The following is a 72,089-nucleotide window of genomic DNA, read 5'->3' as shown; positions in this document are numbered from 1 at the left end:
AATAAACCAATATATACGACGGAAAGAGGTATCAACATAGTCAGGTGTTTTAACGTATCAACTTTGGTGCCGTTTTTATGAATGCAAGATGGCGGCTCTATATTGGTCGAGGTATCAACTTGAGGTGATATTTTTTAAGAAGATCAACTTTTGATTACTATTGGTTATACATGACTATAAACTAAATATATAACAATATATAAGTCTGAATTTTTATAAAACTTAATAATATACCATCCACTGTAACGTAGGATTCAAAATAAAAAAATATATACGATGGAAAGTGGTATCAACAATTGCAGCACATTTTAAGGTATCAACAATGGTGCTGACTTTATGAATATATATATATATATATATATAGAGCAAAAATGATCCGATTTTGATGAAATTTGGTATAAACGTGTAAACCTACATTTATTCGGACGAATTCGCGAACCAGCATGATCGGACCATGGGAACGGGGGTTTACGGGGAGTTTTATGGGGTAAAAATAGGTTTTTCCCATATTTGACCCAAAAACCATAAAATTTAGCAATTTCTTTCCAAACCATTTTGTAGAGCTTAAAAAAACAAATAATTTAGTATATTGAAGCCTTATTATGTGCCTAATGGTTACGGAGAAAATTCCAAAACAATTTCAATTTAAAATTCCTATGTTATTCTTATGGAGAACAAGTAACCTGTTGTAGTTTGCTTGTTTATGAACGTATTTTGATCAAATTTAGAAAATGTTTTAACTTCTTACTAACTATTAACATTTTACAAAAAAAAAAAAAAAAAACAGTTTTACCCTCCCTGATGCAGCAAACCTAAGTACTTGTTAAACTAATTATATTTAAATAGGAAATAAATGTTATATTTTTAAGTAGACATTTTAGTGTAAATCCAATCAGGCAAATGGAAATTCGCATAGTCTGCAGGTTTGCTGCGGCGTGGGTATTAATTAATCGTAAACATTTCATTATTTAGTAGCCTATCTTTATTTATTTATTTTGTAAAGAAATGTTCGATACAATTATCATTCAGTTGATTGTTTATACGTCATATTAACCAACTGTTGGATTCAAAGATCGAATCCTAATACTAGAATCTCAAAATTAAAATTAAAAACTTGTTCGATTAGTTGATGTTACAAATAAATTAATATAGGCTACTAAATAATAAAATGTTTACTATTAATTTAAAACAGAATGAAGATAATTAATCATTCTCGCTAATTTATATATCTGGTCAGGGGGTAAAATTCCAGGGGTGAAAATCCGGGGGGTAAAATTCCGGAAGTAAAAATCTGGGGGTAAAAATCCGTGGGGTAAAATTCCGGGGGTAAAATTCCGTGGGTAAAAATCCGGGCCGTACACTCTAGGTTTTTATAATTTGATGTGTTCTGATTAAATTCACAACCGTGAAAATTTATGCTCAATTCCGCGTTTAATCCATCGAGCTGATGTTGCGAAACTCAAAAGTTCGTGGCCGGAATTTTACCCCCTCGTTTGTGACGTCACGTTTGCCCAGGGGGTAAAATTCCAGGGGGATAAAAATCCGCTACCCCGTAGGCCACTGCAAATCATCTTTCAAGATAACATTTTAGGCAAGGTTTCTGTTTTCGGATGTTATAAGATAAGAACACAATGAACTTCTTATGCAGATGAAGAATCTTTTGGCAATATAAATATAAGCAGCATTGTGAATGTCACAATCCTAGTGCATTTAAATGGCTATGGCCTGAACCTTTTTGTAGTATCGTGTTAGAGCATATTTTTATGTAACTACAGTATCTGGTTATGGTAAGTTACTTAGTATTTTTTTTTAGGCTGTTGCTCGGTGCACTTTGAAAATACTTTTTAGAGATTAATTAAATGGTTTTTGTTGCTGAGTAGCGTTAGTAAACATGCTCAACCCTTTTTGTTAGTCGTTTTGTTAAAAACATTCAATGGCTCTCTGAGAGTAAGCTATTATTTGTATATCCATATTCAGTTAGAGGTTAAGTGGTATATAGGACTTGCAAGTCCTAACTTCGTCTCTTAAATAAAGACATTTTTCATTTGGTTTCATTTCATATTATGTTTTTTTTTATATTATGTTTTATTTGTATATCCATATTCAGTTTGAGGTTAAGTGGTATATAGGACTTGCAAGTCCTAACTTCGTCTCTTAAATAAAGACATTTTTCATTTGGTTTCATTTCATATTATGTTTTCACTAAGCCGAAATATTACATCGAAGCATGGTGGAAGGAAAAAACATACGTGTGCTATTCCCGTCATATGCTGACGCCACGCAGATTGCAAACATTTCACACACAAAAAATTAAAAAAATTAAAAATAAAATAGCTGTTACCCACGGGTTTCACCCCGTTTTACTTAATGTATCGTGTACGTGTAAAGCGGAGTCAGAGATCAGTCGTCCGCTTAGTTGATTCCGCTCAGTAGTAATTATAAAACCTTAAAAATACATTTTTTAAATTCACCCACAAGAATAACATTAGAAGCTACCTTCTTCTTATTTTTATTTATTTACGTTTTGCGACCAACAATTTTGTCAAAACGGCACACGGAAGATTTCTCAGGTGCCGTTTGACGTCACCAACTGCTGACGTAACTTTGAGGAACACCATTACCGCAACAATACGGCAGAGAGCCATTGGTCTCGGTGGTGTTGTGGATAGCGTGTTAGGTTATGACAGTTTAATTTTATAATTAAAAATTATAAAATTGAATTTTAGGCATTTAGGCATTTATAATTTTATTTTATGAAGAAAACTATTTTCTAGATTAGTAAACCTTCAGTAGATTTTTTTCATTATTAGCACGTTTGGTTAGTTTGGTTAGGTTATGACAGTTTAATTTAATAATAGAAACATTATAAAATTGTCTGTTTCTTCAGACGCAGCAGTTAGTGACGTCAGCAGTTAGTGACGTCAAACGGCACCTGAGAAATCTGGGAGACGGTCAGAGGGTCCCAGCCTCAAAATCTACCTAAAAATCCTTTGCCTGCTTTGGTGAGTGTTGCCACAGGGTCCCGGGCCGACCCCTCATTAATCCTGGGACCCTCAGACCGCAGTCGCCTGGAAAGGATTAGGTTCGGGTTTGATAAATGTTGACAAGGGGCAGCGTATTTCTATCTTTCACGATCAACTTAGTAAATTTAGTCACTATTTATTTTATTTAGTCACTAGACAAAGAATTGTCACTTAAAATTTTAAAACGTTCCATATCTGTTGTTTGCACTCGTTATGTTCTCATTACTCCCTAATTCTGCCATGCCGAATTCAATACAATTATTTTCAATACAGAAAAATGCACCAAAAAGGCCAAATTCGTAGAGGCGCTTTTTGAAAGTTTTTCAAATGCATATGTGTAGTGTGATATATTCATTTAAAGATCTAATCACCCCAATAATTTTGGTGCTAATAAAAATAAATTGTCTCTAACAGTATTTACAGCGTGGGCCTAAACGTTTATAAAATGACTTTGAAGTCAAATGCCGTATACTGAACGAAACAGCACCAAATTTATTATCAAGCATATTTTTAGCTACTCTTTAAGACAACTTGCAGTAAGGGCATTTTGTGTTAATTTTTAATTTTGAAAAATCTCCAACTTTAAGATTAATAAAAAGGGGTTGAACACTCTACATTCTCAAATACCAAGGTATGACAAATTTTATAGTTAAAGGCCTTTAAAAAAATATTTTTATTCAAGTAGTCTTTGTAATATTAAAAAAAACACACTTTATTGCCCTCCCTGTAGCAGCTAACCTAGGTACTTGTTGTATAATGTACTAAAGGTAACGGAGAAAGCTTGAAAATAAAAAAGACGACATTTGAAATATCTTTGTTATTGTTGTGGAGATGTAGTTTACATGTTTCTCTATGTTGATAATATTTGGTTGGTTGATTTATTTCATCCTATACAATAAACGTTCGTTAAAAACACATTTTACCTTCGTAGCAGCAAAACTAAACACTCTTTAAAACTAACTTTATCTACGCTATTATTTTGCCCGTGCCGAGGGTAGAATATAAACACAAATTCCACAAGGATGTATATTTCTAGTTTTACTGTTTGATGTATTTTATGTGTTCGTGATAGTATTAATTTAACTTAGCTGGTGATTACACTATGTAAATAGCTTTCTAATATATTATATGATTAACAGTTTTGCCAAATAACTTTAAACAGTATAAACTCTCGTATAATGTTAATTCCTAAACATTATAGTTTTTTAAGACATGCAGCAGTTTAGAACTTCACATGTAGGCCCTACATACTTCACATATAGTTAAATTGTTTTAATATAGTTTTGCAAGTGTCATCAAAACGGGTTGACACTGATAATTATTATTCATATCTTTATACCGTTAAAAATAAATAGAATTTCCTTCAAATTTTCATTATTTGTTTATAAACAGTATATCAGTAGTTTTTTTTCTCTGTTTTCATGTCAATTACTGTAAATAGTTGTATTTTTTAGTTTTACTGTATGACGTCTTTTTATGATTATTAAGTGGTACTAATAATCTATCTAAACTTATGTAATCATTATATATTTTTTAATAAATTAGGCTATTATTTTTCACGACTTTATTATTGTACTCTATATGATCTAAACGTTTTATACATAACAGTGTTTACCCAAACATTAGTATTTTAGATAGATAGATAGATAAAAAAGTAAATAAATATTTCATTAACAATCAGCAAGCAAAGCCCTCGGACGATATCGAAGCATGAACAGTCCTAAACAGATCCGAGGTATGGTAACTTTATTTTTGTTAGTTTTTACGTACTTGATTAGCATACCCACAGCAGACCCCTTTAGATCTTTGTATGATATTATTGTGTAGTACAGTGTGTCAGTTGTTACATTGGTCTTTTATTTATAGTTGATTGTTTATTTTTCTCTTTTGCATTTTTCCATTTGTTTAATACATTTTCATTGGAAGATAGAGTTAAATCTCAATGAAGTTATTAATTATGATATTTCAACAAGGCTGATTAAAATACATAAACCAAAGATATATTCCTTGAAACTAGTAGTACATCGAGTTTTACCTCCATAGTAAATTGTGCATATAATAAAGGTTGTAATGCAACTGAAACGCAAAATAATTTATTTCCAACAGTAACCCCACATGTGGGGTATTTCAGTGACTTGCGCGTTAATCCTCTCTTGGCTGGAGTTGCCAGAGAGTCCCATCGCTAATGAGGGGTAACCCTGGGACCCTCTGACCGCACTCACTCAAATATTTTACGACCGACCCTTGTCTGGGTAACCCTGGGACCCTCTGACCTACAACCGAGAAATCTTCCGTGTGCCCCACCGCAATTTTGTTGTCTACTTAAGACAGAGAGAACGACTTTTCCTCTAAGCTTCATGGAGTAAACAGTTTGACGTCTATGAATATATCACGTTATAATTTCACAACTTTCAAAATAATAAATTGAACTTTACAATATTAGTAGGCAGTTATAAACAGTTTATGTTCAGTATTAAATTCACCTTTACATTACAAATATATATGTATATATTTAGTACTAAACAGGTGTTTACATTATTCAATTTAATGTTGGCATTGACTGTTAAATAGTCATAGGTGTTGGTCCATTTTTATACTAAAATGCTATGCGAAGGGAGAGAAACAGGTCCACGACGTATGGAGTGTTGAAGGAAGTAGTCAAGGTGAGCTGTCCGGAGTGTGGAAACCCTTTGTGACAGTTAAATTAATGTAACTGCAATATTAAAATGCTAAGGTAAGGGCCCTCCCTTACCTTAGAAACCTTGGGAAACAGGTCCACGACGTAGGAAGTGATAAAGCAAGTAATCAAGGCGAGAAGTGCGGAGTGTGGGAACCCTTTGTGGCAGTTAGAATAATGTATCTGCAATCTTAAAAATGCTATGGGAAGGGAGGGAAACAGGTCCCCGACGTAGGAAGTGATAAAGGAAGTAATCAAGGCGAGAAGTGCGGAGTGTGGGAACCCTTTGTGACAGTTAGAATAATGTATCAGCAATCTTAAAAATGCTATGGGAAGGGAGGGAACAGGTCCACGACGTAGGAACTGGTGAAGAAAGTAGTCAAGGCGAGCAGTCCGGAGTGTGGAAACCCTTTGTGACGGATAAATTAATATATCTGCAATTCTAAAATGCTATAGAAAGGGAGAGAAACAGGTCCACGATGTAGGAAGTGGTGAAGAAAGCTGTCAAGGCAAGCAGTGGTAAAGGAAGTAATCAAGGCGAGAAGTGCGGAGTGTGGGAACCCTTTGTGACAGTTAGAATAATACTAGCTGTGTGCCCGTTCTACGCACGGGGATCTTATAGTAGTCAGTTGAAACCTTCTTATACAGTATTAAGATTAAGAACAGCAGTTAGTTTGCATAGTTGCAGATATGCTGACAAAACTATTATATATAAACCTTCGCAAAAACAGTATCTGACAGTTCAAGCCAAAATAAATGCTTCGCAACTAAATGTCACCCGGATCGTTATGGTCCATATGTCCAATGATTAAACTAAAAAATGTTTTATAGATCCATGAAGCGTAGCCCTAAAGTAGGCCTATAATTGAAAGTTACTTTCCACATCGGTTAACTTAAACGTATTTTAAGTACTACCTCAACCTCACCATTTAACACTTTATTCCGGTTGACATTTTCAGTATCAAAGGTGCTCTTGTCCATTCCGTGAAACACTGAGAAATAAGGACATTAATGCGTTACCAACAGACATACACACAACAATCCAAAAAAGGCCACGAACTATTGATACATAAACAAAATACAGGCGTAAACAATTCATGATGGTTTGCCCAACAAATGTTTTAGCCTACTCAAATAGGTTATCATTTTCTTAGCATACCGGGTAAGCTAAGATTTGGAATCCAGACAGAAAAAGCAAAACTAATACAGAGACATCACTTAAATTGAATACGGACGGCTCTAATAAATAAGGTGCAACACCAACGATAACTAATTTGTAAACTACAGTGATGTGTTGGTACCTACGTAAAAATGATTCTAGCAGCTACCAACGGTTCTAAAAAGGAAAAGAACCAGTACCTACGTAAGAACCTACCTAAGAACTATAGTACATCCGACCAATTAAATACATTAATATCTAGTCCCGAGGTTATTGATCTCTTGCTTTTGGATTTTCTCGTAAAAAGTTATAGCGTAAACTTATCGGTGTCAGTTTGAAAAAAAAACAACCTTACCCAAACAACTTTTTGTTATTTAATAGATTACGCATTCTCTAAACAATGATTAGTATATCTATTAACATTAGAAGGAAATGTGACGAAAATCACACAATGTTGGGTTTTTGGTCATTTGTAATTATATGTCTTAAGTAGGTAGGCCATGTATTCTATGGAAAAGTACCGGTATCAAGGATCGTCGTCAAAAAAGTTGTTATGAATAAATATGTAGGCTTACGTACCCAAGATATGAGCTATGGGCCTATTGGCTGTATGGTCCAGCGATTGCATCACACGGTGAGTAGAAACAGAAAGTGACACATTGGAAAAGCGAGTTAAGCACTTCCTCTGTTAAACCTCTGTTACAATCATCCACTGCAGTTGTGATTTTTTACTTTACACTTTACACAACCGCCATTGAAGCGCCGTCAATGAGTGGAAACCTTTTTTTGTAAGCTAATGGCGACGATCATTTCAGTGTCCAGCCCTATACAACACTGATTCAAGGCCTTCTTTCTGGTTGTCAAAACTCAAGAAACATTTTATACTCAAAGAATTTCTGGTTCCGATTTGGACGATGTCTAGTTATTTAATTTCATTTACGGTTACACTATTAGACAATATTATTGCACTTGCGATTAATTAAATCCGTTATGTAAGAAAAACGTTTTTAATCTCACTTGGTTGGGATTTGCTTTCAAAACGTGATTCGAAATGGTTGCGGTATTTGTAAACAACAGCTAGAAAAATAATCTTGATCCGAACAGCTGTTCGTTATTTCATAGACGATTATGTGATAAAAATTGAACGAAAATTTGACAAAAATCGCACAAAACTGCATTTTTGAACGTCCGTAATTTTATTTACTAAGTAGTGAGGCTATATTTAAATCACTAAAGACACTCTCGCCAATCCAGTGAATACATTAAAATGACTTGGATCTTGATAGGTACTCTGGTTTTCACGGAGAAGATTGCGTAAAATGCCATCTTGAGTGTTACAGACAAAGGGAAAGACAGACAGACAGACAGAAATAGAGATAAGACTCGTTTCTGCTTCTTTAATGTATAAAACGTAAAAATAACCTAAAAGTATATGATTCTGAGCAAAGTACAGACAAAACTCTAATTTTATTTATATAGATAGATATCCGCAATCTTAAAAATGCTATGGGAAGGGAGGGAAACAGGTCCACGACGTAGGAAGTGGTGAAGGAATTAGTTAAGGCAAGCATTCCGGAGTGTGGGAACCTTTTGTAAGAGTTAGATTAATGTATCTGAAATTCTAAAATGCTAAGGGAATGGAGGGAAACAGCTCGACGACGTTGGAAGTGGTGAAGGAAGTAGCCAAGGCGTGAAGTCCGGAGTGTGGGAACCCTTTGTGACAGTTAGATTAATGTATCTGCAATAATAAAAGGCTTTGAGGAGGGAGGAAAACAGGTCCACTACATAGGAAGTGGTAAAGGCGAGAAGTTCTGAGTGTGGGAACAGTTTGAGGCAGTAAGATTAATTTAAGCCGAAATAAAGAAAATAGAATGCAGTAATACGTAAACAAATAAACACGGATTTTAATGTTATCTATATAAGTAAAATTAAGAGTTTTGTCTGTACATTGCTCAGAATAATATATTTTTATGTTATTTTTACGTTTTATACATTAAAGAAGCAGAAACGAGTCTTATTTCTATTTCTATTTCTATTTCTGTCTGTCTGTCTGTCTGTCCGTCTGTCTGTCTGTCTTTCTGTCTGCCTGTAACACTCAAGATGGCATTTTACGCTATCTTCTCCAGGAAAATTAGAGTATCTATCAAGGTCCAAGTTATTTTAATGTATTCATTGGATTGGCGAGAGTGTCTTTAGCCATTAAAATATGGCCTCACTACTTTGTAAATAAAATTACGGTCGTTCAAAAATGCAGTTTTGTGCGATTTTTGACAAGTTTTGTCCAATTTTTATCACATAATCATCTATGAAATAACGAACAGCTGTTCGGATCAAGATTATTTTTTCTAGCTGTCACTGATATGTATTATGTTTACAAATGTTGTTTACAAATACCGCAACCATTTTCGATCACGTTTTGAAAGCAAATCCCAACCAAGTGAGATTAATACGTTTTTCTTACATATCGGATTTAATTCATTGCAAGTGCAGTAACTAATTGTAAGTAATTGCATGAGTGTAACTGTAAATGAAATTAAATAACTAGGCATCATCCAGGTCAGGAACCAGAGATTCTTTGTGTATAAAATTGTCCTTGAGTTTTGATAACCAGAAAGAAGACCTTGAATCAGTGTTGCTTACGGCCGGCTGGGAAACTTAGATTTATTAATGATCGTCGCCAATAGTTAAGAAAAAAGGTTTACAATCATTGACGGCGCTTCAATGGCGTTTGTGTAAAGTGTAAAGTAAAAAAATCCTAACTGCAGTGGGTGATTGTAACAGAGGTTTACGGATTATGCTAAACTCACTTTTCCAATGTGTCACTTTCCGTTCCTACCATTGACTATATATATAGTCAATAGGTTTGCTGCACCAGGGCTATTTCATTTTGTAACTGAAGCTAAAACACCTTTATTTGGATAATACACAAAACCATGAAGGTTGTTTTTATACATCCTGTAGAGTATGTTTGTTATATTTTGCAAGTTATCTATGCCTGAATATGAACGTTATCTTTTATCCAAGTTTCTGTTCGTTGGGGGGCAAAATAAAGTCCTTTTGACGGTGATTTGGGATTTCTACACGGTATGTAAAAAAATGTTTAGTCCTCTTTAAATCTTCAGGACCATCTTTGATCTTAATTTTGGCGGTATCGGTTTAGTATTTTAGTCGTGACGAACGTTTAGCATTCATTTAGAAGTAATCGGTCAACACTGAGAACAGATAAGTTCGCGAACCCACAACACAATTAGAGATATTTAACAAGTTCTATAACATTTTCAGACAACTCTGATAATCTTACTGCAGTTAACTTGAATTCAAGCAGCAAGTTTTCCAAGCCGTTTTGTTTCTTACTATAGGGTTCCCTAGTATTATATTTAAGTACCTGGAGACCGAGCCATGGCACGGTATATATATCAAATAATCGTCAGTGTAATCTTTGCTCAATAGTAACTACTGATGTTTTCTCCTTTGTACTGTATTTTTGCTACTATACTGCGGATGGCGTGTTATAAACAAATGTTAAAAGTCTTTTGTTTACTTTTCCTTTTTATTTTGTTCAGCCATAGATAAAACTTGTTCAGCCAACATGGTTACTTCAATATTTTTTGAAAATTGACTTTCAATATAATTCTTTTACGTATTTAAATTTTTGTTGGCACTTTTAACTGCAGTTAACACATTTTTAGGCCAGATATAGATTATTTAGAACATTTGAAGGAAATCGTCGAAGTTGTTTTCGAGATATTAAATATTGCACACATTTTAATAAATATATAATAATATAAATAAATTAATATTAAATATTAATATTAAATTGCACTAATTTTGTGATACAAGCAAATATTGCTCATATAAGAGTAAAGGATTTGTTTGGATCAGCTGTCTGACATTGTGAAGTAAGCATTAAGCAGTACTTTATAATATTGAATTGTCAATGTAAAGGTAAACTTTGTGAATTTTCTCATCCTGCCATGGAGACTAATCAATATTCACTTTTCAAAACCTCATATCAAAACTTTGGACGTATACGGGACGTAGCCCAAGGAAAACTCAGGGAATTGAATAGGCATATGAAGTTTCTAGGTACATGAACCATCTTTGTGCTTAATTTTGGCTTTATTTTTTTAGTATTTAAGTCGTGACAGCTGCACAGACAGGCATACACCATCCAATTCGTATAATATTATACGTGAATGACGTGATTTTATATACAAATAGTATTAAATCCGTTTGATCCCAGACTAATACAGCAATCTTTAACGTACATAATCAGAGAACAATAGAGTTACTAAATAACACACATCAACAACATTCAGTTAGTTTTCATCATATTAGAAGTTTATACCGGATAAGGATGGATAAATAAATGGACATAATAGTAAATGAAAGTCAAACGTAGTCTTTAGGGAAGTGGGTCGGACGGGGGAAGTTGCTGCATCGATCCATGACGTCAGAGCTAGAACCTGTCCTCATCAGCACGCGCCACTATCAGTGATCAGCTGTTCTTATCAGCTGTGACTGCACCGCATCTCCTCAGCAGAATGCTGACAACACTAGGAGAAGAACATGCAAAACTATTCGGGTGTAAATACTGTAGCCTACCTACGAATTGAGCGAGCCAAACTTATGAGTTTTATAGTTTTTTATGGATTATGAGAGTGCTTAAATGAAATAATGATGAACAATAAGATGCCTACCTCAAACTCCATGAATATTATTGCTTCTAGACAAAGTAAATCTATACTTTGTAAGTCATAATAAATGTTCATAGTTTAGTAAATATTACTATAGCCTACATTAATTTGTTTGTGGTGAAATAAAATTATGCAATTTTGATGGTAATATAAAGCAACAAGAATGGACTATTTATGCTCATGTGTTTCTATTTATTGTTTAATTGATTACTAGTGTACATGTTGCTCGAAATCGAGCAATCACAAAGAAGTAAAGGAGTTATTTAAAAACAAATAACGTACTTAAGAACAAATATAAGTCATACATTCCGATGAGTTTAAAAGAGTCATCTCAAAGATTACGTGACTAATGATAATACTCACAATGTACTTAAAAATTCAATACAGAATAAACATTTCTTGTAAATATTTTATAATTTTTCAAAAGCTGATCTGGCTTTTAGTGTATTGTAGAAATGTTTCCCACTTATAGCCGCAATAGGTTGTCCATGTTGGTCTTTGTCAATGATAATGTAGTCTGCATGGTATCACCCTTTGTCGCCAGTACGTTTACACATTTCAGTCTTTATTTTAATAGCACCAATTAACCATTAACTACCTGATTTTCTGCTTAACCTCTCTGTCACAATTAACATATGTTCTTCTTCTCATTTTTAATTTCGGACAACATTTGATCCATTTATACATTTTAGGGCATTCTTTGACCATAAAAACAAATAAAGCAACCAATGAAAATACATGAACGAACCAACCCAAAGATGTTTGAAAACAACAAGAAATTAATTTAGTGAATCACTTAGTTTTTAAATTACGTGAAATAATTTTCTTTGATAAAAAGTTTATAAGGGGTACTCTGGTAAAGTTCAATGTTAAGAGGGCATGATGTTGACATGTTGTAGTAATTCATTGATTGTGTTCTGCCATATACATGATGGCACTTAGCCAGTGAGAATATACAGGGTTAGGCAAAAGTCTGGAACCCCCCAGTTAACTTTTTAACGCGTTGCAGTAGGAAAACCAAACTCGGCACATATTTACAACATAAGAAATTGCACTTTTTCATCAAAGTTAAAACTTTGCCCCAGCCCCAAAATAGGATATTTTGGGGGCAGCTCAAAATTTTTAAATGTAAACACCTATCATGTGACCCCTCATTTTAACGGGTTTATCAAGAGAAATTGAATGGTGCAAACTATAGGTCATTATCGCACCCCTAATCGAAATGGCAGCCATTTTAATTTAAGATAAGCATGCAAGATAAAAGTCTGGACACCCCCAGTTAACTTTAGAACGTGTGGCAGTGGGAAAACCAAACTTGGCACATGTTTACAACATTTAAAAATTCACTTTTTCATTTAAGTTAAGAACTTGTACCCGGCCCCCAAAATGGGGTATTTTGGGGGCAGCCCCAAATTTTCAAATTCAAACACCTATCTCGTGACCCCTCATTATAAAGGGTGTCCCAAAACAAATTAAATGGCGCAAACTAGAGGTCAATATCGCACCACTAATCGAAATGGCAGTCATTTTTAAATATCCCCTATTATCTTTTTATAGCAGGAAAACTAATCTCAGCATACCTTTATAAAAAAAGAGAGTTCACCTTTTGGTCATTATTAAAATATTAAATTTTTAAAGTTAACTGGGGGTGTCCAGACATTATCTTGCTTGCTCATCTTAAATAATTAAAATGGCTGCCATTTTGATTAGGGGTGCGATATTGACCTCTAGTTGGCGCCATTCAATTTCTCTTGAAAAACCTTTTAAAATGAGGGGTGTTTACATTTGAAAATTTGGGGCTGCCCCAAAAATATCCCATTTTTGGGGCTGGGGCAAAGTTGTAACTTTGATCAAAAAGTGCAATTTCTTATGTTGTAAATATGTGCCAAGTTTGGTTTTCCTACTACAACGCGTTAAAAAGTTAACTGGGGGGTTCCAGACTTTTGCCCAATCCTGTAGATAGGACAAGTATATCATAATAACGTAACTACCTTTCTAAATACATGTAAACAATATTTATTTAATGACTCGTAAAATTTAAATTAGAATAAACATAATTACAAAACAATTAAAACAAAGAATACAACATTTGTACCATAAATCTCTTTACTTTGTTCAAAATAACCGTAAAATAACAAAGTTATCAATTGCAGTTAAGTAATATTTTTTAAACATTGGAGTATATACGTACACCAAAGTTTAACTTATGACAGCTTCAATTGACCAGCCACAATTACATGAGTTAGTAATAAATATTGTTTCTAATCCGCTGTTACAATATTGAACATGATGTGCTAACATACCAAAGTATTTGGTTGAAACAATAATTTTACAGTAAAGTGAAGTATTATCAATTATTTGTCCCGAAACACATAATTTATTACTATTGTAAAATTTTAGGTGTTCGAATATTAAACTGTTTTGGTCAGGTACAGTCCTGAATACAGGCCAAATATTTGGGCTGAATGAAAACAACGTAAAATATGAGAAATTCAAATTAGATATCGAGAATGGGGTGCTGACATTTTTATCATAAAAATCAATTTTACCTACGACCGTTTTTTAAAGTAGCCATTTCAGTCCAGTTCTTAGAATTGAAAAGTTTCACTTTACAGCTGTTTACTTTCATATCCGCATAGTTTCATTTCATATCCGCATAGTTTTCTCATATCCACACAGGTAACGGACCAATGAGGTTCAAGTATTGAGAGAAAAGAATTAAAATTGTAATGCTTCGAACGTCAACTAATCAGCTGATCAGCTGATAAGTTGACCAAATTAATTGTTGATCCGACTTGTTCATGTTGATACTCGCGTATTCTTAATTAAGTTGGTGGAAGTCCAAAAATAAATGAAATATTTGCCGAATTGTACCTGATACAATATTATTTATGGTAAGAATGCTGCTAGCAATGTAATATTTAACAAAGTTTAACAAACACGTAATTACACGAAATCAGCTAATTATACAACAAGTCGTTGCATCACTTTCAGTGGCAATGACAATAGGTACACGAAAACATAACCTCTCTAAAAAGTTATCAGTAGTTATTGTTAGTAATTAAATCCAGATTGATAGTAATTAAAAAACGGTCGTAGGTAAAGTAGTGTACGCAACTCGCGTTAATAGTCTTTACGACACTCGTAGAAGTTTTTAAGGCACTCGCCAAGGCTCGTGCCTTAAATTTTCTACTCGTGTCGTAAAGACTCACTTAACACAATCGTTGCGTAAACTAATATTAATCCTGAACCATATAGAGTAATTAAGGAAATAATCATAAATACATTAAACAACGTGTTCGATGCATACAAAATTACTGATTGCCTTAAGCCGGAATTTTGTTGCTGAAAGTTGGATCAATAAATAATTGATGTAGCTCTTTTCGGACAGGCTGACATCACTGTAACGCTCCTTTCATCGGACCTCTTCGAGTTCTTTTTCCTCAGTCGTTCCCTGTTCCTGAAGGTGAGATGATGGATAGTCGCCTCACAAGTCTCTTTGAATCTGCAGTTTCGAACATCGACTTTCAATATGGTACGATTGGTCCGCATAACGTCCGCCATCCGCTTACCTACGTCAGGACCCAGGTCGTTGTTGGTCAGATCCAGGGTCACAAGGGTGTCGTTGAACCTCAGCATGTCTACCAAGTCGTCTCCAGCTTCCTTCCTCAAACCGCAGCCTGCGAGTATCATATGTTCAGGATATTTGCTCTTGCTCAACCCCGCAGCGATGTGCCTCCCGCCCTCGTCACCAATCAAGTTGAACTTTAGGTCGACAGTTTCCAAATTTGCCGAGTCCTCCATTGTCAATGCGAACGCCAAAGCTTGAGCCCCTTCAGCGGTAATTAAGTTGTTTTGGAGTTTTAAGTGCTTAAGAGAATGCTTAATCGTTATGAAATGACCGAGTGCTTTGCTACCCACATCGGTGACCTTGCAATGAGCGATTTCTAATTCCTTAAAACTTTTACAGTGCTCTAAGCTTTTTAGTATAGTGATGAGTTTATTATCGTCAATGTCACTGCACGATATTCTGAGGATTTGTAGATTTCCTGAAAGTTTCAGCCCGTTGGCTAGTTTTTCTATGTCTTTTGGGTGGATTCTGAAACATTTAAACGTAAATTTCATACCGATTCCTTTCACTCCGAACTGCAAGTCGAGCTCGTGCAGATTCTCCAGGATGGTCAACACCGGACACAGGTCGAGATGCTGCGGTATGAAGTCCTCTGTGCTGCAGAGGTCCGGGTCGACAGGAGCCGCCTGCAACACTCTAGGTGGTTGTAGCTGAGATATCTCCAGACGATTCACAAAAGGACAGCAAAGCTTCAACGTGTTTCCCATTTCTACCCAATCCGTATAGCCCGGCTCCTCGGTCTCTATCATGTCTCTAATGTATCTTTCGGTGAACATTCTCTTCCAGGAACCATCGTATCTTGTCACGTCATTCATTGTCGCCCAAGTGTTCAGACATCGGCGTTGCCAGTAGACGCCATCGGGTATGAGAGGAATTACTATTTCCAGAGGCAGCTCTGTTGAAAGTGTTTCCAAAAATATCATTAAATCGTCTTCGCCTAACATGGAGGTCACTCTCTTGTGCTCGTCGAAGTTATTCACGAAAAAGCGGATACACTCCTCGGCTAGCGAGGTTGGGATGGTGTCGTCCCATGTCCAGTTCTCGGCCCGGAGTCTACGTGCTCGCTCCCCGACCAGCCACAGGGTGGGAGTTGATGGCTCATACGCCTTCAGAGTGTTGGGTGGAACAGTGTGTGGAACTCTCATAGTAGGCTTTCTGCAATTTAAATAAGCGAAAAGTCAATTAAGCGTTCCGGATACAAGTAATTTAATAATAAGGTTTGTTACTATGACTACAATGATTAAGGTTGTACCGTTCACTGTAAATCCTTACGGGTCAAAAATCAAATATATCAAAAATCCGACAAAATCCGACCATGGGAAATTACTAAAAAATCAAATTCAAAGTGGTGGCAAATTTCTTAATTTTTGTGATATTTGTTTTAAGACTTTTGGTGGTATGGGATAACGGAAAGCACATATACATATCAGATTGGATGTTGAAATATCAAATAAATACAAGAATAGACTTTATTAAACGACAAGGGCATATTTAGGTGGGGGGGAGGGGGCAAACATGGCGGTTTGCGCTATGCGTTAAAACGCTAATATTTCGAAAACGGTAAAAGATAGAACATCGGTTAAAACGTCGTTGTAATTCTAAAAATGTGGACTACAATAATGGTTATTGAGTCCGAGGTCGTATCTCTATAAATAAACAAGTTATTGTATAAAATATGTAAAAATGGACTTTTCGTGTAGTTTTTTTTTCGCGAAAGTAGATAAAATTTGTGAGTGTCGCAAAGAAGTAATATCAAATATCTTTGCTGATAGTTGTAATATGGACTGTGGTGATAAAAAATACGCATGTCGTCTACTTTACAGGTGGTCGAGAACTTGGGGGGAAGGGGGCAAAGATGGCGGAACGCGCTATGCATTAACACGACTGTAGCTCGACAACGGTACGAGATGGGACATCGGTTAAAACGTAGTTTTAATCCAAAAAATATGGCCAATAGAAAAGGTTATTCGAAAAAAAGTTGTATCTTAACTAATAAAAAAGTTATAGCAATAATAAGTTTAACAAAATCTACATTATACAGCTATTTTCTTCAAAAATCGTATGGATTGTTGATAAATAATAGTGTAATTACTTAATTACTCGGCTAAATATTTACCAGATGCATTTTCTTATAAGAAAAAAAATATTATTACGAATGTATATGGTTTAAAATGTAAAACACGGCCTCCAAACTACGTATACTACTTGGGGTTTCGCCGCAATCAAATGCATAATATAGATTACCACTACAAATAAAATTTTAATTATAATGTTATAGGTTATTACAATATAATTATGTAACAGATTCTATTAAATACAGTTATAGCCTATAAAATAAAAAACATAACAACAAAAGTAAATACCTTATAATAAAAAAATACGATAAATCTCTTCATTCTATCCATAACAATTACACTGATTGTTCATATTATTTGTTGAATTGAAATAGGTACCTAACTTTTGTAAGTTGGTGAAATTTTACTTTAAAATTGCCTAATCCACTAGTCACTAAGAACAAACGTATATAAAAACCAGCCACACACAATTTAAAAAAAAAACGTAAGCAACTTAAAAAAAAATGTAGCCTATTGAAATTTAAAAAAAAACTATTAAAAGTTATAATAGAATGTTATTTGTACAAATAAAATACAATAAATGTCAGTAGTCTTAAATTGTACAAATACTTTCACAACCCCGATATCACTGAGTTGGAAGGCAATGAACTTTGGGGGAAGCACTGCGCAGCAATTATGACGCAACCTATCGAACGAACCCAAGGCGTTTTGAGGCCTTGTTTTACATTTTAAACCATATTACATTCGTAATAATATTTTTTTTTCTTATAAGAAAATGTATCTGGTAAATATTTAGCCGAGTAATTAAGTAATTACACTATTATTTATCAACAATCCATACGATTTTTGAAGAAAATAGCTGTATAATGTAGATTTTGTTAAACTTATTATTGCTATAACTTTTTTATTAGTTAAGATACAACTTTTTTTCGAATAACCTTTTCTATTGGCCATATTTTTTGGATTAAAACTACGTTTTAACCGATGTCCCATCTCGTACCGTTGTCGAGCTACAGTCGTGTTAATGCATAGCGCGTTCCGCCATCTTTGCCCCCCTCCCCCAAAAGTTCTCGACCACCTGAAAAGTAGGCGAAATGTTTTTTTTTTTATCACCACAGTCTATAGTACAACTATCAGCAAAGATATTTGATATTACTTCTTTGCGACACTCACAAATTGATTCTACTTTCGGTAAAAAAAAAAACTACACGAAAAGTCCATTTTTACATATTTTATACAATAACTTGTTTATTTATAGAGATACGACCTAGGACTCAATAACCATTATTGTAGTCCACATTTTTAGAATTACAATGACGTTTTAACCGATGTACTATCTTTTACCGTTTTCGAAATATTAGCGTTTTAACGCATAGCGCAAACCGCCATGTTTGCCCCCTCCGCCCCCACCTTATCGACCACTTTTGAAATAGGCGACATACGTAATTTTGATCACCACAGTCCATACTACAATAATCAGCAATAACATTGCGTACTACTTTCATGCATGCTCAAACCCCCTCAGCTCCTGGACTACGTATTCATTTTACGGACGGGGTTTTGTAGTCAGCTGAAACCTTATTTTTTATCACTCTGTATTCGAAAATAGCCCATTTCCAAACAGCTGAGATCTTCGAAAATCTTCAATTTCCATACACCAAAAACAAATAGTGATCAGCTGACTTTTCCTCACATAACCATTACTTTCGTTACATAAATATTACTTTTGGTTTCGTTACACAAACAATACTTTGTCTCAAAGTTACAACTGAAGAAAAATGAATGGATTACGAAATAGCAAAAAAATGTTTTTAAAGTAGTTTTTTTTACCGTGATAACAAGTATTGTTCAATACTCGTCACGAAAGTCTCATTTCGGGGCGAGATAGTGTTTAACATGGGAATCGAAGACGAGCATGGGAAACAGTATCGAGTAAACTATAAGTAAAAACTATCGATTTACTTTTTCATTTGATGTCCCCAGAGGCCAGAAACACAATCCGTTCAAATTCACACATATATAGGCTAATTAATAAAATTAATTTAAAAAGAGTACTTAATTTTCAATAATTTATTAGCTAATATAAAGGGTGCGCCAAAATAACCTGACGGTTTTTAATACTAAATAACTCAAAAACAAACTACAATTTCATGTATTAAATAACGTTATATTGTACACACTACTATGCCATTTTCATTTATGAAAAATTATATCACTCAGGTTATATCACCTTCTCCTAAACACAGGCTTCCCATTTTTTTTGAATATTTGCAGTCACCTTCGCCTGATGAATAGAAGCAATCTCTTCCCTGACACACTGCTTGAGTTCAGGAATGGTTTGAAATTTCGAAACAAACATTTTGCTTTTTAAGTATCCCAACAGCCAACAGTCACACAAAATTAAGTCTGGGGATCGAGCTGACCACAGCACATCACCTAACCAAGAGATCACTTTACCGGGAAAGAGTTCACGCAAAACTGACTTTGAATAATTGGCTGTATGACAAGTTGCGCCGTCCTATTGAAACCACGTGTTAGTCGTGTCTATCCCTCATAAAATCCGCAGTTGTGGAACCAAAAAACCCCTCAGTATTTCCAAATAGCGTTCCGAGTTTACAGTGACAGGGGGGTGTTCCCACTTTCGTCCTCAAAAACATATGGTCCGATGACTCCAAACAGTGCCACACCACACTGCACCACACTAGACAGTAACTTTCTTTTGACGACGTGGTGTTTTACCAAACATAACCTAAAAATGGCATAACATAAGCAATCGTTCACTACAACAATGAGGTCTCTAGCTAGTATAACAGCTGACTTATTACAAAACAGAAACCGTCAAGTTTTTTTTTGGCGCACCCTTTATATGTGTGTGTCTGTTGGCACGATAACTCGAGCAAAAATGGTCGGATTTTGATGAAATGTGGTACAAACGTGTGACCCTCTGTTTATTCGAAGAAGTTCACGAACCAGTGTGATCGGACCATCGGAACGGTTAAGGGGTAAAAATTTGGGGTTTCTCATTTTTAACCCTCCAAACTTAAAATTTTCCAATTCTCTCCAAACCATCTTAAAGAGCTTAAAAAAACAAATAATTTAGTATATTGATTAAAACAAGCACACTTTATTACCCTCCTTGTAGCAGCAAACATGAGTAGGTACTAATTAAACCTTATGTTATTGAAATAGATTTAACTAGGTGAAACCCGTCGAAATCGGCGGTTACTTTCAAGGCTTACACTAATTCATCTAACTGCGATAAATTGAGTGAAATTATACATATTTTAAGCATTTAGCATTGTTTAAAGATTAATAAGCGTAAAAACAAGAATAATATTAATTGCGTTTTTAAAATTTTGAAGTTTTGAGAAATTGGTTTTGGGGTTACTGTTAAAGCTGGAATTCCTAGAAATGGGGGATGTCAGTTAGATGTCTCAGCCTTATCAATTACATAAAGTTGTCAATATAATCTTTCTACGGAATGTTAGGTGTAGTGGAATAAACTTGAAGTAATGATCCCTTTTATTCTTGAACTGTTAGGGGCCTCCTCATTTATATGGTCGTGCGGCTTCATTGGCAACAAATAATGCGAATTACATAGTAATGAAGCATTTCCAAAAAGCAAAAAATAATGTAAATTGTCTGTTACGTAAATATTGATGCATACATTGTGAATCAACGTATCTTATAAAGTATGATGTGATCTAGTTTGAAATAAATACGACTTTCCGTCATGACAGTAGCTGATTAAATAGTATTTACTCATTGTGCCATTTTTACAGCCAAAATGTCGTGTTATTTTCAATAATGTTACCAACCCAGTGGGCCACGGTCCGTAATATAGGCCACAGTAAATAATTTGTCAACATAGGTACCATTTTAGGCAAGGTTTCTGTGTTTGGATGTTATTAGAAACGGTAAGAGCACAATAAAATTCTACTGCGGATGAATTTTCTGTTGGAGAAATATAAGCCGAGCTATAAATGTCACAATGCGAGTTTGAGCATTTTGTAACTATATTATATGGGTAAGTTACATAGATTTTTAGGCTGCTCAGTGCACTTTAAGAATATATAGTTTAGAGATAAATTAAATGGTTTTTGTTGCCGAGTAGCGCTAGTAAACATGCACAACCCTTCTCGTTAGTCTAATAACATTCAAAGGCTCTCTAAGAGTTCAAGTTCTTATTTATATACATATCTATACATTATTATGTTTTCCCTAAGCTGAATGAATACATCGAAGTAACCTCTCTGAAAAGTCTGCAGTATATTGCAGTTTTCCAGCTTAATGACTTTCTAAATCATGCACATATTTCTACATAAATATTGTAAAATGTTTTATCCAGTTGCTGTAAACCACAATTAATTTAACAAAATATGGACACGGCTCAAATGGGCACCGTGCTCTTCTGCGCTTGTATTATTTTGTATTGTATTACACCATCGAAGATATTTCCAACGATTGAAAGCATGTATGACAATAATCTCATGAACCCATGTTGATATGTTTAGAATATTATGACAAACTATAGGGAAAAGGTATGAAAAAGTTGAGAAATAATTGTCTATTGTGAAAAAAGGATTTTCCACTGATTTCGTAATGGGACGTTATATTTCAACACATGGCATGATACAGAAGAAAATCCAGTTTAAAATCAGAAAATAACATTGCAAATACTTCTTTTGGACTATTCAGTAACTCCCAATAAATGTGTACTGTTTAAAATACAATTTTAACATTAACAGCTGTTTTATTAAAAAGTATTATCCACATGACCAAAATGTAAACAAATCTGTGGAGGGATCTTTAAAGGCTTCTGGGACAGAGACCTAATCGAATTTACTTCGTTTTTCTTTTGATAACTCATCTACAGACCAAGACCTTTCTTTGGACACCTCTACCAAGTTTCTACGCCCAGCCGTTCTCTCAAATTAGTGGAGACAAAGTGTCCAATTAAATATTTAGATTCGTCCATGTTAATCTTATGGGAGAAAATCCAACTTTGATGGATGATCTTGTCCAAACTAATAAAGATATCAAAAAACGAAAAAGACTTTGCAAAACTACGGATCAGGGCAATTATTTTGACACTTTAATCATAAAAATCGGTCCAAAAATGAGGGAGGAGTTCTGTTCACAAAAATCGGCTTAGCGTATTATATATATAGAAGATTGAAAATCATTTCAGGCAAATAGAAATTCGCTTAGTTTGTATGTTTGCTGTGGTGGGGGTATATATATATATATACATATTTAAATGTATATATATATATATATATAATTACACTAGCAGAGTACCCGTCCTTCGTACGGAGTTGGAATATAAGTAGAAAATGCTTATTGCAGTTATACTCAAGCTTTGCGTTTGCAATAAGGGAGGACACAGTTGGATATTTTGCTTTTTTAAATTTACAGTATTCTATAGTATTACACATCTACCATAGCCATAATGTTCTACCACTTCACCTAAACAATAGAGAAAAATAAATTATCAACAATTCACAAAATATCACAAATTATTCATGAAATGAAAAACATAAACATAACTGTAAACAATCCTACTTTGACAGTTCTCATTGCGAATCATAGCTTTTTGTTGCTGCTTAGTCCAAATTAGCTGTTTTCATAAATGCAAAAAAATATAGTGCTGCACCCTGTTGGTAAATCTTATAACTTTTTAACGCTTTTCCATATCATAGAACCAACTTTTTTAATTGAAAGAGCTGACTAAATTCTTTAATTCCCTTTAAATATGAATACTCATAAGGTTAACATGGGGAATCACAGAGCCACTGGGGCGGAGCCCGAAAGGATTTTTGAGATAAGAATATGCCTATATGTTAATCGGGAATGTAAGCTATCATCATGCCAAATTTCAGCCCAATCCGTCCAGTGGTTTATGCGTGATTGAACTTCAAACACACAAACAAACAAACAAACAAACACACAGACTTTCACATTTATAATATTAGTAAGATATTTTAGTAATTAACTAGAGGACGGCCCGTGGTCGAAAACTCGAACTAAAGTATGTGTTGTGCAAACTTCTCTATTTTCACCCCACGCTGTAAATAAAACATGTGATTGGAATTTCTTCCATTCGTTTGATTTTTTGTTTATATTTTGTTGTCATTTCTTATTTGTCACCAACATGGAAACCCTCATGGCAACATGACAAGGCCTATGTTAATTTTTTTAAATTTTAAATACATTTTTTGTGCTCATTTTTGAGCTTATTTTAATTTAAAAAGGGGCTCTGCACATCTACAGACAAATATCTTTCATTTGGTACCAAGCGCATGTAATTCGGTCCAGTAAGTATGGTCACAAGGCGTATATAAAACACTGTTTAAAATATTTGTATGAAATATATTTTATAAAAATATTGTTAACGGTTATGTTTATGTTTTCACCTACGACCGTTTTTTAAAGTAGCCGTTTCATTACAGTTCTTAGAATTGAAAAGTATCTCATAACAGCATCGTTTACTTTCATATCAGCATAGTTGCAACATGCAATAGCATCGTAACAACACGGGTAACGGACCAATGAGGTTCAAGGATTGAGAGAGGAGAAGCAAAATTTAATGATTCGAAATTAAACTAAACAGCTGTTCAGGCCAATTTAATTGTTGATTGGTGCAATTAGTATTTTGATACAATGTTTCATTGCATCACTGTCAGTGGCAATTAGAGGTTATATAAAAAAAAAAAAAAAAAAAAAAAAAAAAAAAAAAAAACACAACCTCTATTAGAAGTTATGAGTAGTGATTTTTAGTAATTAAAACACCGTCGTAGGTAAAGTAGTGTACGCAACTCGCGTAAATAGTGTTAACGACACTCGTAGAAGTTTTTAAGGCACTCGCCAAGGCTCGTACCTTAAATTTTCTACTCGTGTCGTTAACACTATCTTTACGCAATCGTTGCGTAAACTACTATTAATTTAATAAATGATGTGTGTTTTGCATTGGTTTACCTTTTTTAGGTTCCCAATCAGCTTATTTACTCTAAATCTATGTCAATGATTATGCAACTGATTTTTCTTCCCTTTCTTTCCTTTTCTGCGAAGCAAGGGTACAGCAGCTAGTAATTACATACTCGTATTTTAGTAATTAATATCTATTTTATTTAATCTGTCCTGTTGTGTTGGGGTTCCAAACAGCTGGCTGTGGCTCTGCCCAACCAGTTGGGACCTTACAAAGCTGTTTATGCATTATTCATGAGGCTACAAAGTTTGGGCCACGAGTGGCTGCTGTAAAAAGTGCTTTTGTTGTTTCAATTACAACTTTAAAATCTATCTTCAAGGAATAGCTGTGTTAGATGTAATCTGATTTATGATACAGTTAGACAAAACAATCTTCTATACGATATATAATACGCTAAGCCGATTTTTGGAAACAGAACTCCTCCCTAATTTTTGGACTGATTTTGATGATATAAGTGTAAAAAACATTTCCCTGATCTGTAGTTTTGCAAACTGTTTTCCGTTTTAATATCTTTATTAGTTTGGGCAGGATCTTCCATCAAAGATGGATTTTCTCCCATAAGATTAACATGGGCGAATCTAAATATTTAATTGGAAACTTTGTCTCCATTAATTTGAGAGAACGGCTGGGCGTAGAAACTTAGTAGAGGTGTCCAAAGAAAGGTATGGGTCTGTAGATGAGTTATCAAAAACCTGGTTTCACCTAGTCTATATCTATATATATATATAATACGCTAAGCCGATTTTTGTAAACAGAACTCCTCCCTCATTTTTGGGCCGATTTTGATGATTAAAGTGTAACAAAATTTCCCTAATCTGTAGTTTTGCAAAGTGTTTTTTGTTTTTTGATATCTTTATTAGTTTGGGCAGGATCTTTAATCTAAGTTGGATTTACTCCCATAAGATTAACATGGGAGTATATAAGAGTTACATAAGATTAACTACTTGATTGAGGGAGTAACGGATATACCTACCTCCCTTTGAAGTTAGAACGTGTCTTCCCAACAAACAGATTTTTTTTCAAATAAAATCATTAAAGTAGATTAATATAATAATATATAATAATTATATTATATAATATTATATAATAATTAATATAATAATTAACCATACGTAGATTAATCTACATTACACTGATGAAATCACGGAAGTGTTTACCTACAAAAGATCCACCAATACGATTTTAATACTATTTAAAGGTTCTTCCAAAGAAATAGATACCATATAGCATACTAACAACTCCGATGACGTACAGTGTGGGAAATATTTTATTCATTGAATGAACTCAATTTATCGCAGTTAGATGAATTAGCGAAAGCCTTGAAAGTAACCGTCGATTTCGACGGGTTTCACCTGGTAAAATTATTAAACTCTAAAACTGAAGTAAATTGTCTGTATCTGTAGAAAGATTAGGTAGTAGTTTTAAAGACCAATTTACATAGCATTCCCTCAACTTAATAACACATTACAAACTTAAATACATAAAACGCCTGTATTAATCACCAAACGAACCCATTGTGTTTAAGTTTTTTGTAATATGTCTTTTAAAAACGTGTTTTAATTAATAGTCTAACAGATTTTATCATGCTCAGAAAGTTTTCATCTTGATGTGTAATGTGCAAACGGAAACTATTAAAATAAATTGGACCAGCTGAAAATTGGTAATTTTCACACCATTTTTTCCCGCTGAGGGACATATTTTGAGCTTTGTTGACTGGGCTATATGTGCAGTTCTTCTGGCAGTTCATATTCATTTATTTCAACTATAAATATTCAGCGCCTCCAAATGTAACCACAACTAAACACACGCCAAACAACTTTTTAGATTTCATAAATGGATGGTTAGTCTAATTGCAGTATCCCAGGTCAATGATGACGTTGTGTTGTTTCTATGTCATTCATCTGTATATCTTTGGATAAAACCCGTCTGAGGTCGTGGTGGTAATTTAAAATCGTATTTCTGAGGATTCTTGATCTCCTTCTTTATGACATCAATATTTCCGGGCCTAATCCAAACAAAGTTTAAACATTCAAAAACATTGATTGTAAACAAAAAGCCACCAATATAAATTAAAACATGTAAAAGTTGTGATTTTCCTATCCTTTCCTAAAAAAGTTGAGCAGTAAAATAATTTGCATATCATTTTTTTAAGACTCGTGTACAGAGCCTCGACTTGTATATATTGATGGTGTTACCAATCTCGGTGGTCTACTAATCTTACTTATTTCCTATAATCAATGACAAAATCATAGTAAATAAAATAACCTCATAGTTCTATAGAGCATTTTTATATTTAACCAGCTGTTAGTGAAACAAATTATATTGCACTAAAACAAACCGAAGATTACAAAGATTACTTAAAAGAATAATTTGAACATCCTGGTATTTTACTATGTATATTTAAATAATCTGTCATCCTCCTATCGAAGGATTGAACGTATCAATGATTAGCATTACACATAGTATAAATAAGTCAACCCTAAAATGTCTTTTAATCTTATCCAAATTTGTGTTACAATCGCTGAATGTTTACAGCTGTTATATTAAGCAAATTATATTATACCAAAAGCTATAGACATACCAAGAACAAAACAACCTGCGCAGAAACGAAAAGATCACGTGGTTCGCGCAGGTAGGTGTGGCGTACCATTCAAATCTGCGCGGCTCGAAACGGCCCAGGGTTCTTTTGTTTCTGGTATTACTATAGTTTAGAATCTTAGCGTCGGCTGCTAGACTTTTCAAAAATTAAAACTTAATTTCTAAATACTTGGGACCCCAAACTAACATTATGGCTTCGACATTCCCTAGTTCTCAAAATTATCTTTCTTTCAACACAAAAATCATGAAAATCCGTCGAGTGGTTGATTCAGAATCGTGAAATAAAAAACCCTGTCACGTTTTAATATTATAGATGATGATGATGATGATGATGATATGATATGATGATGATTTGTCCATAAATAACACTGACCCTCGATGAAAAACACATGTAGGCTACTGTGCCATATTCGATTTCAGCTTCGAGCTCTTCATTTTTCAGCTTATGAGTAAAACCATTAATGCAATAATGCAGTATAAGTTAACCAATCTCCATTAATCCTTTTTCTCACGCCAGAAGCTTAAACGAAACTATTTTTTCAAGATACACTAGCATACTTTCCATCGCTATTAAGATATGATCAGTGAGTGATCATTCTGAAAGTAATAAGCTATTCAGTTTACGTCTTAGCTTATTTGCAAATTCGGTATATTCCTTTTCACGACACTATGATGTTTTTGGCTGTATTACATACGTTGATTGGTGGCTGAAAGTTACGTTTTGCTGGCCATGCCAGCTGTCATCGTAATTTGGGGACCGAGCAGGTTTTTACAGCCCGGGGCCGCAAAATCAGCTGTCCGCTTACTTACTTAAAACATGAATGCATTAAATACACAATCAAAATACATAGCATTGTAATAGAATTGTGTTATTGTCACCGTTGCCTAGCAACTATTTATTTTTATCTATATATTAATTTGAAACTGTTTTTCTTTGTCATAGCTAAATTGAGAGAACGGCTGGGCGTAGAAACTCAGTAGAGGTGTCTAAAGAAAGGTCTTGGTCTGTAGATGAGCCATCAAAAGAGAAACGTGGTAAATTCCCTTGGGGCTCTGCCCCAGTGGCCTTTGAATTCCCATCCCATGTTATTCTTATGGAGGAAAACTGGGTTTTTGTCCCAGCTAATTTGAGAGAACGGCTGGGCGTAGAAACTTGGTAGGGGTCTCTAAAGAAAGGTCTTGGTCTATAGATCAATCAATAATCAATCAATCGTTGAGATGGGGACGCCACGGAGCCATCAAAAGAGGAACGAGGTAAATTCCCTTGGGGCTCTGCCCCAGAAGTCTTTAAAGTTGCCTCTTCAGATTTGTTTACCATATGCATAATTCTACACTACTTTTTAATGAAACAGCTGTTAATATTTAAATTGTGATTTATTGAATTTTTCAAAATGAAGTACAGTATTTGCAATGGGTTTTTCTGATTTTAAAATCGATTTTATTCTGCATCATGTCATGTTTTGCAATATAATGTTCTATTACCAAATCAGTGGAAAATCCTAATATCACAGTTACTCTTAAAATTATTTCTTATGGAGTTAACTTATATCTAGGGCCTATTGTATGGCTTGGTTTCTGCCTTTTTTTACCACTTCTTGGAGATTGTACGTAGGTGATATTCTTTGGCGTATTGCATCTGTAGACGAAACTTGGGTTGGTGAAATTATTACAATGGAACAAAGCGAGAAATCCTGGACAATTTGATGATATAGGCTAAAAATAAAACTGAATTAACAATATGCTACATTTCTTGAGCAATCATTGAAATAACCGATTTGCAAACAATGGAAACATAGAAAAAGTCATAGAACACAACCAAGTAGAAGAAAAGAAATAATGTTTTTTTTTTTCATTTATAATCGTTATTATAGACAACCTAATGCGGCTATGAGAGGGAAAAATTTGTAGAAACACTAAAAAACAGGATCAGCTTTTTGAGAAAAGATAAGATATTTACAAAAGATGTTGATTATATCTAACTGTTGTGTAGATCGTGAGTATTTCCATAATCTTCGTGAGTCACCTGTAATGCTTCGCAATTGCTCGAATTCGAGCAACAGGTACACTAGTTTTTGCTGATTCCTCAAATTATTTCTTCACATAACCTTAAAGTTGTAGTTGTGTTGACTACCAGTGTACTTATATATAGTGGCGAATAGTGGTAATAGGGTATAGTGTGGTGAAAAATAGTGTTCGTACCACGGACCGAAATGGTTTTGCAGCTCTCGATCGATTTAAGTTATCGACTTCGTCTCGAACTTAAAAAACTATTTCGAGCCGGCAAAACCCCATTTTAGGCCCTAGGTACGAAATATACTATTTGCTGGCCATGCCAGCTGTCATCGTAATTTAGGGACCGAGCAGATTTTTACATCCCGGGGCCTCAAAATCAGCTGTCCGCTTACTTACTTAAAATATGAATGCATTTTAAATACACAATCAAAATCCATAGCATTACAATAGAATTGTGTTATTGTCACCGTTGCCTAGCAACTATTTATTTTTCCTACAGTCACCCGACAAAGTTGGCTTCCTTGTACTGTTTATAGTACAGAAAACTGCTAATTGCTGCATATTTATACTTTGTCGTACGGTTTATACTTTGGCACACTTCAGGATTCTAACGAAACAACACAAAACAGCGTGGTTCTATTATGCACGTAATCCGTGTACGCTTGGAAATAGGTTTTTTTTTATTTTTTTTTTAGGGAGAGGTGGGAAAATGCATTTATGCACACAGGTTGCTATTCTGTAGTGTGGGACTCCAACAGGCTTAAGGCCCAGAGACTACCCACTAAAAACCTCCTCTACTCTTCGGACACTAGCCTGGGAACACTTGTCGCACTTCATCAGAACTAGGCCGAGTTTGCCTACGCCCGAGGGGCTTACGCCGTGTCTAGCCGTTTATTTCTTATCAAATCTAGACTATGTTCCGATCTAGATCATTCTTTTTAGCTTGAAGGACATTCCGGACAAAGTGCGACCAGCAGTCCCAGTTGTCCTCACCCTTCAGGAAGGTCTCACAGATCGATTCAATCGACAGCACCCCAAGATGTTGAATGGCCTCCTGGTGAAGCATATCCCATTGTGGACAGTGGAAAAAAGTGTGTTCCGCGTCGTCGGGAATGCATGGGCAGTAAATGCAGTCAGGTGAATTCGTTTTGGCCATCAAGTGCAGGTACGACTGAAAATAGCCGTGACCTGACAAGAACTGCGTGAGGTAATAGTCAACCTCACCGTGTCGCCGTTCTACCCACGGTTGGACCTGCCTGATGAGTCTGGCAGTCCAACGTCCTCGAGTCTCCCTTTCCCAGCTTTCTTGCCACATCTGAAAAGTGCGGGAGCGCTCTTCTGTTCTTGCAGCGTCCTTTCCGATGTAGCCTTGTCTCTGGTAGATTGCCTTCCTCTCCGCTGCCAAGAGTTTGGCTGGGATAACTCCAGCGATCACCAAAACGGCCGGTTCGGATACCGTACGGTACGCGGAAGCGACCCTGAGTGCCGCCTGACGCTGCACTCGTGCGAGCCTCAACCTATACGCCTCCTTGTTAAGCGCGTCTGACCACACCTCAGAGCCATAGAGAAGCACGGACTGGACTGCAGACATCAGTAGTCTTCTACGGCTGGACCGGGGACCACCGACATTGGCCATAAGCCTACTAAGAGCAGCAACACTCCCAGCAGCCTTGTCCGCCGTACGGAAGATCTGGTCCCTCCAGCTCAGCTTGTTGTCCACCATGACACCAAGGTACTTGGCGGTTCGCGTGGTTTGGACAACTACGTTCCCAACTCGTAGCGGAACGATGGTTTCAATCCGTTTTTTCGTGAGAATGACGATCTCTGTCTTGCTCAGAGCGAGTGTCAGACCATGATCGGTCATCCAGGCGTTTACAACGCGCATGACTTGGTTCAGTTTCAGTTGGGCTAGCTCAACGTTGCGTGCAGCAATGAGGGCTGCGACGTCATCGGCGTACCCAACTAAAACGGTCTCCTCTGGCATCTCAGATCTCAGAAGGCTGTCGTAGGCAGCGTTCCACAAATCTGGGCCGAGTATCGAACCTTGCGCGGCACCGGAAGTAACATCCATCGTCCGCGAACCATCTTTAGTTTCGTAATTAAGAGTTCTGCAGCGCAGGTAGTCCTCGATCAGCCTCAACAGATATGCTGGTACGCGGAAGCTGTTCCTCAACGCGCTCAACATATCGACCCATCTCGCCGAGTTAAAAGCATTCTTGACATCTAGCGTAACAAGAAGCACGATACGGCGAGAGTAATGATTGAAGCTCTCGGCACGCTCTACCGCTCTGTGTACGCTTGGAAATAGGTTGGCAACACTAAGGATAATAATACTATGAGCAGCTGATTGACTATTATAACTACGATTTAACCTGTCATTTCGTGTTTATAGTTTATGTTCTCTTTTCGGTATTTCTGAACTTTCTAGACTTTTCTTTTAAACGTTTTTAAAACATTCCTACGATCTTAATAAACAAGAAAATACCTTTAAAGCATTTTTTTAGGGGCAGAAATCACTGCTAATTACAAAAAATATACGGAACTATTTTCTAAAGTCGAGGAAAAAATAGCGGAGTGATACGGACCGGGGACTACTTTCTCTTAGGCACCTATTTGTGTTGCCAGCTGAACCTAAAAACGTGTTGTATGTATAGTGTCTGAAAGACTAATTATTTACCTATATGCTTTATAGTGACTGTAGGAAAAATATAACACGAGTGTAACACGAGTGCAAAAGGCCTTTACTGCACAGTGCCACTTTGCTCACTAGTTACACAAATAACTATTTATTTTTGCTGATTCCTCAAATTATTTCTTCACATAACCTTAAAGTTGTAGTTGTGTTGACTATCAGTGTGCATTATTAAAGAGGTGAATAGTGGTAATAGGGTATAGTGTGGTGAAAAATAGCGTTCGTACCACGGACCGAAATAGTTTTGCAGCTCTCGATCGATTAAAGGTCTCGACTTCGTCTCGAACTTAAAAACTATCTCGAGCCAGCAAAACCGGCCCTAGGTACGAAATATACTATTGTGTAAGTTGCACAAGCCACACATTCGTCTCAACACATGTTTTAGTGAATTTCCCTATTGGGAAGTAGTTATAACAGTAGGTGGCACTGTAAGACCTGGGCCCGGGGCCAATTAAATTGTTCACTTTGATTCCCCAGAGGGTAAAAACACTATTCATTCAATTCTTTTTATATGTATGTCCTTGAACGTGATAGATAACTCGTGTAATTTTGGTCCAACTTAAATGAAATTTTACTTGAAAGAGTAGAGTGAGACAAAATTAAATGAGTTCGCGAACCAACGAGATAGGGTCATAGAAACAGGGATTTAGAACATTTCAAAAATTATTTTTCAAGTTTTTACCCTTAAAGCATGGAAAATACACGACTAAAAGTCAATACAAACATCGTGAAGAGCTTAAAAACGAATAATTTTGTACATTAATGCGTTGTTGTCAAATTAGGGGTTAAGGAGAGAAAAAATGTACATTTAAGATTCCTATGTTATTCTTAAAATTCATCTATATCATTGCATAGGCCTACTATTAACATTTGGATAAAAACAATTTTCACCTTTCCCGAAGCAGCAAACCTAAATTCTCGTTGAATCTAATGTTAAATAAATGAGGAATAAATGTGTCTTGTTTATGGAAATATTTTCAGAAAAATTGAAATTCGCTTAGTGTGCAGGTTTTTTGGGGTATTTATTACTACAAAAGAAATAAACATAAGGATAATGTAGGGGTTATAGGAAGATCTATGAAAATACGAAGTTGAGGTTATATCTCCAACAACTACGTAAAATTAAGATAGTGTGATAGGATACGCTCAAGCAGAACACACTGGTAATATTCGTATATGAATGCCAACTTTGAAATACAATACAGTTTGGTGTTGGATAGCTATGATAGCTATTGTCAAATGTACGATAGCAGTAACGCTAACATAACGTTTGGACTGACCCATAGAAGATCTTTGTCGGATTGTAAAACAACAATAAATTATCAGAAGTCGGAAATGTAGCCAAGTATATCAGACACCGAGGCGTCTTCCCACTCCAACCCAGCTCCAACCACGACTATCTTATCACTAACAATCTATACAGTCCGCAACTGTCAACATACATCTCAGAAGTTGACCAACAGTGGTTTCCAACGGTGGAGTTCTCGAACATTTGTGGCGTACATTAAATATCACTGTCACACATTCGTCAATGTGATTTACTCTTATTTTATATTCTTAACATAAATATTTAAATTCCGTTAGAAATGATTTTGTGCTTACAATATGACACATTTATCTACAATGTGGCTACGAAGTATTATTTATTCACTGTTTCATATTCTATAACTTAGTTGTACATTTAACTTAATCTCTGAAGCTACTTCACAATACCCAATGTGCACAGCACAACGCACGTCATGAAAATTAGTTAATCTCGTTCTACATCATAAGGGGCATAATTGGTCCAATGTGGCATAATTGATGTGACATAGGCCTAATATATTTATCAACATCTTTGTCTACACTTTGGATATATTAGGTGAGCATTGTTACCATTCTGTTTTAGCCAATTTACATTGTTTATATAAGAATATTCTTTGTCAGACTCTCACTTCACATCCAGACGACATACACAAGCACGTTCCCTTCAAGTGCCAAGGGTTGGGCGTATTTTAATTATCTCTTTTCTCATTGTTACCCTACTTTGCTTTGTGGCTCTAACAAAGTTAAGTCCAGACTAGACTACCTACCTTGTTTGACAGAAGAACAAATCCTCACTTTTCTTAATATTATTATATGCTAACAAGTAATAATAAAAAAAAAAAATAAATAAAACATTAACTTTTGCCATGGATTAGGTTTTGCTATGCAGTTTATTTTTTTATTAGAATACCATACATTATTTGAATATACTGTACCGTCTTTCTTGGTAATGAATATAGTGTGTATAGAGACAGATGTCCTATCTACCTAAGAAGGTCTATTATCTTACCTGCGTTTTGGTCACATACAGGAGTTTATTAGAAACATTTTAATGCTGAACATTATTGAGGGTGAATTACATCTGCTGTGATTCATGCTTAATATCGTCATGCAGAAAACAAATATACAAAATTAGTTTCGTGTTGAAAATGGATTTGTTGGGACTTAATGTGTCTTATAAACAGATATTATTTATAAAAGCTACGATTAGTAACGTTTAAATAATTAAGAATAAGCTGTCCGAAAGTTAATTCATTTGTAAATGGACCATCATTAAAACGTTTGAGCACATTGTAAATACAAGCAAGTACGTGGTATATGTAGTGCCCAATTAGAGTTCCGTTCAAGCAATATGTTTTCTACCAAAGGAAAGCAATAAGAAGTGATCGTATATCTTTCTGACCAATTACACGTAAGTCTGCCAAACTTGGACTGTTGCCAAATGTGCCGCTTTAAGTTAAAGACTTTGTTCTCAAAATATAGTGACTCATTTATAAACTATAGAGTTGCCTTACTTTCAACCTTAACTAAAGTTTAAATAGCCATCGGTATATTTGCATCGTGTTAGTTTTCCCTCTTAGGGCATTTACATTACTTTTTTTACATTATTATTTCTGAAGAAGCAAAAACTCCCCAACCACAACCCGGTAAGTGGTTTCCCATACCCGGGCCCCATGGCGTAGGCCGGAACTTGAGCTCCAACCTTGAGTACACCATGAGTGGATAGCTTACGGCTATCAATCTCACCGGCTGCCGAAGCAACCCTTCAGAGGGAGGGTTGCCCCTCAATCCTAACCAGGGATGCCGGCTACTTGGTTAAGCGTCACTCCACCTGGAATCCAGCAGGTACGAAAACCTGAAGGCCCATAATGAAATGCCCTGACGCATTTAGTGCAAGCAACACTCGGGACCTATCTAATCCCTGACAGGCCGAAACCCGCCATCAAAGCAAGGAGGAAGGGTACCACCAGCAAGCTGACGGGGGAACCCCAACCCCCCATTTCCACCACTACCCGATCGAGGCCCACCCGATCTACCCAAAGGTGGCGACACCCTTTGCTCAATTGAAGTTCCAGGGAGAACTCCCCACACTCTAGATAACCATACCTTCCGGTCTCAAAGACAGGGATTGGCTGATGGAGTGCGCCCAGCCGTTGCCCTCACACTGCGGAAAGTTACGTTCCCCTAGAGTGTCCCCGTGAGCTTACGGGTACTTGCCCGATTTCACCTCCAGGAAAGGCTGCTTCCAAAGTCGAGGAATTGCCACACAGAATGCTGGTCGCACGGAGCAAGCGGGCCAAAACCCATAGACCATAGCCACAGGCAGGTGAGAGATTGATGGCGCACTTCCACCTCTCGCAGAGCTCAACATCCCACTAACCTGGATGGAGGAATATCACTGGGTACTCTCCCCAAAGGGGCTGGCTTGTCCAGTCGTCCATAGCTATGGCCTACTTGCAGCGCCGATTCCAACACCGAGCAGTTACCTCCCCTTCGGGGGCTTTACTTGCCCGTTTTTACTTGCCACCTCCCAGGAGAGGCTAATTCCAGAGCCGAGGATATGACTCACATAATGTCAGTCGTACACTACAGGCAGGACAAGCCCCAAAGAACCACGGCCACAGGCAGGTGGGAGACCGAAGTCTCGCAGAGCTGAACACCCACCATCCTGGATGGAGGAATGTCACTGGGTACTCTCACTTTGGGTACAGCCCAAAGAGGCTGGCTTGTCCAGTCGTCCATAACTGTGGCTTACCTGAAGTGCCGGTTCCAACGCCGGGCAATTACCTCCCCTCTAAAGGGCAAGAGCTAGGGTCCGCGTGGTCGCTAGGCCACGTACCCACGCAAGCATGGCCCCCCTGCGGAGCCCTCTTAGGGCATTTCCATTTCCATTTCCATTTTGTTTTGTCATGAGAGCATGAAGCTCCCTGACTGCAAGCTCGGTAACTATAATTAAACATACCCGGGCCCCATGATGTAGGCCGAAGCTAATGCACCAACCTTTGGCACATCATGGGAGGATGACTTAAGGTCATCAGGCTCACCGGCTGCCGAAGCAACCCTTCGGAGAGAGGGTTTCCCCTCAATCCTAACCAGGGATACCGGCTACTTGTTTAAGCGTCACTCCACCTGGGTTCCCCCAGGTACAAAACCCAGAAGGACCATAATGGAATGCCCTGACGCATTTAGTGCAAGCAACACTCGGGACCTATCCAATCCCTGACAGGCAGAGCCCGCCATCAAAGCCAGGAAGAAGGGGACCACCAGCAAGCTGATGGGGGGAACCCCAACCACCTATTTACACCACTACCTGATCGAGGCCTTACCCAGTTGCTGGGAAACCAGAGGTGACCAAGGCGATAGATCCCAGAACACCCCTAGCGGGCTTGAACCCAGCACCCGATCTACTTCGTTTGCCCGTCCAGCCCAACATCACTGCCAGGCCATCAGGGTTTCCCAAAAGGAGGCAGGAATAGAAGTGGGTCTTACCCGGATGAACCTATCCACCAAAGGTGGCGACACCCTTTGCTCAATTGAAGTTCCAGGGAGAACTCCCCACACTCTAGATAACCATACCTTCCGGTCTCAGAGACAGGGATTGGCTGATGGAGTGCGCCCAGCCGTTGCCCTCACACTGCGGAAAGTTACGCTCCCCTAGAGTGTCCCCGTGAGCTTACGGGTACTTGGGGGGTACTGGGGATTTCATCCCCAGGAAAGGCTACTTCCAAAATCGAGGATATGCCACACAGAATGCTGGTCGCACAGAGCAAGCAGGCCGAAGCCCAAAAAACCATAGTCACAGGTAGATGGGAGATTGATGGCACCTCTCCGAGAGCTAAACACCCGACCAACCTGGATGGAAGAATGTCACTGGAGGCTCCCCCTAAGGGGCTGGCGCTTACCAGACGTCCATGACTATGGCCTACTTGAAAAGCCAATACCAACACCGAGCAGTTACCTCCCCTTTGGGAGCTAGGTTTTTCACCTCCCAGGACGAGGCTACTTCCAGAGCCGAGGATATGCCTCGCAAAATGTCAGTAGAACACAACAGGTAGGACGAGCCTGAAGAACTCAAGTCACAGCCACAGTTACAGGCAGGTGAGGAGAGGCGGCCGAAGCGGCATCACTGAGAGCTAAATACCCCACCACCCTGAATGGAGGGAGTGTCACTGGAGGCTCCTCCTAAGGGGCTGGCGCTTACCAGTCGTCCATAACTGTGGCCTACCTGAAGTGCTGGTTCAAACACCGGGCAATTACCTCCCCTCTGGGAGGCCCCGTGAATTTTGTTAAACTAGCTTTAACCCGCGGGATTCATCCCGTTTGACTTCAGACATATTTTTGTAGATAACTAAATTAGCCGCCATACCCGAGCTTCGCCACGGGAAGAGAACGCTAAAGAGAAGTTTTTTTTAGATCTACTGTATAAAAAAGTTATTAATTTATAAATAAATGTCCACAATTTTGAAAAAAGCACCATCAGGCAACGAAATCAAAGTGTAATCATGAGAATAACATAGAAACTTTGCAAGCTGCCAGGCAGAGTACTAGGAGAGTATTAAAATAAAGGATGACCATGCCCACTAAGCCTGTGGTTATATTGGCTCTATTCATGGAAAAAATCAGCTCAATTCTTCAAGCAGTTTTCACGTTATTGACATACTCCAAACTTTTACATCTATGTTAATATTCATTTCTTCCATCCAAGTCATTAACTTGATCAGTAATGCACTAAAACTATTAACACGCTACTGTTAACACTACTCCATTTGATAAAATAAAATTATTACCTTATCCAACTACAGTTGTTGGTGTGACTAGTTTCGTTCCTTAGAACTTCATCAGGTAATTTAGTATGCAACTACATCATCAATGTATTAATACATTGTGGTTGGTATGTCAAAAGATTCTTTGTAAGATTGTCTCAATCACAACAGTTTAAACTTTTCATGGTTATAAATTGATTAAAGAGGGATAAAAAAATTATAAAACTGATTAAAATTGTACAGGATGGCCAGCACTGTCTTATCACTGCCACTGACTCACTGGCACTGTGACTGCAGTATGCACACATACCCATACGGTACTCGTACGGTTAAAATGGGAAACTCCAGAGCCACTGGGGCGGCGCCAGAAAGTCAGATCAGAATAAGAATTAATTAGTTTTCCTATTAAATGCCGACTCAGTGTACCAAATTTCAGTCTCCTAGGTAAATGGAAAATAGGAGTATTAATAATGAGTAAGTGAGTAAGTGAGTGCGTGAGTTAGTCAGTCAGAGAGGGCTTTGCCTTTTTATTATTGTTAGGTTAAATAAAACAGCTAAAATTTCGAACGTAAATCCTACTAATATTATAAATGAGAAAGTTTGGATGTATGGATGTATGGATGTATGTTTGTGACAAGTGAACGCGAAAAATACTGGTCGGTTTGGGCTGAAATTTGGCATGATGATAGCTCACATTCCCGATTAACATATAGGCATATTCTTATTTCAAAAATCCTTTCGGGCTCCGCCCCAGTGGCTCTGGAGTTTCCCATGTTAACCTTATGAGAAATGGAATTATTGAATCTTAACAGCTGTTTCAATTAAACAAGTTGGTTCTGTTCTATGATGTTCAATAGCATTAAAGTTACAAGGATTACCAACAGGGTGCAACACTATTATTTCTTTTACATTTATGACGACAGCTAATTTGCAACCAAAAGGTGAGTGAGCGTAGCGAACGAACTTCAACCTGGAGGCGAAGCGTAGCGAACGAGCTAACCTGAAGGCAAGTGAGCGCAGCGAACGAGCTCCAACCTAAAGGTGAGTGAGCGTAGCGAACAAACTTCAACCAGGACGTGATTGAGCCATGCGAACGAGATAATCTTGAAAATTAAGAAGTTAAACGGGGCAAAGCCCGCGGGTTACAGCTAGTAAACAGATAATTTCGATAATTCAAAGAAAATCCAGGAGCTGAAGTTTTATTATTATACTAGCTGTACCCGCGGGCTTTAAGTCATAAGTCATAAGTCATTTATTTTCTGAATAGGTACAATTTTTTACAATTATACATCTCAGTCGTCAATAAGAACTAAAATAATAACATTTAATAAATAAGATAGACAATATATCAAAAAAGATACAATAAAAAAAGATACAATCAGCCAGACATAAATTCTATAAAACTGTACGGATCTTTTTGTACAAGGTAGGATTTCAAACATTTTTTAAACTTTCTCTCGCCATAACATTCCTTTATGCTGGTTGGAAGACGGTTAAACATCTTTATACCCGCTGTAAAAGTTTCTTTTTCAGACAGGGACAGGCGGATTTGTGGAAGAAGGAGATCTTAGCCATGTCTGGTGGGATACCTGTGTCTATCTCCAACAGCAGGAAGAGACCCAATTTTATTCTTAATGAAGAGAACCACTTTAAAAACATATAGAGAATAAAGTGTGAGTATGTTAAGATTTCGAAAAACACCCCTACAAGAGTGCGAGGATGGGAGACCAGATAAAATACGAACGGCTCGTTTCTGTTCCGTAAATGCGTTGTCTGCACGTGTGGAACCTCCCCAAACCTCTATTCCATATGATATAACAGACTGAAAGCATCCATGATAAACATTAATCAGGTCCCTCTGATCAAGCAAAGAAACCAATGTTCTCAAGGCAAAACTCACCTTGCTTAAACGACCACAAAGATCTGAAATATGTGATTGCCACGTCAGCTGAGAATCCATAACAACGCCCAAAAACTTGACTTCAGAAATTTCTTTTATTGAAGATTGTGGTAGTTTAAGATGCAGTGGATTTTTGTTTCTTGTTAGGAATTGGACATAATTAGTTTTATTCTGATTTAAAAGAAGATTATTATTTAAAAGCCAGTTATCAAAATTTGTAATTGTTGAAGACATGTTCCCTTGAACAACTTCAGACGAGCCCTTAAAAAGCATGGTGGTATCATCTGCATACAGCGTTAAGGAGTTAGGACAAACATAGGCACCGACGTCATTTATATAAAGAATAAAAAGCAGAGGTCCAAGGATAGAGCCCTGAGGGACACCATATCTCACTTCGGCGAGTTCGGAAAAGCATTCTGCGTCAACCTCAACGTATTGCTTACGGCCAACTAAATATGACCTGAGCCATTGCAGAGGAATTCCACGTATACCAAAACATTCAAGTTTGTGACAAAGAATATCATGATCGACCCGATCGAATGCTTTCGATAAGTCACAAAATAAACCAACTGCCGGTTCACCATTTTCCAAATTTGAAATTATTTTGGAAGTGAATTCGACTAAAGCATCGGTAGTAGACAAACTCGCCCTGAACCCAAACTGGTACGGAGCTATTAATTCATGCTTAGCTAAAAAAGATACAAGCCTGTCGTGGACTAGCCTCTCTAAAACCTTGGACAGTGTCGGAAGAAGAGCAATTGGTCTATAGTTGTCCTCATTACCTCTACTGCCTTTTTTGAAAACAGGGATTATTTTTGAAATCTTAAAAACATTTGGGAAAATGCCTGATTGGAGTGATCTATTGAAAAGGATTGTGGTTGCCTTTAAGATTGGTTTATATGCCTGCTTCAGCAAAGAACTCGAAATACCATAAATGCCAGAAGATACTTTGGTTTTAAGAGAAAGTATGGCTATTTTAACATCAGATTCAGAGATAGGAGCAAAAAACATGGAGATGCAAACTTTGTTTGAAATGACACTTCCATTGCGTTGAATTGGTCTGTTCGTTGTGGAGCACGAATGATTTAAGCCTGCAAAATGTTTACTAAAGATGTTAGCCACCTCCTTTGGTGAGCGGACCAATTCGCCATTCCTCATTGGTGGTGGAACCTTTCTGCTAAAATGAGACTCACTGGTCTCCCTACGAACTATTTCCCAGTCCTTTTTCTGCGGGCATTTGCTCTCAGCAAGTTCTTTACCTATTTTTGCCTTTTTTCGACAGCTATAAGTTTTCGAAACTGTTTTTGCCTCCTTCTGAACAGTGACATGAGTTGAGGATCCTGCAATTCACGAGCCAGAATACCAAGGTCAACATTGTTATTTGCAATGGATTTTAGATCCCTACTGATTGAGAACTTTCCAGCTCGGCATTTGTCATCTCGAACCCATTTCAAAGGAAAAGCCATGAAAAAACATTGCTTGATGCAGTCCATAAAAAGATCGAATGCAACGTTTATGTCACTTTCCTTACAGAAAAATTCCCAATCAACCCCTTTAAGAAGAGAAATGAAGTTTTCAATGTTATGTATACTGAAAAAACGCTTTTTAATATAAGACGTTTTTAAAGCTACGGGAATCTTTAAAGAAAACAATTGAGCCTCATGATCAGAGAGAGTCTTTGCCCCGTTTAACTTCATAAGTATTAGTAATAAATTAAAAATTACTATTTTCACTAAGCCTGTGGTTATATTGGCTCTGTTCATGAAAAAAATCTGCCCAATTGGTCAAGTCGTCGTCCTGTCCTAATGTAGTTTTATGTCAATGCTCGTTAATTTTCAAGATGAGCTCGTTCGCATGGCTGAATCACGTCCTGATTGAAGTTCGTTTGCTACGCTTGCTCACCTTTAGGTTGGAACTCGTTTGCTGCGCTCACTTGCCTTCAGGTTAGCTCGTTCGCTACGCTAACTCGCCTCCAGGTTGAAGCTCGTTCGCTACGCTCACTCAGCTTTTGGTTGCAAGCTGTTGTCATAAATGTAAAAAAATAATAGTGCTGCACCCTGCTGGTAAACCTATTAACTCTTTTAATGCTATTGAACATCACAGAATCAACTTGTTTAGTTGAACCAGCTGTTAAGATTCTTTAATTCCTTTTAAATATGAGTACTTATAAGGTTAACATGGGAAACTCCAGAGCCACTGGGGCGGAGCCCGAAAGCCCGATCAGAATAAAAACTACTTAGTTTTCCTATCTAATGCCCAAAGAATCGGTGTACCGAATTTTAGCATCCTAGGTAAATGGAAAGTGGGAGAATTAGTGATGAGTGAGTGAGTGAGTGAGTGAGTCAGTTTAAAATTTTGTGTTATCCATGTCATTGGCATTTTTTACCTTTTTTGTAAGAGCACGGCCCAAACATAAAGTTAATTTAAGCCAATCGTAAAAAAGTAAAAATGTCAATTAGATAATGAATTGTACGTTTCATAGCCTCATTGTAAATTATGATAAGAAGGTACAGTACGTTGACAGGTGGTGGACGGAGTTGGATGGAAGGGCTGAGTGATAGTATAGAGGCAAAATATTCCTCTCCAGCTGCAACACTAATCAACTCATTGCTGATCGGCCCTGTGATCGGTGGAAAGGTTCTAGGATTGTTCACAAGCTAACAAGAGCAAATTGGCTATGATATTCTACCAGAACCATGATTTCAATTCAACTATTTAAACTCACTTCAGAGTAGTTTTTTTGGTTATCACTACATACAGGGTGAGTTTTAATTGTCCCCCCCAACTTTTTTCTACATTTTTTCAAATATCAATCCCAGACCACTTCCAAACATTGTTGGGTAGTAAGTACTTCATTTTGACAAGGTGGTCATTTTCGGCCGCCATCTTGGATCTGCCATATTGGATGCAAAATATTTTTTTCAAATAGAAAGGTTGGGTTGTGACCCATTATTTCGAACTAGATTTTTACCCTGATTACAATGCCACAAACCGTTTTTAAAAATCTTGATTCATTCCAAAGTTATGAGGGCTTTTAAAAACTTTTTTTTAGCCCATTTTAACATTGTGCATGTACAAACTAAGACCTTAATCTCAAAATAGTGCCAGATAAAGATAAGTATACACTACCAGTCATTGTCGACCTATTTTCACTTGGTGAAATAGGTTTATGACTGATGAATTTTTTTCGGCCGCCATCTTGGATCCGCCATTTTGAAATGTGATAAATTATTTTAAATATGAAGGGGGTGTTTTGACCCATCATTTCGAACTACTTTTTTAAGCTAAACTCAATGCCGTAATTCATTTTTTGACATCAAGTTTTATTTATGAAATATTGCAATATTTTTGTTAAAAAGGTCAATATTTCAAAATCAAAATATGAAAATGAAAAAACGGATCATGAAATTGAGTTTAGCTCGGCCCTATATAGGTCGAGAGCAGGATCTTTAAAAAAGTGGCAAAAAAAATCCTGGGGCATTGGAAATTTTTTTAGCCGAAAATTTTAAAAGTTCTGAGCCAAAAAGTTTTTGAAGTGGCGTCAAACCGGTATATTGCCACTACTTTACATTTACACATGTAAGGGTAAATAAATGTAAGAAATAACTTTTTTAGCTTGATATCAAATATATTTATGGGAAATAATAATATATTTATAGGAATATGTGGGCAAAGATCAGGATTTTTGAAAAAGTGGCCAAAAAATGAGCCTCCATTTTTCTCGTGGAAAAAATGCCCCCGTATAGCCTCTAAAACGTCTCCAGTGACTTTAAACCAGCTTATTGCATCTACTAATACTGCATTTATCTCTGTTAAACTGAGAAACTACAAATTGTCTACTCCGATTAGTGGTAATAATTGCAGAGCAGATTGAAATAATGGATTTACAACAACCAAAATTCACAAGAAAACACACGTAAAAATAAAAGCAAGCGTTACTGTTAGTGTACAAATGTAGGGTAAAAACCTGTTTTCCTGATTGCAAATAGAATTTCCTCAAGTGCCTTACCTATATCTATAAAAGAGGAACTATGTATGTATGTATGTACCTTATGGACTCCGAAACCGCTCGACAGATTGTAATGAAACTTTCAGGCATTATTAAGCATTATTCACTGATGTTTGGTGCAGATCCGTCAAAAGGGCTCCGCCCCAGAGGGTTTTAGGGGTTCTAATATCAGATGTTTGGAACTACAATGTTTACAAATAAATCCATATCTATTATCTATACTTATTTGATACGCAAGCAGGTTTTTTGTGACAATTACTCCTCCGAAACTACTGAACCGATTGATATGATTTTGGTGTCATTGGAAAGAGCGTAACGTGAAGTTGTGCAGGAAACTTTCTTTTTAGGGAAATAATTAGAGAGTGAGGCCTGGGTGCCGTTTTAAGTCTCGTATTTCTCCATTAGATTAACATGGGAAACAAACATTGTTATGAAACTCCAACTGTTGTCAGAAATGCTGTTCTGCTATTTAATTTGATTTGTTTACAAGGAGAATTGTTTCTTGGGGCCATGTGGTCAATGAATTATACTTTTATTAAATGCTATACACTATATTAAATGATAGTACTATAATACATTAAGCAGAGATCTTAATTTAAATAATCAATAAGCAGGATTGAGCCTTTGCCCATGTTTCCTGGTAAGTGTGTTGTAACTGTTTCTCATAGTATATTATAGTATCTTAAAGTAAAACCGTAATATTCTTTTCTGCATTCTCACCCCGTAGCGAAGCACGGGCAGAGCAACTATAGGTCGGCCGCTTAGAAAACGACCTCCTCCAGCATTGGTTTAGCATTAGCGCGCAGGTCGTTTTCTAAGCGGCCGAATCACATGTTTTATTTACAGTGTGGGGTGAAAATAGAGAGTCTGTACATTACATATTTTTGGTCGAGTTTCGACCACTGGACGACCTCTAGTACTTATTTAATACTCAAGCAGGTTTTTTGTGACAATTACTCCTCCGAAACTACTGAACCGATTGACATGTTTTTGGTGTCATTGTAAAGTGCTTAACGAGAAGTTGTGCAGGAAACTTTCTTTTTAGGGAAATAATTAGAGAGAGAGGCCCTACGGCCCTTTAAAGTTTCGTATTTCTCCATAAGGATAACATGGGAGATAATTTTTATTTACAGAAGCATATGTTTGTTACTTGAAAATAGTCAAAGTCTACTACATAATAATTGCTGTGTATTATGATTCTTAATGTATACTACATTTCAATCAAGGATTGTGTACCTTAAAGTTTACCCATAATGGATCTTACTACCTTATTTTAATGCTGGGAATAATCAAATTTAGTTGAGATACCATGATTTAGAAAACTTTACTATAATAATTTATGTATTAAAAATCACAAATCTTTGACATTATTAATTCATTTGAAACTAAACAGCTGATTGACAAATCAAACAAATCGTCTACGTCATATGAATAATGATATTACACAAAAATAGTTTTTTTTAACCAATAACTTGATTCTTTTTTACTTGTGGGTGTATTTTGAGTTTGCAGTTATGAAAGCACCAAGCCAAGTAACTTTTATCTAATTTTCTTTAGTATTAATGAATTACTACATGAACTTGACAAGTTAGGTAATTAATAGTGACATAGGTAATTATGACCCTCAAAATATGCTACATAGGCCTATTCGTTGGATATAGTCAAATGTTTTGTTAATGCCTTTTAAAAATCTTTAAAAAATAACTAAGTTTACCCTATAACCTTGCTCGCTGCCTATAACATACTTGAACTTAAACAATTATTAATTTACTAAATATAATACACATACATCCAGAAAATGGCTGGACTGCTTCCCTTCTAAGGCTTTATTATTACTGTATTTAATTTTCGACGTCGAGTCAATATATAACACGATGAAGTTGTTTTCTAAATTCCTATGTTATTTTGCGGGGCATTGAGCCGCACAGGTTCACTAGTACTTATTTAATACGCAAGCAGGTTTTTTGTGACAATTACTCCTCCGAAACTACTGAACCGATTGACATGTTTTTAGTGTCATTGGAAAGAGCGTAATGTTAGGTTGTGCAGGAAACTTTCTTTTTAGGGTAATAATTAGAGAGTGAGGCCCTGGGGCCCTTTAAAGTTTCGTATTTCTGCATAAGATTAACATGGGAAACAAACATTGTTATGAAACTCCAGCTGTTGTCAGAAATTAAAAGTGAGAAGAAGAACATATGTTAATTGTAAAATTGTGACAGAGAGGTTATGCAGAAAGTCAGGTACACTGAGCTATAATAATAACTGGAGTAACCACTCTGTGTTTTAAAAACGTACCACTGTTTTTGCTGGTTTTGTTTCAGAGTTTCGTTTCGTTAGGTTGGCCGGGTGATCGGGTTGGTGGGACTTGTCAAATTAGAGGCAAAAACAAGATGGCGTCATCCTGTTTTGTTGATGATAGTAAACAAAAATCTGCCGACTCAACATTATGATTGCAATATAAGTTTATTTATTTATTTTACGAGCAAAAGCAACCCATTTTAACAAGATTATAAACCGATGGTTGTTATTTAATCAAATGCCATTGGGCTATTGGCCTAAACCAATATCTCCAAACCAGGAAACTTGACTAGCCTATTTTCACCACATAGCTTGAAAAAAAGGTAAGTAGGTTGGTATTTATTTACTTTCAAATAAAAACAATTTATAATGTTTCAAAATAACTTTAAATACAGAGGTTTTAACGTGCAATAACATAAATAAGTTTTTGATACAAGTCCTTGAAATAACGAATAACATAATCCTAAATAAATAGTATTGTTAGGTTAGAATGAATTGGAATTATTTGTACTTGACAGCATCCCACCAACCGATCACACGGCCAACCTAACAACACGAAACACCAAAAACAAACCAGCCAAAACAGTGGCACGTTTTTCTCTAACGTTTAACCATAGAGTAGTGACTCCAGTTTATAATCTATATCTCAATGGTCAGGTAGTTAATGGTTATTTGGTGCTATTAAAATAAAGACTGAAATTTGTAAACGTACTGTTGACAAAGGGTGATACCATTGATCACTGTAAGCAACATGGACAACCTATTGCGGCTATAAGTGGGACACATTTCTACAATACACTAAAAGCCAGATCAGCTTTTGAACAATTATAAAATATTTACAAGAAATGTTTATTATATTGAACTGTTAAGTATATTGTGAGTATTATCATTAGTTACGTAATCTTTGATTTGACTCTTTTAAACTCATCGGAATTTATGACTTATATTTGTTCTTAAATAAGTTATTTGTTTTTAAATAACTCCTTTACTTCTTTGCGATTGCTCGATTTCGAGCAACATGTACACTAGTATAATTTAAAAGCAGATGTTTACTATCACCCACTGTTTTGTAGGTTTGAATAATCACAACGTTCTTTATTAGTCATGATTTGAAATAGTGCCTCACTGTTTCCACAGAATGCAGTAAAGAAAACTATTTTACTTTTGGATACGTCTAAATACTATTTACAACCCGAATCGCAGCACACCTGTACACTCAACAACGTTTAAATTCTCCACTATTAAATATGTAAACATAAAAGGGTAATTTACGCCTAAAGAGTTATATATTTATACACCTAATGAAAAAACAAAAAACATTGTTTATCCACTGACAATTAAGTAAAATAAATATTCTTTTTTTGTTTATGGTATACATGTTTATTATTTATCGTACAGAACAAATTACCATTTAAAATAATAGTTGTTAAGCGCAGCAACGCGTGCCGGGTAACTGCTAGTTATATTTAAAATTCAATAGTATTTGACTCCTTTGAATACACTTTTTTAAATATATCTTTTAATGCTTTGAAAACCAAATAGATTTACAAAGAATTACACTAATAAAATAAAATCAAAATTTCTTCATTTGCTAAGGTACAAGCATGCAATCAATAGCGTAACTATTTGGAGGTTAAAATAATTATAGGTTAGGCTAGAACAATAATTTTACGAAAATAGCGTAGATTCTTTGTTATTTCCAAATTGTGACTTTCTTTAGAGTGGAACATTGAAGTGGAAAAACTATTGAAGCTAAAACGATAGGTCTATTATAAAAACGAAAATAGATATTTGGCGTCCCTGAAAATTGGACACTCTGAGCTATAGTCCATAGTACAAAGTGTACTGTGGTGAAGTGGCGTGGACAGTGTGTGTTATTGCGTGACGTCGACGGTTGCGTGATGCTCGGTGCTGACGTTAATCTGAGGGAATTGTGTTACTCGGGGTGACCGAGGCTACATCAAAACTTCCTCCCCAAGCTATACGAAAACGGAGTCTGTATGGTGTGTCATTTAAAGAGAGAAACTACAAGGCTAGAATAAAAACTGAACAAATTTATATAGGGATATGAGTGAAAAGTATGTAAAACTAACACCAGGAAACCCTATATATAATACGAGTAAAGTTTGAATAATTGTTACTTCGATCTGGGAATCGGCCCTAACAAAATCGTTTATATTTACGGAATTACTAAGTTCTGTTTCAAAAATAAGTTCTAGACCAGTGGTATAGCCAGGAAAAATCTATTTTCACCATAATATGAGTACAAACTTTTAAAAATTTAACATGGGCCTTACGAGAAAACATTCCGCCATTGTTGTCATTTTGTTTACATTTTAAGACATAAGTAACTCGACGTTCTGTACCCACGGGTACCTCAGCTTGCGCATGCGCAGAAAGCTCTTGAAGCACTTTCCTAGGTAATCAGCGTGAAAAATACTGGGTAATTTCTATAGTTTGGACCGTTTAGGGGAACCAAACAAATTTTTCAAAACTCTTCTATCTCATCATTTCAGTAAATTATAATATTATTATTTTAATAGAAGTTAAATAGATGTCAAGAAAAAATATACCACAAATTATTATTTTTGGAATAGAATTACATTGACCAAAGAATACTCTCAGAGTATAGTGTAGTGATAAAGTTTCTTGAGCAAAGCTCGGTCCCCAGGTACTTAATATTAAAGGAACTATACTACACAATTAAATAATAAGTCCCAAACTTTATAACAAAAGAGGGTTTGTTATAATTTATTTTTGTAAAAAAATACAACCGACTTCAAACGCTCTAAAAAGAATGAAATAATTTCAATAAAGTTAACTTTTGTATTAGGCAAGCTCACGTATTTCAATTCGGCGCGGCTCTATTATGATTTTTGATACAAAATTGAAAGAGGGTGTCCATATTGCAGGTGACTATCTATAACTAAAGGTGTTAATCTGCATGTCTTTTTCATAGTTATGCGTTAAGTGTTATTTTATTACCGTAATCAGAGATCGGCATTATAGTGGTATTAACGAGTATCTTTAAAAAGATTATAACGCATTTAAATGTTTCTAACTTGGAAATGTAACGTTTTAATACTAAACTAGCTTCTTTTCCCTATCATAATATCAAACTAAATTATTTTCCTATTCATATAGAACATTTGTGTGTGTTATTTTCATAATGCATTTATTCTGAAGTAAACATAAAATACAAGAAAATATTTCCTTTAATATATAAACAAAACAGTTCAGTATGTTTTTTATATATTTATGTTATCCAGCTACAATTTATTGATTTTCAAAATACACACACAATATTTAATTTCAATCATATTTGCAGTTTGAACCGCGCCGACTTGAAATACGTGAGCTTGCCAAATACAAAAGTTAACTTTATTTAAATTATTTCATTCTTTTTAGAGCGTTTGAAGTCGGTTGTATTTGTTTACAAAAATAAATTATTTCATGATTTTTAGTGACCGTATAGTTTTTATGTACCGGTATTAATTACTTGAGGTTTTTTGATAAGCAAAACTGTTTGAAACAATCAAACGTTCCACAGAAAAATCATTATTTTAAAACTGCTTGAGTCACCTGTTCAGGTTACATAATCAATGGGTATGAAAATAAACATATTTAGATATTAAGAAAGAAAGAGTTGTCCATTACATTAGGCCTAATGAAAAACTAATTGTCTTTTCTAGATACATTGAAATGTCAGACATCATCGTTTCTTTGCAATCGGTGTACTTCTACATTATAAAAAGAAATACAGTAACGTCTCAAGCCTTTTGGAACAAAATAAAGTTATTCCTCAGCTACCAGCACTAAAAAATCTCTCAAAAGTGGAAAATTGGTCGTTAACACCATAGAACCTTTCGTATAGTACCTTTGGAAAATATTATATGAAAGATTGGTTCAGCTAAAAGTGGTGTAAGTCATGTAGGGGGTTTTGTTTGCTCAAGATATAGCCTAGTTGAAATTGCAAATCATCTTCCTCTAGGACTTTCCGAAGCAGGCATAAAATAGTATTGATATGTTATAGTAACTGGGTAGAGAATATCAATAAACATTCCACATCTGCAAATGCATGTTTAGTAATTAAAATATTCAACACTTTTAAGACAATTGACGATTATGCACTGTCACACTTCTTAGGTCGTGTAAGGAATAATTGCATTTGATTTATATTTATACCTGTTTTACGAATGCTGTGGTTTTCACAATACACCTTTATTTGTCATTATCATACAGCTATTCACTGAAAAATGTATGTTTTTGTAAGTCAGAATATTCAATACTAAAAACATAATTACTGTATACACAAATCAGGTCAAACGTTAAAATACATTTTTTATAGTAACCAAAACAAAATGCATTTTTCTCAATGTAATTAATTTAGGCTTCATGGCAAGAAATAGTTTATTGATCAATATGAAGCAACTGTTTCATGAAGAAATTGTCTGTGTCTTTTAAATGGTTTCAACTAACAGCTGTAGGAATGTTATTATTATTTATTGCCTTCTCTGCACAAATGTAAACAATGTGCACAAATGTAAACAAAATGAATGTTGAATATTTAAGGTTTTCAGAATTTTTCACCGAAACAAATATTATACTTAAACATAATATATAAGGTACCAAATAGAAACTCTCCTGGTTATTTTGGTGGTGGAACCACACTGATCGGTAAGAGAATCACAGAGAAATTGGTGAACATACAGAGAAAAAAAAAATATCGCCACAGACAAATTGAGAACCTCCTTTTTTTGTTGGTAGTGGGGAAGTCGGTTAATAAAACGTGTAATAAACATGCAGTATGACGAATGAGCGACAAACCTCAATTGAATCTGAAAATCTGCTTATCTATCTTACTTTTCTGTGGCTTATTCCATAGCGTAAACCAATCACATTGGGTCACCATCCGTGCTTTTGACGATTCTATTGTGGTGATTCTGTTGATCGATTCCTCCCGACTCTAATAACAATACACATTTTCTGTGTCTCGTCAGCTTAATCATCTAGTTCAATCAATATAAATTATTTTACTGTATTTTTAAAATTCAATAAAATATGTTTTCTGAGTATATACCTAAGATCAGTGAATATGAACAAGTTCAGTTATTCTAAAACTATAGCGTGTAGTAAATCTTGTTGTTATTAATGAAAACAATATAATTCTATAATGATTGAAGTGTGTTAGATTTCATAGGCATAAAATATACAACAAACAGTAATATCGCCTGATTACATACATGATGACTGATGACTGTATATATACAGGGGAAACCAAAAATAGATGCATAAGGAGATCCATATATTTATCAGGACACCTGTTGGAGTAGATATAATAGGACAATATGACCTCACTTTCGGCGTTTTTGGACCCAGGACTTTTGAAATTTTTTTGCGAAAAAACCCCCAAAATAGGTATAATATGATGGTTTTACCCCATTTTTGGTGTTTTAGAGGCTATATGGGGGCATTTTTTGGTTAAAAAATGTTAATAATACTGAAAAAACAAGCCTGGAAAATGGCTCATTTTTTTGGCCACTTTTTTAAAGACCCGGCTCTCGGCACGCGAACTCGGGTGCGCTCCTAACCCATAGGCACACTTCTGATCCCCAGCGATGACAAACTAAAAGTCTTATGAAAAAATGTTTGAAACAAAATTTGAGGAACATCTAATCATCTATACTTCTTCTACTGAAAGTTTTTCTCTGATTGAAAAATAAAAAAAATCCTCGCTTACTCACTTTTTCATGTTTACTCAAAGTAACCTTTTTATATTTTCCATAATTAATAATTACACACTGGCACAAATTAAATTATATTTATATTGTATTAAACAGTAGTTCATGTAGAATTTTAATACATAAATTTCATGCTATAAATATTTTTATTAGAAGCTAGACAAACATGTAAGTGATAGGAGGCGCATCACTTTGAACATCGTCACGCCTCCGACAGTGCCGTGCTGGTAACACCTGGAGTTTGAAACCATTGCTATTGCTGAAATTATATTATAACACATTTACATACAAAAGAAACTGGTAAATGGTTTTAAATTTTTAAACTTTTTTATGCTTTATGTAGAAGGCCATGTAGTATGTAGGCTGGAATTTTAGCTGTTTTGTTGTATATCAAGCCTTTTTGAGATATGAATATTTGTAAACAATAAAGCAGACCTTTATTTACTAATGCTGATATTATATTACAATGCATTGGCATACAAATGAAAACGGTTTGATTTATTTGTACTCATATAAAATAATATAATTCTTTTGAGTTATAGGGATGTCTGGTGATTAAATCACAAATTTAGAACATTTATAATGGACTTTTAAAATAATGGAATTAAGTATAGACTTATAACATTTTCATGATAACTGTTTGATTTATTTGTACTCATTTAAAATAATGTTAAAATAGTATTTGATTTTTATGTTGTATTATTGTTTTTTATCAAAAGTTGAAACCTATGTAGTGTGCTTAAATGTTTATTTACTGTTTTTCTGTATCTCAAGCCAATAGATAGAATAGGACAAAGAGGTGTTTTTGGTGTTTTACCTATGAGAATAACATGGGGAGATTTTAAGCCACATTTAAAAATCGTGCTTACTCTCTATACATTTCTATGCAAATGTCCATCTCCAAAAATATTTCCAATCCCCATTATTCTTTGTATCATGTGAGATTTGCACCAGTTGGTTTGAAATATTTATAAATATAACGTGTTGCTGGAATTGCCTTAAATGGCAATAAACATGTAGTCTTGGGACCTCTGGTAAAATATTGGATTTTTCCTAGTTTGGACTAAATATTTGTGAAAAATTGAAAAAAATATGTTTTATACTCAACTATTTTAGGGTCTTGAAACATGTATTACCGAGGAATCAGGCAAATATTTCGTGCCGAAATTATATTTTTACCTTATGTGAGGACTTGGATTTACTATTTAAACTTAGTCCTGCTCCACAGTATTATTGCAGGCTTGCTTCTCGTCCCAAGTGGTGAATTGTGTACAGTTTATGCGTGGTGCAAAGACTGGGTTTTCTTTTTAGTTGTGACCAGCTCATTCCTAAGATGCTAGATGGTATCCACTTTGCCTCTGAACATAAGCAAATTGTAATCTTCAGTTTAGGACTTAAAATTAATGTCGGATGCGATGCCTCTTTAATCGGAAGTTTGGGGTGTGATGAGCTCAACCCCTATCACCAATATCAGCATAGATCCATTGAACTATTATGTGTTATTGTACTTTGTGCTGATTAATATGTGTTTGGTAAATTAGCATGGCACAACACAAAATCCCACATCTTGCTAATCGTAGTTGGTAGTTTAACTTAGCAACGATAATAACAAATTATTATGTCATTGCATTATTATGTCATGTCGGGGGTCTATTTGGTGGTCAAAGTAGAAGTAGGGAGCATTGACTTTCTACAATCATGATGAGATATCCAGCTAGAGCCTCAGACTGTAATAAAAAAAATAGATGAAAATGTAAACTCTAAAGGCCCTGACCATGTTGTATACTTCCAGGCTGGAACAACCTTTACTTGGAATATTGTATATAAATTATTTGTTTACATAAGACTCTTGTAGTGAATGTACTCTTTGATGAAAATACAAAATAAAGATGAAAACTACTTTATGCAAAGAAGAGAAATTAATTGTGAAGGGTAGCTACAAACAATTGCATTTTAGTGAGCAATGAAAGTTGCTATAATTATTGGGATTGTTTTTGGTAAGTTTATAGATATGCATTGTGTTTACAGGAATTAATCATAGTGGGGATGCCATTTACATCGAGACATATCGATTTAGTTAAAGTGATAAAACGAAGACCATGATAGTGGTGGATAAAGATTTTATTTGTTGAGCAATCGATATGAGAAGGAGTTTCTTGTTAAACAATAACCTGGAAAACCAATACAACATAATGCACTGTCATCCCTCATTGGTATTGTAACTTACAAGCTCTGTTGTTCTTTACTCATTTTCAAAAACATATAAATTATAAAATAAGCCATTTTGTTGTTTATTTTACTGTTATGTATTGTAAGTGTATATATTGAAATAAATGGTTAAATAAATGTAAGTTGAAAAATGAGCCTTATTTTGTCACTAGTTTATTTACATTGATTTGAATCACATTTTTGAACTAACAGATGATTAAATTATTAATTGCATAACATTTGAAACATAGAGATACAACATTTACATTATTAACTGGAAACTATAGATCTATATTATTGTATGAACATAATTTCTGTATTTCATATATGTAAAAGCAATGAGACCATGCTAAATTACAGGATTCAATAACAAAGGAAGCTGATATTGTGCTATATACCTGAGGGTGTAAATATAGAGGTGGGCATTTCCATAGAGACCTAATGACGAATTAGAATGTGAAAGTTCTATGGTAGAAATATCAAGTATGCAAGAGTGATCATCAGAGGTAACATGGTCATCAGGCAATTCATAGAGAGGGGTCAGTCAGGTTGAACTAGTATATTGCAGTGATTCATCCAATATAGAAACAATAGTTACAAATAACCAAAACCAATTACTGAATATTGTAGTTACCAGTTTTCCTATCCTACTGTTAAAATATGAACCTCATTTTAATATGAGTTGGTGAGTTCATGCCCGGTAACATGAATGTAATAATGGTTCTAAATGTATTTATCTTATTTTATGGTAGATTTCACTATGTGTGCTTACTCTATGGTAAAATTCTTTGAGATCATTTAATATTTAACACACTTAGATTAGTGAATAAATCATCAAAGTGCGATATAAATATGCTGGGTGAAACGTATTAAAACTTGCTTCCAGTTTATCTATTAAAGGATTGTCAAACGTCTCGGTTTTGCTAACTATGACCTGGTGTCCCGAAAAGGGCTCTTAAGACCATAAGATGACAATAGATAAAGTTTGGACCATTGACTGTGATGTGAATTTATGCATACTTTGTCATACAAATTTTACACTATAGTATTTTTACGAGTTCTGACTGTGACTGTGATGAGAATTTGTGTGTATTTCATCACATAAATTTCACACTATTTTCACTCATTTCACACCACTATTATGATGTGTTGTGCCTGCATGAGTGTGTTGAGCCATGAATATCATAGACTACCAAGCTATAAGGACGTATGCTAGAACTGATCTAACCTCTGCCAAACCCTGAATACGAGCCTGGAGGCACAGACTTTGGACCAAGGATCAATAATTGTAAATAGACAAACCTGTGTGATAGGATATAGAACACTGAAAAATACAAATGTTAGAAACTTTAGTCTTTTACTTATTTACCCTTACCACCCTCTGTTTTGGAGGAAACTGCCTTACAACCAACATTATGAAGATTGCATTAATACTCATGATCTTGGTCATTATAAAATTTATCAAACATAAATCCGTATTTGCCATTATTCATAGACCTTTCCTTGTCTATTATGAAAAAGCTATCCAACACTGGTGGTAAAGACTTTTATATTGATGAAATGAAAAGTCATTATTAATATGATTGTTAACTATAAGGTTTAAAATTTATATTGTCTTGTTTGGATAATATTAGAAAATGTACGTTATCGCATAAATGTTTGCGTACTGTCTAAGTAAAAGCAGTTAATATTTTTATGTTGACCCATTGAGAGAAATTGTATACTATTTGTACTATAAAAAGTCTATTCATGCATATCAGTCCAGTAAAAGTTCTGTTACAATCCAGTCATAGGTCAGTCTCAATTGCATCCATAGTTTCTCAGTCAACCTGTCAGTCATTTGGTTACAGTCTGTTTTCTAACTCTTCATTAACCAATATTACATAACATTTTTTATTTAAAACACAATATTCTATAAAATTTTCATTGGCCAGTTGTTGTTGATTGTTATAAACAGTACTTGATATACAAACACATACGTTGTCATCAGTCAGGCGTCCAAACAATTAAAAAATATCGTTGAGAAGAAATCGGTTGTTGTATTTAACAACATAAAGGTCGATTCACAAACGGTATGTAATAGTTTAATCACGTACACAAATTTCACACATATTTCACACATTTCACACAAATATCATGATAGTTTGTGTGAAATATCATATTTGTGTGAAATATGTGAAATATGTGTGAAATTTGTGTAAAATTTGTGTGACGAAGTACACACAAATTCACATCACAGTCACAGTCAGTTGGTGTATACACTGTGTCGTAACTGATGTGATTGAACTGTGCGTGTTATGTGTGAATTGATTTTTATGTCGTCAAATACAACAGCTGGTTTCTTCTCAACGATATTGTTGGATTTTTAAACGCTTGCTTAATGACAACATATAAACTGGAAGCAATTTCAAAAATTTCACACTATTTTCACACATTTCACACAACTAATCAAATTCACATCACAGTCACAGTCAGTTGTTGTATACACTGTGACGTGATTAAACTATTACATACCGTTTGTGAATCGACCTTTATGTTGTTAAATACAACAACCGATTTCTTCTCAACGATATTTTTTAATTGTTTGGACGCCTGACTGATGACAACGTATGTGTTTGTATATCAAGTACTGTTTATAACAATCAACAACAACTGGCCAATGAAAATTTTTTAGAATATTGTGTTTTAAATAAAAAATGTTATGTAATATTGGTTAATGAAGAGTTAGAAAACAGACTGTAACCAAATGACTGACAGGTTGACTGAGAAACTATGGATGCAATTGAGACTGACCTATGACTGGATTGTAACAGAACTTTTACTGGACTGATATGCATGAATAGACTTTTTATAGTACAAATAGTATACAATTTCTCTCAATGGGTCAACATAAAAATATTAACTGCTTTTACATAGAAAGTACGCAAACATTTATGCGATAACGTACATTTTCTAATATTATCCAAACAAGGCAATATAAATTTTAAACCTTATATTTAACAATCATATTAATAATGACTTTTCATTTCATCAATATAAAAGTCTTTACCACCAGTGTTGGATAGCTTTTTCATAATAGACAAGGAAAGGTCTATGAATAATGGCAAATACGGATTTATGTTTGATAAATTTTATAATGACCAAGATCATGAGTATTAATGCAATCTTCATAATGTTGGTTGTAAGGCAGTTTCCTCCAAAACAGAGGGTGGTAAGGGTAAATAAGTAAAAGACTAAAGTTTCTAACATTTGTATTTTTCAGTGTTCTATATCCTATCACACAGGTTTGTCTATTTACAATTATTGATCCTTGGTCCAAAGTCTGTGCCTCCAGGCTCGTATTCAGGGTTTGGCAGAGGTTAGATCAGTTCTAGCATACGTCCTTATAGCTTGGTAGTCTATGATATTCATGGCTCAACACACTCATGCAGGCACAACACATCATAATAGTGGTGTGAAATGAGTGAAAATAGTGTGAAATTTATGTGATGAAATACACACAAATTCTCATCACAGTCACAGTCAGAACTCGTAAAAATACTATAGTGTAAAATTTGTATGACAAAGTATGCATAAATTCACATCACAGTCAATAGTCCAAACTTTATCTATTGTCATCTTATGGTCTTAAGAGCCCTTTTCGGGACACCAGGTCATAGTTAGCAAAACCGAGACGTTTGACAATCCTTTAATAGATAAACTGGAAGCAAGTTTGAATACGTTTCACCCAGCATATTTATGTCGCACTTTGATGATTTATTCACTAATCTAAGTGTGTTAAATATTAAATGATCTCAAAGAATTTTACCATAGAGTAAGCACACATAGTGAAATCTACCATAAAATAAGATAAATACATTTAGAACCATTATTACATTCATGTTACCGGGCATGAACTCACCAACTCATATTAAAATGAGGTTCATATTTTAACAGTAGGATAGGAAAACTGGTAACTACAATATTCAGTAATTGGTTTTGGTTATTTGTAACTATTGTTTCTATATTGGATGAATCACTGCAATATACTAGTTCAACCTGACTGACCCCTCTCTATGAATTGCCTGATGACCATGTTACCTCTGATGATCACTCTTGCATACTTGATATTTCTACCATAGAACTTTCACATTCTAATTCGTCATTAGGTCTCTATGGAAATGCCCACCTCTATATTTACACCCTCAGGTATATAGCACAATATCAGCTTCCTTTGTTATTGAATCCTGTAATTTAGCATGGTCTCATTGCTTTTACATATATGAAATACAGAAATTATGTTCATACAATAATATAGATCTATAGTTTCCAGTTAATAATGTAAATGTTGTATCTCTATGTTTCAAATGTTATGCAATTAATAATTTAATCATCTGTTAGTTCAAAAATGTGATTCAAATCAATGTAAATAAACTAGTGACAAAATAAGGCTCATTTTTCAACTTACATTTATTTAACCATTTATTTCAATATATACACTTACAATACATAACAGTAAAATAAACAACAAAATGGCTTATTTTATAATTTATATGTTTTTGAAAATGAGTAAAGAACAACAGAGCTTGTAAGTTACAATACCAATGAGGGATGACAGTGCATTATGTTGTATTGGTTTTCCAGGTTATTGTTTAACAAGAAACTCCTTCTCATATCGATTGCTCAACAAATAAAATCTTTATCCACCACTATCATGGTCTTCGTTTTATCACTTTAACTAAATCGATATGTCTCGATGTAAATGGCATCCCCACTATGATTAATTCCTGTAAACACAATGCATATCTATAAACTTACCAAAAACAATCCCAATAATTATAGCAACTTTCATTGCTCACTAAAATGCAATTGTTTGTAGCTACCCTTCACAATTAATTTCTCTTCTTTGCATAAAGTAGTTTTCATCTTTATTTTGTATTTTCATCAAAGAGTACATTCACTACAAGAGTCTTATGTAAACAAATAATTTATATACAATATTCCAAGTAAAGGTTGTTCCAGCCTGGAAGTATACAACATGGTCAGGGCCTTTAGAGTTTACATTTTCATCTATTTTTTTATTACAGTCTGAGGCTCTAGCTGGATATCTCATCATGATTGTAGAAAGTCAATGCTCCCTACTTCTACTTTGACCACCAAATAGACCCCCGACATGACATAATAATGCAATGACATAATAATTTGTTATTATCGTTGCTAAGTTAAACTACCAACTACGATTAGCAAGATGTGGGATTTTGTGTTGTGCCATGCTAATTTACCAAACACATATTAATCAGCACAAAGTACAATAACACATAATAGTTCAATGGATCTATGCTGATATTGGTGATAGGGGTTGAGCTCATCACACCCCAAACTTCCGATTAAAGAGGCATCGCATCCGACATTAATTTTAAGTCCTAAACTGAAGATTACAATTTGCTTATGTTCAGAGGCAAAGTGGATACCATCTAGCATCTTAGGAATGAGCTGGTCACAACTAAAAAGAAAACCCAGTCTTTGCACCACGCATAAACTGTACACAATTCACCACTTGGGACGAGAAGCAAGCCTGCAATAATACTGTGGAGCAGGACTAAGTTTAAATAGTAAATCCAAGTCCTCACATAAGGTAAAAATATAATTTCGGCACGAAATATTTGCCTGATTCCTCGGTAATACATGTTTCAAGACCCTAAAATAGTTGAGTATAAAACATATTTTTTTTCAATTTTTCACAAATATTTAGTCCAAACTAGGAAAAATCCAATATTTTACCAGAGGTCCCAAGACTACATGTTTATTGCCATTTAAGGCAATTCCAGCAACACGTTATATTTATAAATATTTCAAACCAACTGGTGCAAATCTCACATGATACAAAGAATAATGGGGATTGGAAATATTTTTGGAGATGGACATTTGCATAGAAATGTATAGAGAGTAAGCACGATTTTTAAATGTGGCTTAAAATCTCCCCATGTTATTCTCATAGGTAAAACACCAAAAACACCTCTTTGTCCTATTCTATCTATTGGCTTGAGATACAGAAAAACAGTAAATAAACATTTAAGCACACTACATAGGTTTCAACTTTTGATAAAAAACAATAATACAACATAAAAATCAAATACTATTTTAACATTATTTTAAATGAGTACAAATAAATCAAACAGTTATCATGAAAATGTTATAAGTCTATACTTAATTCCATTATTTTAAAAGTCCATTATAAATGTTCTAAATTTGTGATTTAATCACCAGACATCCCTATAACTCAAAAGAATTATATTATTTTATATGAGTACAAATAAATCAAACCGTTTTCATTTGTATGCCAATGCATTGTAATATAATATCAGCATTAGTAAATAAAGGTCTGCTTTATTGTTTACAAATATTCATATCTCAAAAAGGCTTGATATACAACAAAACAGCTAAAATTCCAGCCTACATACTACATGGCCTTCTACATAAAGCATAAAAAAGTTTAAAAATTTAAAACCATTTACCAGTTTCTTTTGTATGTAAATGTGTTATAATATAATTTCAGCAATAGCAATGGTTTCAAACTCCAGGTGTTACCAGCACGGCACTGTCGGAGGCGTGACGATGTTCAAAGTGATGCGCCTCCTATCACTTACATGTTTGTCTAGCTTCTAATAAAAATATTTATAGCATGAAATTTATGTATTAAAATTCTACATGAACTACTGTTTAATACAATATAAATATAATTTAATTTGTGCCAGTGTGTAATTATTAATTATGGAAAATATAAAAAGGTTACTTTGAGTAAACATGAAAAAGTGAGTAAGCGAGGATTTTTTTTATTTTTCAATCAGAGAAAAACTTTCAGTAGAAGAAGTATAGATGATTAGATGTTCCTCAAATTTTGTTTCAAACATTTTTTCATAAGACTTTTAGTTTGTCATCGCTGGGGATCAGAAGTGTGCCTATGGGTTAGGGGCGCACCCGAGTTCGCGTGCCGAGAGCCGGGTCTTTAAAAAAGTGGCCAAAAAAATGAGCCATTTTCCAGGCTTGTTTTTTCAGTATTATTAACATTTTTTAACCAAAAAATGCCCCCATATAGCCTCTAAAACACCAAAAATGGGGTAAAACCATCATATTATACCTATTTTGGGGGTTTTTCGCAAAAAAATTTCAAAAGTCCTGGGTCCAAAAACGCCGAAAGTGAGGTCATATTGTCCTATTATATCTACTTGTTGGTGATTTAATATTGCCACATATAACGGTTTGATCTGTACCAACTACTGTTTGTTAATTTATATAACGGTCTGATTTGTCCATCGATCTCTATAATAGAGATCGATGGATTTGTCCCAACTACCAACAACTGTTTGTAAATTGGCTTGCAACGGATCAGTTTATCAAACATGAAAATACATAAGGAGATCCAAATATTTATCAAGACACATGTTGTTGGTCCAACATTGTCATATATAACGGTCTGATTTAGAGATCGATGGATTTGTCCCAACTACCAACAACTGTTTGTAAATTGGCTTGCAACGGATCAGTTTATCAAACATGAAAATACATAAGGAGATCCAAATATTCATCAAGACACCTGTTGTTGGTCCAACATTGTCATATATAACGGTCTGATTTGTCCCAACTACCAACAACTGTTTGTAAATTGGCTTGCAACGGATCAGTTTATCAAACATGAAAATGCATAAGGAGATCCAGATATTTATCAGGACACCTTGATGGTGATTGAACATTGTCATATATAACGGTGTGGTTTGTACCAACAACTGTTTGTTAATTGGACTCGCAAGGGATCAGTTTACCAAATATAAACATTGTCAAAATCCGGTGTTTTATGGCCAACTCCTAAACTATCAAACCGATATATTTGCTAGTCCAATCAAAAACCATTATATGATCATTTGAAAACATGGAATCAGTTTACAAAACACAATCCTCGATAGGTTTGGTAGATTTTTTAATCTGGGCGCCTGTTGCTGCTCCACCATCACAGTCCCAATTACGAACCAACATCAGATGATTAAAGACATTAAACATATAAGCCTATTAACTACGAAATTCTGCGAGTTTAACCCTACTATAAGTCTTTTGAGTCATCCGTCAAAGGACAGACTGTTATAGAAATTTTTATTGCTTGGTGGTAACGTTTATTTCAAATCACTTTCATAAAACTCTTGTTATTCCAAGAGTAAATTAAATTTTTTTCTTTCCCGTTCCTGTAAATTGTTTGATATTATCAAAGTCATTATTTCAATATATTTTGAAATTTTACTCTACCGCAAATCATACACCAGACAGATGCATCGGTGTGCGTGTGTTTGGGAAAGGGAACACCCAGCAAACGTAATCCTAAGTCTTAACCCCCCCCCCCTTCAATCATCAGCTACCTCCAAAAAATGTCTAGGACCTAGAAAGCAGATTGAATTGGTGGATGGCTTATGATTACTTAGGATCAATTAATTATGACTGCTCACTGATAATAACTACCACTGGTAGCTGCTCCATCCCTCCATCTCACATCCGCTCTAGGTCATTGGTATATTGGTGTGTGTGAGAGGAGTAGGGAGGGAATGAAACACTTAATTGTTATTCTCAGTAATTGGCAATCCTAATTCATGGCAAACCCTGCATCCATCGCTTACCACCATCACCAACCAGATGACAATGATACCGTGAGTGTGAGGTGAGGTGAACTTCTGTTATTCTCGTTTGGTTATCAGTTGTCCTATTTGATCCTAAATAATCAGAAAGCGTAATGGGTTGTATTTCCTGCACCCAAACTATGATCAGCTGTATATAGGACAATAATACATTTGTATGTGTTTATGGTGCATAGAGAGGAAGCAAGAGCAGCCAAATTATATCTTCCAACTCGGTAATGATTATTTTTCTAACTGACGGTCACGGTTCCTTTATATTCCATCAGCTTCCAAAGATATGCATGTGTCAAGGCTGAAAGCAGCAGACCGTTGATCCTTAGTTAGGAGCCGTAATTAATTATACTTATTAGTACGGTGCGATTAGACCTAAACCAGGACATCAAAAAAAAGTTTCAAACCAACGCAAAATTGTTGAATACACTTCCCTCAATATGTAAAAAAAGTTACACTGATTTGAGTGTCGGGTTTGGGGGGGAGGGGGTGAAAATGGGGTGAAAATATGACTTTTTTTACTTTTTCGCAAATACCTCAAAAACGGTGCGTTTTTTCTTGAAATACAATGAATTACAAAAATAATCTACATTAAATTTCAAACAAAATGATACCATACAATACCTATCTACTATAAACGATTCAGGAGATATTGGGGGGTAAATGTGATTTTTCTTAAAATAAAAAAAAAATTAATGGAGAAAACCCATGGACACACATAGAAAAAGTTTCTAATGAGTGCGAGATTGTTCAATAGATCTCCCTTAATATGTGTAAAAAAGTTAAACTGATTTGAGTGTCGGATTTGGGAAGTAGGTTTTAAAGAAAATGGGGTGAAAATAGGACTTTTACCTAACCCGCCATGTTAAAAGCAAGAGCGTGCTGTTTACATCACTTAGGTGAATTATGCAACTCGCTTCCGCTCGTTGCACAACATTCACCTGCGTGAAGTAAAAACGCTCTTACTACACTTGTAATGTAAATAGCTATTTTACTTTTTCGCAAATACCTCAAAAACGGCGCGTTTTTCTTAAAATACAATGAATTACAAAAATAATCTACATTAAATTTTGAACAAATTGATACCTTACAATAGCCTACCTATCTATACTATGAACGGGGTTAAGGAGATATTGAGGAGGGGGGTAACTGTAAGAAAAATATAGGTAATGTGTAACACGTGCAAAGTGCCACTTCACCCACTACTTACACAAATAATTTTATCTAACCTGATATTTTTGATTCATTCAAACTTACACGTACTCCTTTTAATTTTATGAAAAATTTCATGAACACTTTTATTTTGGTTTTGAAATTCCCTATCAAACGACACCAAGCTCAAAAAGATCGAATAAAAATAACTAAATTATAACGATTTTTAGTTGTAAAATTATTATGATCAAGGCTACGCTATTCAGGTTTGCCTCATTTAACAACTAAAAATCGTGATATTTCATTATTTTTTTATTATTTTCATTATTTTAAAAGCGAAATAAAATTTTTATTGACATTTTTTCATAAAATTAGCCATTTTTTGCAATTTCAATTTAAAAAATTTAAATGGCCACCATTTTGAAATTTTTAATTGGATTAAGATAATTCTTTTTCTAACGAGAGTCTATTTGACCTCAACATACATACCAAGTTACATAATGATCGGTTAAAAAATTCAAAGATAAAATAATGTTTATGTGTAAAAAAACAAAATAGCAAATATCTGGTTAACGAAGCGATTTTGGGAAATAATTTATTCTTGATTTTCTTTTTATTTTGACCCATAGAACCATTTCCTGGAGTTTGGCTGTTCTTACGGGACAACCTGTAGGATGTCTCACGTAAAGTGAACCTATAGCTAATTTTTTTATTATGAGTTATAGAGTTGACTTCTTATGGAGCACTCCCCTTTACTTTTTAGATGTTTTTTGGGATGATTTTCAATTTTAAAAATATGTTTGCCATTTTCCAATATGGCCGACAACTTTGTTATTTTTTATGGAATACCCTGTGGTTTATGATTGTTTTAGAATTCAAATGCAATTTAAAAACATTTTAATTTTGACATTTTCTCTTAAAAACTACTCGTTTAGGAGTTACAACGTGTTACACTTATGGAAAAAAGGCTTGCTGTGTACATTCCACAACCTGTAGCTCATAAACGAATAAGTTTATAGAGAAAATCCAAAGAACAAAAAATTGTTAAAATCGCATTTATATCTTAAACAGACCATGTTTACAGAATGTTCCAATATTAAAGTTAGCTGCCATTTTGGAAAATGGTGGCCAATTTTTTACAAGGAAATCAACATTTTTATCGTATTTTATTATTTTATTAGAATGTAGTTGCAATTTTTACAACCGTTCATAGTATAGGTATTGTATAGTATGATTGTGTTTGAAATTCAATAAAGATTTTTCTTTGTAATTCATTATATTAAAAAAACGCACCCTTTACGAGCCTCCTTTTTGAAAAACCCTCCTACCAAATCAGAGACTCTAATCAGTGTAACTTTATTACACATATTAAGGGAGGTCTATTGAATAATTTAGCACTCAATAGGAACTTTTTTATGGGTATCCATAGTTTTCCTTCATTTAAAAAAACAACTTTTAGAATTAAAAGAAAAAAAATCACATTTACCCCTCAATATCTCGTTACCCGTTAATGGTAGATAGGTATTGAATGGTAGTAGTAGCCAAACACGGGGGTAATCCCGTGACGTCATAATTAGGTAATTGGTAAGTATTTTGAGATTGTAGAGCAGCGTGGATTACGCAGCGACTCTGGCGATGTATGTTGTAGATTGGTTGGTATTGTTATTAGGTCAAGGTCATCTGAATCTGTTTTAAAAAAATATTCTGCACTAATGGATAAATAGTGCAGAATATTTTTTATTTTATTTATTCATTTATTTTTTTACAATCAACAATAGTAATAATAATGTACAGTAGTTAAATCTAAGTTAAATCTAAGAAGTGTTGGAATCGTTCTTCGTCGTAGAGCTGCTGCTTCCATATATGTTGAATGCTGAATGGTCGGTTTCAAATTTTCTTCGATTGGGGCATGGTGGTTTGTAAGCTCCGTAGTCTGGAAGCAGAGTGCTGTTGGCTGTTGTTGTTACTGTAACTGCATACCCACTTGCAAGTAGAACTCTCAACTCTTCAGCAAAAACATCTATATCATGGTAGGTTGAAAGTTGAACATCGTCGTACTGGACAAACTTCACCTTGAGAGACATAATTGTTGTATTGAGCTGAAGTTGCCTCTAGGAAGTCCGCAGAACGATTGAAGGCATAGGACTATCTTCGTTAAGGAAATCATTGTCCTAAACAGCCGGTGTTTGTTAATGGATGCAGGAAATGTAATTAATCGTTGCTACTGATAACTGAGGATTAATCAGGACTGCTGAGGAAAACAGTCAGCTGCTCTCACACGTCAATGAGTTGCTGTCCTCAACAGCTGGTGTTAGTACGGCTACTGATAACTGAGGATTAATCAGGATTAACTGCTGAGAACAAAAGTCGGCTCCCTCACACGTCAATGAATTGCTGTCCAAAACAGCTAGTGTTAGTTGAATGATGCCATATACAGTGTAGTACAGTGCAATTAGCTTAAAAAAAGAGCAAACCGGGACATCCAAAAAAAAGTTTCAAACCAGTGCAAAATTGTTGAATACACTTCCCTCAATATGTAAAAAAAAGTTACATTGATTTGAGTGTCGGGTTTGGGGGGGAGGGGGTAAAAATGGGGTGAAAATATGACTTTTTTTACTTTTTCGCAAATACCTCAAAAACGGTGCGTTTTTCTTAAAATACAATGAATTAAAAAAATAATCTACATTAAATTTCAAACAAAATGATACCATACAATACCTATCTACTATAAACGGTTTAGGAGATATTGGGGGGTAAATGTGATTTTTCTTAAAATTCTAAAAAAAATTGTTTTTTAATGGAGAAAAACCATGAACACCCATAGAAAAAGTTTTTAATGAGTGCCAGATTGTTCAATAGACCTCCCTTAATATGTGTAAAAAAGTTACACTGATTTGAGTGTCGGGTTTGAGAAGTAGGGTTTAAAGAAATTGAGGTGGAAATAGGACTTTTTTACTTTTTCGCAAATACCTAAAAAATGGAGCGTTTTTTTTTTTTAATACAATAAATACAAAAATAATCTACATTAAATTTCGAACAAAATGATACCATACAGTACCCATCTACTATAAACGGTTCAGGAGATATTGGGGGGTAAATGTGATTTTTTCTTAAAATTAAAAAAAATTGCTTTTTAAATGGAGAAAATCCATGGACACCCATAAAAAAAGTTTCTATTGAGTGCCAAATTGTTCAATAAACCTCCCTTAATATGTGCAAAAAAGTTACACTGATTTGAGTGTCGGATTTGGGAAGGAAGGTTTATGAGAAAAGTGAGGGGAATGGGGCGTTTTTTACTATTTTACAAATATCTTGAAAACGGTGCGTTTTTTTTTCTTAAAATATAACGAACTACAAAAATAATCTACATTAAACTTAGAACAAGATCATTGCAATCGGATTAGTGAAGGACCTGTCATACACACCTAACGCAATTTTAAATCATGGAGCAAAAATGTTGTTTTTTTCGGAGCATGTTTGGGACTCATTCATAAAACATTTGCACTTAATCGAATGTTATTTGGCTAAAAACATGTTTGGTAAAAAAAACGGCTATTCGGTTATTGGATTGTGACATAGAAATAGATATTTATAAGTATCGTGGAGGACAGCAAATACGTTTCAGAGACCTATCAAAACACGATATTAAGATTCAACTAACAAGAGAAGAATTTTATGTTTTGAGTTGTGCCGCTCACCTGTAACTAGATACATGAAACAACTAACATTTTCAAGCTCTGTAATAAAAGAATATTTAGTGGATGCTATGGATCAATACCCTGACTCCCAGATTCTACACGGACCGATCGATACATCAATTTTTAATCGAATCCCCTATGAGGTTGAAATGTGGCGGAGTATAAAAGACTACGAGATCAATAAGACTACAACGGATGACGTAAAAGAAAATATTGAAGAAACACATCCAATCTAAGTGTGTTTTAGTTTGAAATAAAAAAACTAATTTAAACTCGTGGGGTAGGCCTACTTGGGGATGATGCCCACGTTAAATATACATCAACGCGCCTTAACTGTACGGCCTGGTATAAATATAAAACCTACCGTGGTGTGGAAATCAGTTACTTGACATTCTTACCATGGAGCAGAGGGTATGGTTCTCAGACAAAGTTAAAACAATAGAAGAGAAACCCTGTGTGATTGAGTTCCAAGCTTTTCGTGGAAATACAAATGAATATGTTGTTAAGGAGTTAGTAATTTTAGATTTATTAACGTACGTTGTCTATCCCTTTATGTTTAAACCACCACATTCTTTTAAAAAACTAAATTCTAAAGCCAAGTTAACTAATAAGTGGGTTACTAGGAATTTTCATCACATTGCATGGAATGAAGGATTTTTAGATTACAACACTGTCGATGATGTAATGTATCACTTTTGTGCGAAATTCAACCGTATTTACACTAAAGGTTTGGAAAAACGAAGCTGGATTCAAAAATATACCATTGGTAACGTGATTGATGTAACGATTGACTCAAATTTTAAAATGTGTTATGACGGTATTTGTCTTGCAGGCAAAAACAAATGTCATCGTCAAGGTCAATGTGCTTTAAAAAATGCATACCGTATAGCATCATTCCTAAACCAAAAGGAGAGCAGCGGTAGTGGGGGAATCGATGGGTATAAATATGAGGAAAGTGTGCAGACAACACATCAGTATTGTTCCAACCTAGGACAGGAAAACACCTACAGCTTGACCAATAAAGATGGCATCTCAACTCCAGAACCTTGTTGATCAGTTCAACACTCATTCAAAGTCAAGTGTTTTAATTACTAAAAAGTGTTCAGAACTTAAGGAACCAAAACATTATATTGTGCATAGAATGAAGAAAATGGAAACATCTATTGGGGACGCTATTCTAGTCTCCTTAAGCGATGCACCTTTTACTCCAGGAGATGAACCAAAGTTCCAAATGTTTCTTCCAAAACGGTTTGTCAGCATGTTACAAAATGAGGATCTACGCAGCATCGAACCGGGCTCTCTCTATTTGGTATCTCATGGAGTTAGTGGGAACAACTCTACAGAACTCTCTTTGCACTGTTGTTAGAATAAGAATATTGTACAAATGATTGTATATAAATAAAATATTATAAATTATCATGTTAGTATTTTGTCTAAAATACTAACATGATATTTTTTAAAAACTGATATGGATGACCTTGACCTAAATCAGAAACAACATTTTTACAATCGATTACAAACGAGCTAACCCCCACCCCTCTTCTTTGCGTATAAAACGTTGCTAACAGTTGGGTTTTAATCATTTGGATTGCAGCAAGCCATCTACTCTCTTAATATGTCCGCAACCATTTTGAAGATTAAAATTGCCTTTCCGAACTATACTCACTTTCAAACTAGGCTAAATTCTTTTGAAAAAAGTTTACATAACTCTGTCGTAAACAATTCCAAATGGGAATTATCCGAAGCAGGGTTTTTTTTACACGGGGAAGAATGATGAAACTATATGTTACTACTGTGGAGGAGGATTAAAGGATTGGCAAGAAGAAGATGATCCGTGGCAAGAACATGCACGATGGTTTCCAAGATGCCCCTTTGTGATTGTTAACAAGGGGCAAGACTTTGTGAACAAATATTCCAAGCGAATAAATAAAAATGTGATAGTTAAAAAGAGAAGCTCAACCAAAGGCGTAGGAACAAACGAACCGGTACAAAAACAAGGATCGGAGTGCATAGTATGTTTGTCCGCAGAGAGGGAAATTGTGTTTTTACCTTGCAAGCATTTTTGCAGCTGCATCATGTGCGGCCTAAGTGTTGACAATTGCGTTTATTGTAGAACCCCTATTATTTCTGTGATGAAAATATTTATGGTGTAATACGAGGCCCTTTAAAAAGATTAGTGGTGGGGGTAGCTAGGAGGGGGGGGATGGACTTTACCTATAAATACAAGAAGATAGTCCTATGCCTTCAATCGTTCTGCGGACTTCCTAGAGGCAACTTCAGCTCAATACAACAATTATGTCTCTCAAGGTGAAGTTTGTCCAGTACGACGATGTTCAACTTTCAACCTACCATGATATAGATGTTTTTGCTGAAGAGTTGAGAGTTCTACTTGCAAGTGGGTATGCAGTTACAGTAACAACAACAGCCAACAGCACTCTGCTTCCAGACTACGGAGCTTACAAACCACCATGCCCCAATCGAAGAAAATTTGAAACCGACCATTCAGCATTCAACATATATGGAAGCAGCAGCTCTACGACGCAGTAGCAGTAATTAAATACGTTCCCTGCATACATCAACTAACACCAGCTGTTGAGAACAGCAATTCATTGACGTGTGAGAGCAGCTGCCTGTTGTCCTCAGCAGTCCTGATTAATCCTCAGTTATCAGTAGCAACGATTAATTACATTTCCTGCATCCATTAACAAACACCGGCTGTTTAGGACAATGATTTCCTTAACGAGTGAGAGCAGCCGACTGTTGACCTCAGTAGTCGTAAATTATTCTCAGTTATCAGTAGCCGTAATTAATTATACTTCCATCCATTCATCCGTCAACTATCACCAGCTGTCTAGGACACATCCATATATGTGTGTCAAGTGCCGGGGTTTGATGGCGCCTGGTGCTTCCATTACCTGCCACATGTCTAGGACAATGATACAGTGATGTCAGTGGAAGGGTTGAGGGGAGGGAACAGCTAACTGTTGTTAACAGCTATCTAGGACAATAAAAATCCAGGTCTCATAGTTAAGCATAGAATAAACTAACAATACTAATTATTGTGTTCATGGGTGGTGTTATAAGGCCATGCAGGATGTTACAACCATTCAATGACACTCGTATAAAATGACTATCTACATCACAAGTAATACTTACATAATGAGGTTTCAAAAGTCTCATTTTACCTGAAACAGAAATAGTCCGGGTAAAATACACTATGAGGTGGGCAAAATTGCTTTAAGCAAATTTAAGCCATATTTTCAAATTATACATACAGGACAATATATAAACAAAAATCCGACAAAATCCGAGCATGGTAACACTGAGAAATTTGGGGTTTTGTAACATAACAAAATGCAATATTTTACAATAGACAAATACAGTAGTGTATTCCCCACATATTGTAAAGCAGCTATTTATTTCTTGTAAGTAGGCAGTAAAATGGTTGGCAGATTTTTTTAGATCCCTTTATATGCTAATAATAATATTCCTCCAAATTTATATATATATATATATATATATATATATATATATATATATGTATATATATATATATATATAAATTGCAAGTTGCTGAAATTTGTCTATTTTATCTCCGCCTCTCTCACATTTTCTTTACACACTTTTTCGTTACATACATGTCTCTGCCGCATCTGCAATACTTTCCCTAGCTGAAGAGGACAAAGTTCAAACAACCTCAGTCCAACGATGTGCTCGTTGTCTCAGTCCAGTAGGGTGTCAGTTCTATGGACTAAAAAGTCACAAAGAAGAATTGCTTTAAAAAAATCTTATTGGGTGTCCGATTACAAAGTCTGTAATACGCTAAAAATTCAAAAGGCCAAATTGTCAACTACCAAAATTTCATAGGTTATCGTAGGAAACCTGACGAAGAGCTAGTAACTCTCCGCCACCGCATGCTCTGTGACAAGGTATTTGTAGCAAAAGGCTTCATCACGCCAGAACGATTACCTCCTACAAAATCTGCTACAAAATACCATTCACTTCGTGTGTATTATCAAGTTCATGTGTGGAAATCAGATAGTGACGCTGCAAATCCACAAGACTGGGGATGGTTGGAGAAAAATAATGAGTATTACCCTCTAATGTGCGACTTGCCACCAGCTCCCGCCTCATTACTTTCAAAGGTACGATGTAATTGTGCCTCTGGTTGTGTAACAACACGCTGCAGTTGCCGGAAGAATGGTTTACCCTGTACAAGAGCTTGTGGACACTGCCAGCAGGCCGGCTGTGAGAATGAAATGGACATTGAGAAGGATAAAGACGTTGACAACAACTCAGACCTAGAGTGATGTAATGCCTTAACATTAATTTATAACTAATCTTCTTTGTATTTTTTTTCTTTGATATCTATGTACATTAAGTAATAAACATTATCACTATATCATTTGAGTGTTTGTGCATTATTCTTTTCTATTAACACATTTTATTGACACCAAAGGGACAAGAGTGAGGGAAAGCAATTTCCATGTAAAATTTTCTATGAAATACTTCAATTTGCACAAATTTCTGGAATTTGGAATAGCTAAAATAATGCTTAAGCATACACAAATGTATGGTACAGGGCTAAAAGTAAAGTATATAGTATATAGATTAATTCTGGAGATTTTTATCGTGCGCTTTTGTGTGCCTTTTGTGGAATTTACACATGTTGTACTCTGTAATTACACGTGATTTTGATAATTTTTTCAACCCTATATTTTTAGGGTTCCCATGGCCGGATTTTGGTAGAGATTTATGTCTCGGGTTCTGAATAAGATACAAGGTTTGTTCTGGTCTCAAATTAATCAGTCAAT

General features: G+C 35.2%; 1 protein-coding gene across 1 annotated transcript; it reads right to left on the bottom strand.

Moving 5' to 3' along the window:
• Positions 1-14,838: 14,838 nt before the first annotated feature.
• Positions 14,839-70,460, bottom strand: LOC129005092 (dynein regulatory complex subunit 5-like). Its single transcript, XM_054433887.1, has 2 exons — positions 70,432-70,460; positions 14,839-16,342 (listed from the first exon to the last, which is right to left on the bottom strand). Exon 2 carries the CDS (start codon positions 16,330-16,332, stop codon positions 14,914-14,916), a length of 1,419 nt encoding a protein of 472 aa, XP_054289862.1. The 5' UTR covers positions 16,333-16,342; positions 70,432-70,460; the 3' UTR covers positions 14,839-14,913.
• Positions 70,461-72,089: the final 1,629 nt, after the last annotated feature.

The sequence above is a fragment of the Macrosteles quadrilineatus genome, unplaced genomic scaffold (assembly GCF_028750875.1).
Source record: "Macrosteles quadrilineatus isolate MER2022 unplaced genomic scaffold, UCM_ALF_1.0 Scaffold_15__1_contigs__length_3749704, whole genome shotgun sequence".
Classification (NCBI taxonomy): domain Eukaryota; kingdom Metazoa; phylum Arthropoda; class Insecta; order Hemiptera; family Cicadellidae; genus Macrosteles; species Macrosteles quadrilineatus.
The sequence above is the reverse complement of the archived record's forward strand: the minus strand, read 5'-3'. Positions and strand labels throughout refer to the sequence as shown.

Excerpts from the sequence above, each read along its gene's own strand:
- LOC129005092 (XM_054433887.1), bottom strand. The coding sequence starts at position 16,332 with ATGAGAGTTCCACACACTGTTCCACCCAACACTCTGAAGGCGTATGAG.